Here is a 60,948-nt window from a genome sequence, read left to right on the forward strand (position 1 = left end):
GAACATGAAAACTTTTCAACTCAATTACGCGTACGAAATTTAATAGCAATGATATTAAATAATATTGCATCACGATGAACAACACGAAATTCGACAATTTTGCTCCCATTTTCCCGCCCGCGCAACCCTCGAAACACGACCAACCGGAGGGAGAATCAACCCTCGATGGCAGAAAAAAAATTCATGGGACTTTTAGTAACAGATGCACGGGCTATTAATGCGTACTTAACTTTTTTATTGTTCATAGTTTTGCCACACAGCAAAATACATACACAGCAATAATTGTATTTCATCTGATGATGATGATGAAAACTGCTGCAAATGTGGACTGGGAAAACCTCCATGGCAACAATGTGTGTGGCGGGAAAGAGCACGGATTTGCCTATGCTTCACCCAAAAACTATGCACACACAATTGAGGTGGAAATTTGAGTCTCTCTCGGGCCGACATTTGGTGGTTACACCTCTGCAATTATCTCTCGTTTAAATGAGATTTTTTGCGGGGGTGAGCATTTTCATTATTTTCCCTCCAATTGCCGGACTATTGAATAAGAGCCTCTCGCCCAGGGCGTTGCAGAGATTCCCGTCGAGCGCTCTCAATTTGATTTTCTGACTCGCCATCGAAATGGAATTATGTGGCCCTTTTTAAAACAAATACCATCTCTGCCATCAAAGGGGTCGATTGAATTTTGTCACACTTTCAGGGGGTCAAATGCTGAACGGATTTCAATTAGAACTGATGCAAGATGAGATTTAACTCAAAGACTCTACGCGTTGTCTCTTCCGTGTAAGAAACAGCAAAGAGAACAGGAGGCTATACAAATACATCTGACAAACCATAAGAAAGTGAATAAAGAACAGGATTGTCAGAGTTTAAGTACAAAATTTACGCAACAATTCAAAGAATCTTGATAACAAATTCTTCATAATATCCACTAAAATTGAAGTAGAATGAGATTTATTTGAGTATCACATTTCATCTAATTACAGTTGATCAAAATCGCTTCACAAAATACTGGTCAAAATATCCCACATCGTTTGGTGTGTTGGTGGAATTGTGTGCATCGCCCCTCGGCAATTTGTCTCTAATTGAGAGAAAATGTGAAAATCTCTCCCCGAAGGGCGTCCGCAGGAGAAATGCGGATATGCAAATGGGAATGGGGGAAAACCACAAAGTGCTCACCCCCAAACAACAAACTCCACCAATTTAGATTCACTTCCTCATTTATCGTCACTAATGCTTCGAACAGGACATTAATATGCTCAAATGTTTGGGTGCGAGTGTGTATAAATTTCAGCAAACAAAACAGTCACTGAGGCCTCTTTTATCCGCAGGTGGGAATGGGCCGAGGGGGTGTGAGTGTGTTTTCTCTATTGGACATTTCTCTGGGGCGCACGCGATATGGCGACACTAATTAATTTAATTATTTAGACTAATGCGCGCGTTGAGATCTTATCTTAAGTATCGATTAAACAGTAACTGCTCTACATCATGAGACACTCTCGTGGGGATTTTGTGGCTCGTGCGGTGGCTTTGCAGGCCTCGGCTCTCAGATTTTCCAAACTCTCCCGCCAAAAAACTCAACTCTTCCCGGTGAGAAATCTACATCGCAACCCTTGTTGCCTTCTACCCTCAGTTGACTTTCACAGTATCGAAAGGCATATAATACACATTGCATGTTCCGATAGAGATCTTAATTCAAAAATTGGCATTATTTCATTATTTTTTCTGAGGCTCTGCACATAATTTTATTGCTGCCATTCGTAAAATTGCCACACGCACGTTTTCCTCTGGTCTGCAAAGTGAAATCTTCGAGAGTGTGTAATTCGGCCATTCCTGACTTGAGCGCCGGCATTCTATCGATTTATCGCATAACAAGTCACTTTCCCAGTGAATTTCTCAGCATGGAGGAAACCACACCTCTAATGGAACTTGATTAATTCGTCTTGTTAAGTGGGCGTCCTGAATGGAAAATTGTGCAATAATGTGAGACTTTTTTTTCCCTTTTTTTCCTTCCACGCTCTTCACAAACCATACAATTTCCACCAATAAAGCCAAAAAGGGGGAAAATTTTGTTGGTGAATTAGTTTTATTGGAGTGCCAAAGAGCTCCAACTTCCTCCCACGGAAAACAAACCGCAACGGAGGGAAAAGAGCTTTTCCTCAAAACATTGCCAATATGAGTGTGAGGCATAATTTCTCTGCGGATGCCAATATGAAATTCATCATCAAAGGAATAAGCTTGAATCTCATTGAGCTTCAATGGGGATTTTGTAATGCTTCCCAATCGATTCAGTGAGTTTTTATGCTCTCTTTCTCTCTCTCTCTCACTCACTCGAGGCTATATGCAAAGTGAGCAATTTCCCGTCCAAGCTGGAATACAAGGGCACAATTTCACATGTTTCATGTTGGAGGAAAATATATATTCCTTCATCCATATCCTCGTCACTCAACCATGCAAATTGTCAACTTATTGCGCTACTTTTTATAGATATACACTAATAAACATTACATTATTTAGAGGCATAATTGAACAAATGTATTCGTGTAATAAAAATCAAATTATCCGTCGTTGAGCAACATTTCATTTGTGTGCCGCAGTGAAACTTCAACAAGGACTCCACGAGTATTAAATTGCTTGTATGATTTCTTTTCGATTGCGGCGCACGTGACGCTTAGGAAACTCCTTGACTTTATCTCTTGACTCAATTTTCTTTTTAAATCAACTTTTCCACTCGCCATAAATCAGCGAAAAGTGAAATTATTGACATGACAGGACGGTAAATAAACAAATTAAATTGCGGAGTTGTGATATAAATCTCTGTCAAATTTTGCAAGATCCAATTGAAATGACTTCCCAAGAAGTGGGAAATTTAATAAGGCAAGATCGGAGATTATTCCAATGTGAAGAGGGTGCGAGACATTCAGACTTTGCTCAGACTTTTGATATAGACGTAAATGGTGGAGAGAAAAATCGCTTTTCGGTGAAATAATACAAGGAGAGTTTGTATCAATTCGCGCGAGTCACGCCATAATTACGGAACTTGCATAGGAAAAAAGCATGGAGAAGAGCAATAAATAATGTATTGTCACGAACGATACTTTTTTTCTACTTCTTCTTCTTCTCCCTTTGACTAAGAGGGTGGTTTGGAGAGAATATCGATAAAGTACCATAAAATTATAAAGACATTTAATTCACACTGATATTTATGATGTCTCACCCTTTTTCCGCGCCACAAAAGTCCCATTTTTTCCACCGTCTCTCTTTCGCCTCATTATTTGTACTAATCACGAGATTACGGAATAAATTCATACACCAATTACAATCGTGAGAGTCCCTGTGTACGATCGGGTGGGAGGGGAGAGGCAAAGAAGCCGCGGCATTGATAGTAAATCGCTTACCGCCAATAATCGTTAACTGGCACGGAGTGGCATAGCAAATGGTAATAACACACAGTGAGGAGACACCAAATATCCCCAAACTATTTTTAATTGTTAGATCGATAGGGAGTTTTGTGTTTCAAAATTGCCACCCCCGCGCGGCGCGCCCCTCGACTTTTTCGGTGTGTGTTTGAGTGCGTTTTCCGTGCCCGCGCGCGGCTTCGTGATAATTTTCCCTAGGCATTTCTGTTCATCGCCCAACATGTCGTCTGGCAAGGATATTCCATAAGTCGTGCCAACTTCCAATTTTAATTGCGAAATTTGTTTTCGCGGAATTACCAAATTAGGAAAACAACAAACAACGGCAAATTGCTCACGGCATTCCATTTCCTTCTGCACATTTCGCCATGGCATTTTTCACCAACTCCCACCAACTCCCACCAACTCGCCAAAAATGCCACCCCATCTCATTTGTCGGTCGCCAAAAACTTCAGCGCACATGAAGAAAATTGCTGCACGACTCAAGAGATGCCCCTCGAGAGTGTGTTTTTGGTGTCGGCTTGAGAACAGCAAATTGATTAAACATGTGCACAGAGGAAAGGGTTGGACGGCGAATGGGGAGGGAGATTGATTAAGTATGTCAAATGAATTAAGCGTGGAGAATCATCAATTAGGGCTCCGTTGAGTGGGTGAGAAAATTGCTTCATTTAGCAGTGACCGAACAACCCTTAAGCGAACCCCTTTTCGAAGACGCCGTTTTCCCACACAAAACCATCGATGCACTGCATTTGTGGTCATTTTGTATCACCTGGAAACCACACTAAATATCGCGGGAGAGATTTCTGGGAAGTGAAAATACATTTGTGAAAAATACTTTGAAATACTACGAAAAGTAGACAGAATCTCAGCTAAATTCAATTGCTATCAATTGACCTGAGAATTTAATAGAAAAAATCAGCAAATTTATCATAAATTGAAGGTAAAAAATTTAGTTAAACGTTTATTTGGTTTCAGACTCGGAATTTGGCTCATTTTTTAAAGCAAAATTTTGCTAAATTTCGTGCTTTTTCCGTTGTTTCAATACGCCATATTTCATATCTCATGCAATTTTCACTCTCTGTCTATGTGGTAAATCATTTTGGGGTTTATCCATTTTTATTTTGAAAAAAAAGCAGAGACCACCCCTTACTAAGCCACCACTGAACAGAAACGGGGTGGTTTGCGAACTGCAGAATGAGTGTGACGGCATTCTAAGCTTAGGCATTGTGTGCAATGCGAATCACAATGGTTTCGGGGCGAAAAGCCATGAAAAGGGGTGATGGATTGAGAATTCGTGGCGGTAAATCGTCGAGAGGGTAACAAAAGACGAGTTTTGGGGTGTTGATCGTTGGAGAATGTGAGAAATTGTGTGTGTGTGTGCATTGAAGAAATAAATTGCATTTTGATTTCCACCAATTTGTTGTGCATTGAATGTTGTTGAACTGGCGGTAAAACACACATAATTGCATTTTCCGTGAAGATTTATTGTGGTGGAAAACCTGTTACACATATTCACAAATTGGATAAAAATCACTGTGTGTGCCGTCTTAATGTTGAAATCAGAGGCAGAGATGTGGAATTTGAGGGTGTGAGTTTGTCTCCAATTTGTTGGCGGACTCTCCCTTTTATCGTGTCACTTGTCTGATAACTTTTGACTCAATTTGTTTGATGGTTTAAGCTCATTTGCCGCGACAGCTGATCTAATACACAAATCCGATGGGAGAAAAGAACCATCTCAGATGTCTTAAGCACTGCTCAGAGGGAAATTCTCCCAGATTTTTCTGTCTCGCCGTCGAAAATGTCTTACACAAAACACAGCATCAGCCGCAAGTTTAATTTTGCTTCAAGAGGGAACAAATCGAATTTCTTATATGGGAAAAATATACATACACATAGAAGATATACACTCTCTCACTCCTTGGCTTTCTTCTTTCCGCCATACATATGTATATAGTAAAATTGGGAACGAGGAAAATGACATGAAAAATTGCAGAAAATTCCCTTGCCGGCGCTCCAAATTGAGTTTCGCCTTTCGGCAAGTGAATTGGGCGAGAAAGAAAGGAGTTTAATATTGTCACGATGATTTTTCCAGCGAGAAAACTTGAAAAATACTTTCACGACACGAATCTAATTCCCGTATCGCGTCTTTGTCACCTTCACACCCTCCTTTTCATGCGCCTTACAACACCGGAATTTCTCTACAGAGTCGAGACATTTTCATACACTTTTAATGGCATTTTAATATCACAGTTTGAGAAAGTGAGGAAATTGCATTTTATATTTCCGAACGGATCTCTGGTATTTCCTCCTTTCTTTTCCCGAAGATTTCTCACCGTTTTTTTTCTTCCCCAAAATTGCAATCAATTGATTTTCCTTTCGGCACACAAACTCCAAACCAAAAATCCCACAAGTGCATAATATTCCATCGCCCAAATTTGCGGCTGTGGGAAATTGAATGCTTTCACAAGCAGTGCAAATTGTATGTATGTGATTTTCACAGTGGCATGTCTCTCTTGCTTCGTGCAAGTAACTGAATTTATTTGTTAAAGATATATTGAGTTTTCCTGTGAGCGCATTTGCATAAATCAGACAAAATCGTAAACGATTTATACGTAAAGGTTAGACATTGTGCTGTCCCCATGTATTTTCCACATACATGACAACATTTTTCATAATAGCGCGCATACATTTTATTCATACAAACTCATGGAATATCTTTTATTATCTGGTACGCATTCTCCCTTAACAAATTCAACTATCTTTTACTGGATTATATTGAAGAGTCGCGATCTAATATATCGTACAATATAATGAACAATATTCCCTCAATTGCCACTAAGAACAAAAATACACGACAAATGTACGCAATTCATGGCATATTGCATATATAGACTCTCCCCAGCAATTCTCCTTTCCCACAAAGAGGAAAAAAGAATCACATGGATCATATATCGTGATTTGACAAATCATTTTTATTGACTAAACATCATTTTGGCTTCAATACTATTTATTATTCTATCATTTGGATATTCCTCTTGATAGAACAATTGCTGTGAGATTAGATTGCATGCCAGCGGGGAGTTTTGTGGGCTTTTCACTCACCTGCACGCGGACTTCTGGCAAGTTCACCTTCATGGCGAGCTCCTCGCGCGAGTACACGTCCGGATAGTGGCTCTTCTCGAACGCCCTCTCCAGCTCGTGCAACTGGTAAGTCGTGAACGTGGTGCGGTTCCTTCGATGTTTCTTCTTCGAGCACGAGTCATCTTGAGCTGGACAGAAGATTGGCAATTAAATGAGGAACGTTAAACTATGCAGAAATTACATTGCAAGGATTTAAATTCTCTTCAAAGATTTGTATTGGGTAAATTAAGGCTATTTTTCATCCGAAAAAAGTCTTTTTGTAGGTTAAATTCAAATGAATATTCAAGAAAAGGATTTCTGCTGTTACACTCACCTTCCTCGTCGCTTCCTGAGGTGATCTTCTCGCCCTGTTCGCTGGAGTTCGTCCTGTTGAGATCGTCACTGGAGGCGTAATTCACGTTGGAGTTGGGCCTCGAGTCGTCATTGACTCTGTTCGCGTCATCGACAATGATGGAGTTTCGCATATCCGTGGATCCCACGCGATACTCCTCGCCCATCATCTGGTCGCCCTGCATGGCCTCGAAGTCCCTCCCGAAAGTCTTCATGTACTCTGGGCCGTCGTGACCCAGCGAGACCATCTTCTTGGCCTCGCCGTTGCTGTCCAGATCCTCGTAGTGCTTCCGCTTGGGCGAGAGATCCTTCGCGGGCTCGGCGCCCGGCGAGAGCGCTTCGTCGTAGTCCTCGGGGCAGGGATTCTGGCGCGTGAGGATCTTGCAGAAGGGTCTGCTGCCGGGATACACCTCGTCGAAGCCGCCGTCCACCGGGCTGGCGTCCATCGAGGCGGTCTTGAGATTTGCTGAGTAATTGAGCTGCTGCGGCTGAAGATGGTACTTATCGACATCGAGGAAATTGAACGAGCCACTCAAGTTGTTTCTGGCCAGCATTTGATTGTCAGCTCCCTTTATGTGATTTAATGGTGTATATCGCAGATTAGGATTCTCCGTTGCCTCACCTACAAAAGGCCAATTAGGACAGGTGATTCTCGGTAAGCTCACCCGCAAGTGGAATTCCGCAGCAATTTGCGGCACAGGAGTGACATTCTAATTTAGCAAACCATAAGTGCTCAATCCTTAACATATTGCGTGATTTTAAACACCTTTTCCTTTGCCCGCGCGCCAGCACATGTACTCGATATCTCAATATTATTCACACGTAACGAGCATTTTGCATGTTAATTTGTTACTTTAATGAGTATGAGACCGTCACAATTGCGTTCATTTTAATTGAAAGTGATTTCTGGTGTGGGGATATTTTTCTCACACTCAGCTTAAGAAGGAGTCTTGTAAGATGGATTTGAAAATTATTCTTTTGACACACTTATCGATTTCTCAATCACGATCATTGTCATAGAATTACACCGAATGCTTCTCACTCTCCGGTGGACTGTTTTTGCCGCGAGGGACCGTCAAAGTCTCTCTCTTTTTTTGTGCCTTAGACCTCGGAGGATCAGATGGGGTCAATCAAGTGGGCGTCAAGAACTCCATTAACTTCTCTAAATCATCTCTCTTTTCATTCACTGCGTTGAATATTCATAAGTCGGGAGCGTGAGTGTGTAATCCCATCGCGGGAACATGTGTTCCACTCTCCTGAAAAGTGTCCACAGAGATTTTTCCGCCATAAATTCTCAAGCGCGCGCAGAGAAAATCCCGTAGATTCACAGGAAAACTCGCCCGATAATCCCAGAATGTCTCTGAAGTCGTGATTTATCGCCCAACACACACACTTTGTCACGATGGTTGCAGCGACGAATGTTGGCAAACAGTTGAAATCGATTCAATTCCATCAACGTCTGGAATATGATTTAATTACCATTCCTAATTAGAAATGGTAATTACACACCTTCCCTCGGACGCGGCCCCCATTCAAGGTACAAATTGACGAGACAAACATCTCACAACACCATCTACAAGTCCAGCAACAATGCAAGACGGAGATCTTATCGGCCTGCGCTGCGAAGAATAGAGCGATCTTGGGGCATTGATGGTGTATCGGCTACTTAATGCTATTCACCGGAGAGAGAACATCTGCCAATCAGCCTTATTGATTCAGAGGATGGTCAGACGCGGCCAATTCTCAAATCGACTTTTTTTCCCGCCTCGCTCGCCTCACTTGCTAATGACTCTTCAAATTATTATTAATATAGTTAAGTTAAATCAATCAATAACACTCTCTTAAAGTGTCTGGCATTGTCTTTTCCTATTGCGCTTTTTGCTGTGCGCTGCTCGAACACAGGTTGCCGCGCTGGGTGTGCTCGCAAGACGTTTTGTCTCAGGTTGAGAAATTGAGTGGCTCCGGAAAGCCAATTTCATCCATCAACATTTCAATGAGCTCTGCTGTATGTGCGGATTTCTGATGAGAGGAGAAGTAATTAATATCTGGCGAAGCTTCATTTTTGCCAAGTGATTCGCTTCGTGAAGCACGTAAAGATCGTTACTTAACCGCCATCGTTATGAAATTTTCGATGTGAAGTCTTCGTACAAATGTTTCAAGCACTTCTCATTGATTTTATGCCAAATGGTTAGAAAGAAATGAAGAGTTTGTGCGGAACAAAGGCACCCAAAATTGTATTAAATTGAAAAATTCGGTTTAATTTCAATTTTTGATTTTTGCACTCATCTAATTCCGCAAAATTGGCTCAAACGCAGCCCAAAAGCTCCTTTCTCATGTTAGATAAGCTCACACCCGTCGCTTCGTGTTCGCAAGTGCGGCATATCAATCTGTATCCATATAAACACGACATAGAGGAGGTACGAGAAATCCGAGGGAGACGGATTAAAAGCAGAGTAGGTTGAAATTAAGAATCAATCTACATTCAATTTAATCTCATGTAATTACGCGCTAATAAATCGACTTTCGCCCCAGGGCCGAATCGCCATACATTTCCGCATTGACGCGTCTGTGAGCGCCTGAATGCGTGCCTGTCCGTTCGACATGCCGCCGTTCATTCACTTAAAAAGGTGTTTGCGGTAACGATAATAAGGTGAATGAGCGCCAAAATAGAAAACCATTCTCTTAAGTGTGCTTTAATTATGAAATTAAATTGCCATTAATTACCAATCAATTTTTGAAAGTGGTATAATAATAAAATCTATTCAGAGGCGCAATATTATATTTCAGGATCTTTTTTGTCTTCTCAAAAAACCATCGATGTACGATTGGTAAATAAGAGGAAATTGTTAACTTTTTGCCCCAATCGTGATTATTTAATGTGTCGATTGGACGTGCTTCTTCAGCTGTGCTGATGACGATGAAAATCTCACAGGAAGTGTGATGATAGTCAATTTTCCATTGGTGTTTGCCTTGGTTAACACCTCAAGATCTCATTTATTTGCATCTTATGCAATTGTTGCAATTGTCCCTCGTGTGAGCGAACCTTTGGCAAGCAGTGCAAATGAAAACAATTTGTCTGGACACCAGTATTTGCCATCTTCACCCACATTTCAGCCCTCGAGAGCTCCATCTCGATGCTCCTAATTGCCTGGGATTTAATCACATCACATCAAGGCGTCCCCAAGAATCCCATAATTGGACACACACAGTTCCGCATTGAAGGTGGTGTGAAAGACAATAAATAATCTCAATTGAATTCCTCACTTAATTGAGCAAATTGAGTGACTCTGATTGAATTTCTTCCCTTCCAACAGCACTTACAACAGAGCCAAATGCTAAATGAAATTCAGTGGCAAATAATATATGAGGAAGAAAAAGTAATGTGTGAGGAATCGTAAAAGATCGCGTGTCAAAATACCCATTTTCGCTAAAATGTTGAAATAAAATAAAATCCCCGAGTTAAATCGTTTATGGAAGGGAAATTCGTTGGAGTTAAACGAATGGATTATTATTAGAACTTCGCACATTATGCTAAAGTGAATGGTTCTCTGTATAATTCAATTTATTCTCCTTCTCTTACGCGCGAAATTGTGAGTGTGAGAAAATTGGCGCCCACTCTTTGGCCCAATCAATTCAGACACACATGGAAAATGTATTACAATTTATGTTTATGCTAATGACGCTCAGAGTGAAAAGAAATCCCCTCTTCGGAGGGGGTGAATTGGTGTGGTTGAATATTCAAATATGTGCTCTGACATGACTGGGTAATTAAATAAAATATTTTAGGCATTTCTTTCCGGCGGGCCGGTCATTGGCCAAAAAGGAACACCCGCGAAAGTCCACATTGTGCGATTGTGATCGCACTTAAAGAGGCCTTTCGTGATCACCACCAAATTAATCGGCCAATTATCACTTTCACAGCACTTTTCGCCGCTCTGAAAGGATCACGTTTGAAAGTTTTGCATCACACGGCGCACTTCTTGATGTTTCACCACGATAAGAGCCGTGCAAAAATGCGAGCGAAAATGAAAGCTCCCCGCATTCCAATTGAATGCCCCCTTTTGCCAATTGAGGGACTTGAACTCCGCCGCGAGCGGAAAGGGTGATTTGGGGGTGGAAAAATCGCGTGCCAAATAATTTTCCCGCGAAGATTGATTCTCCAGTGTAAACCGAAAAATGAAATATCATTTGATTCAATCCCACCGAAAGTGGTGTGTATTAAAGTAGAAATTATAGTGCCATTGCGTTCCACCGTCGCAAAGAGGGGTTGTTAGCACTATCAGCGAAATCTTGGCCCACCTGCACACGCCGAATAACCAAATTTACAATTTATATAGACTCAGGTAAATAAGTAGGGCTGGTAATTTCGGTGACATGCTGTAGAAAGTAATTAATGGGGCTTTTCTTTTGCCCAAAAATTTCCTTGGGGGTTAAATGAGGCCTCCATGTTTTGTTTGCGGAAATATCAAATGTTGTGTAAGAGCAAGTCAAATCATTTTCACATATTTCCACTGTTATACAGTAACGGAAAATTCAGCTGATGAAGTATGGAAAAGCACTTTTCTCTTTCAGTAAGCGTCGGTGAGATTCTTCACTGGGAATTCAACTGATTCACATAAATTCAACCAATATTTATAGAGTCTTGTTGCTGGATGAAAAAGGCAAATAAAATAGCGAAAATACTTCTCACCCTCCGCAATAGAATTCCTCCTTAGAAGACAATTTAAATGGCATGCAGAAGGATATTTAGCTCATGGGGTGGAAGTTTTAAGGAAAAGGAATTAATAGAAAAACTTTGTGCTCACCTTTCTGATTGTGGCAGCGCACAGAAGGTGAGATTCATGCAATCAGATAGAGCGCAATAATGATCTCAATTTTAATTTTCCACCCAGGGTGAATATGACATTGAAACTTTCAATTTTCGGCGGGGGACGAAAAGCACGAGATTTGTTAATTAGTTTTGTTGACAACTCCGGCAATAAATTGGCATAATTGGGTGTCTGCGCCATCAACGAGGTGCGACAGTTAATTGAAAGTTTTGTGCATGGAAATGAAAATTGAAATTGAATTGAGGCGAGGCGATAAGATTAGTTTGAAAACTTTTTCGCCACTTTTGCAACAATGACTTTTCATCCTTCTCACACTTTATTATAGTTATGAATCTATTTGGGTGTGCTTTGGAGTCACCTGGCAAACGCAATCGCCAACAGGTGAGTCTCGACACTTCCCGCCATCGCATAATTCACCACTCTCAACTCTTTCATTGATGTTCACGCGTCGTGGAGAAGAAAAAAAACACCTCAATGGAGTCATTAATCACCGGCCCATTGATGACTCTCTCAGCCGCCAACATCCCAAAAGTGCCCCTGAGATGAGCCATCAATCACGATATTGAGCGATGCTCAGCACTTTGAGCGCGAAAATCCGATTAAGGGACTGTCTTTTGAATGGTCAAGCAATTTGCTGGCAGAGTAATTAGTCAGTGGACAATGGACTCACCGCAAGAATCACCATTTCTGGCCGCGTTCAGACCCAGGATGGCGTCAATTGTGTGACGAGGAGTGAGTGTTTGACCGCCGGGAAATTTTCTCGCAGTATCCTTAATGTAAACGCTGTTTTCTGCGTGGAGAAATATGATCAAATTATGCGCATAGAATATCCCCGAAAGAAATCATCTTACACACCTTCTTTAAAGCTATCCTCAATTTTGTCCACTTCAATGTTTCCACTATCCTTGAACGTTTCCATTATTTTCTGCAAATTCCTCGAGTTTCTGGCATTTTCTACCAATTTCTGAAAATCCTCCGCCTCCTGTGCCGTGAACTTCTTCCTCGCAATCAGTTTGTCCACTAAACACTGAAATGTTTGCTTCTGCACATCCGAAAGTGGTTTTATGTCCATAATTCACCACGACAAAAGTGCACAATTCGCCTCAAGGATTCAGCACACTCTCGGGAAATTCACTGTCATTTCTCCATCTCTCTTCGCGCACTCGGCAAATCACACCAACTTCACGTACAAGACTTCCGTGTTCCCTGGTTCAATCGTCTGCACACGCAAGAGGTGAACAAGCGTCTAAACTCACAACACCTCTTCCGCCAGCCGGTTGGCCTCTGAGAGAGCCAGCCGAGGGGCGGCGACTCTCTCAGCGATGATGTACATAGTGAATTCCCCTGAACACACGCACACATTCGCAGCTCTTCTCCCGCTCAAGTGCGCACGTCAGGGCATTTTCCTGGGTTGAGAGCATCCCATCATGAGGGAATCAAATGATTGAGCGCGTGCTGCCGCCGTTTCCGTGTATTTTCCCATGGCACAACACAGAAATGGAGGTTTTCCGCACACCAATTTGCCCCTTACATGCCATTCAATTCTGCAGAGAATTCTAAATCAACACTCTGAGCAACATAATTAATAAATCTTATTCACCATGCAGAAGCATCTGGTGCGCGAAAGAAGAAGTGGATTTGAAAATATGCGCCCATTTGCGACATCGCGTCCGGATGTAGTTTGAGGCTTAGGGGAAGATTTCCAATCAGTGGACACAATTATCGCTGTGGCATGAAAATGGAATTGAGTCGGAGGAAATGACGGCAGAATTCCACTTACTGGTTAGAACAATTACTCACCCCAAGCCATCCGCAAACCGGACGCTCCAAGATCCATTGGCTGGGGTGGTTTGTGGAGCGGGAAATCCATTCGACAAACACCCACCTCCCGAGGGAGTCCGTAACAAGATAATAGAGCTTATATTCACCCCATCAGAGGAAATAAAGATGGGAGATCTGGGCACGAGAGTGAGGAGAGGCGCGAGTCTCCCTCGGCTGACAGCACAGATTGACACAGTGTCACCTGAAGTGGGCGGGGCCTCAGCTTCTGGGCTGGAACCTCACCGTCACTCTCGCCGGAGTTCATCTCGCGCCGACCAATTGCCTCTCTGTCGGCTCATCCCCACCACCAGCGCCGCTCGCGCTCTCCGCGAGAGAGAGAGAGCGAGCGACTGTGGATGCCATAATGCCTCGTGGAGTCTTCTTTTTGTCCCCAACGACAAAATCCAAGCGTGTGCGGAGCGCCAAGTGGGTGAGGCTCCAGGTGAATGAGAAATTACGTGAGTGTTGTTTTTGGCAGCATTTCCGCTGAATTAACTTCTCCGCAATGTTGGTTAATTATTAATACAAGTACAATTATTGCAAATTAATCACCCAATTACGCGCCGGAACTTCCACACAAACTTGCGTGGCGGAGAGTTCCTAACCCCCTGGTTTTTCCAATCAATTTGCCAGAGAGACGAGATGATTTCTACCACTTCTTTTCCTCACATTACAATCACCATAAACCTTTCAGCACCACACACTGCAACATCATATCCAATATTGTATTATAAGCTTAATCTTCCAATTAGTGGTAACCCGCTGTGACAATATTTTCCACATCAAAAGAAACTCTGGCACATCGCAGGGAATATTGTTGTCAGGCCACCAAATTTCACTCACTGAAACATACAAAATGTCCACCAGTCGTTTGCATTTGATCCTGTCTCTCCGGCTTCCAAGGGTGGGCAATTGGAATGAAAATTGGATGAGAAGATTGGGAATGGGAACGATAAGACATGTTATTGAATGTAATCGTCATTTAATAAAACAATTCCTCCGGTCAAATTGACCACAACAACTGATATTTTGGATAAATTGAGGTGATTCCACACATGAAATGCCTCTGGAAATGCAAACTACCCTCTCTCTCTCTCTCTCTTTCCCAGCAATTTTCATTCGACTGCGAGTGTTGTTGGGAAAACTCTTTCATCTTCTTTGACGATATTTTTTCCACGCTTGCACATGAGAATTTATCAGATTAGAACGTTATTCGATTGTTCTCGGAATAAGTGAAAAATGGGGTAGTTTTAGCCAGACCGTTTCTGAACTGGTTTTTCGCAAATCAATTTCATATGTAGTTTTTTTTATGGCTATCAAAATATACAAATTTGATTAAATAAACCGACAAAATATTTGTTAATCTAACTAAAAACACAACGCGTGATATTTTATCGTGATTACCAGAAATTAAAGCACAATAACGCAAACAATGATTATTTTGCACTAGCAACAGAGCTATATCTATATGCTCACAAGATCAAGAGATAAAGTTTCTTTGTCACGCTGAAAGTCAAGGAAGCCCCAGCTTGAGGAACTTAATTGGAAATCTCCATGGAGTGGAGAAGTTTGATAGTTTTATTCCGTCAAATAATGGGGTTTTAATTAAATTTGCAAATTAAACCCACAGGAGAAGGACATGGACAATGAAATTAGACCCTTCTTCTGATATTAATCAATTTATCAAGCCCATCCACCCGAATTCACGCATATTAATTCATCCTCTGTCAGTCTCTTCCACCCACACTTGCACAAATGAGGGGGGAAAATCGTCACTGAAAGTTGCCAAAATCAATATCGTCGCGCAACCACCAAACTGATTGCCACTTCCATTATTTGATGATGAAGGACTAATGAGTAAATTGATTTGAATTTCAATTTACTCATTCACCAGCACTTCATAGTTTATTTCAATTATTTCTCATTTTATTTTCTCTGCAATGGAGACGCCTGGTGAAAGCTCTCACGTCACAACGTCAAGCTCCCAGGAAAATATGTAACAATATTATCTGTCTAAATTGTGCTTTTTCCTCAGCTTCGCAGAAATTCAATTTGAAAGTCATTTGAAAAGATTGGGAAGAGAGAGAAAATTCCAAAATATTATCACATTGTTTGCCAATTTATTTTGAAATTTCCTCTCATTATCCACCCAACCGCCCACTTTTTCCAGGGAAGCTCCGCATCAAATTGCTGGCGCAGTTTTTCCTCTGTTTCTTTCACACCTGAGTATAATCGTGCTTTTGGTGAAATTTAATTTTCCCAGCATCGTGCAAGTTAAATTGATGGAAAATTAATTTCACGACTGATTCCTAGTTAGGAAATCAACTTTCTGCCATCCTCCCGCCCACACACGTTTTTGGGACCTTTTTAAATGCTCTGCTGCTGTGTAAATTAATTTTTATGTTGAACTTTTCGTCAGTCAGAGGCGTAGTTTTAGCTAGAAAATTCCATTTTAGCATTTATGGCATCAAGAAGGCGAAATATCAAGACTAGACCAATTAATTTTAAGATCAAGATTTTATCTGATAACCAGAGACTTTTATCTTGAAATCTTGTTTTTGGTTGGTGTCTTGGATATCAAGATTTAACCATCAAGTTTCAATTCTTCGGCCATCATTACTTATTTCTATCCCAACACAGCCTCTGCTCTTTGTAGCTCAGACTTCCACAGTTTGTTTGCAGGGAAAACGCCGATGTTCCTGCAGTCAATCCTTCGTCATCACCCCGCTTTTGGTCCGCCATGGCTCATCCCTCGACTGAGGGTGGCGCAGAGCGCTCGAGTGAACTTTTAATAAAGTCCTGTGGGGTGGAACGTGCGTCACCCCATGAAGCTCCCTCACGGGATTGATGTTGGTCACATTTATGGGAAGTGCCACTGACAAATATTCACTCTCGCAAGGGTTGTCCCGAATGCTTCCCCAACTCAACACAGCGCGAGTGAGAGAGAGAGGAAAAGTGCCGGCGGGCACAAACAAAAGGTTTGGGGTGTTTTGATAAATACAAATTTGAAATTACGTTTCAATTTGCTCGCAAAACCTTTCATCGGAGTTTCGAGTTCATATTTGGTTTTATCCATTTAACCCATGCGACCGAGAGTGTTTCTGCAGGGCGATTTCATTGAATTGAATGAGGGGATTGAGGCAGATTTCCATTATACTTCTCTTCTGCATTAGGCCTAATCTCGAGTATTTTTGCACACCTTAATTCAATATAATTTCACACATTTCGAGATGGCACCCTGCCGATAAAATGATCTACTTCTCTCCACCTTGAAACACCATTTGTTTCGCCCGTATTTTGCCCAAAACAGCCCACAAATAATGGGCTCCCGAGGAGAATGCTCTTTTCACTCGCATCAGCTTTATCCCTTCGGCTCTCTTGTCATGCTTTTGGGAGGCTGGATCCAGAGTGTCTGCCATTGTTGCCACTGAATGGATAATTGAGAAAGTGGGCGCTTCCTTGTGGTGTATTTTGCAATAACCTAATCTCCCAGCAGAGATTCTCCGCACATAATCTGGGCCTCATGTTTGCCACATTCTCCGGAAGAATTGTATCTCAGATCTCATTGGTGATTCTCAGGAAATACAGAGATAGAGAGGCATTGACAAATGGACCAATTTGCGGAGTAAATTAAGCCGATAAACAGCTGGAGAATTATCCCTACGCCACTGTTTTGTGTATGTGTGCATTTTCCCCATTTTATTTATGTATACGCAAATTAATGAGCAGAAAACACCTTGCAAATCACACATTTCTTTTCATCTCCTCTGCGCTCGTCAAGATGAAATGTAATTTGCTCGGAAAATTTAATATTGTCTCAAATGTAATATTCTTCCTAAAGAAGAGTCCTTTTTTTAGGATGCATTGGGTGTAAAATGTGCCACATTGCCCGAAGCGATGAGAGAAAAATTGTGATTTGCAGCATTTAACAAAGGAAAAAGGAGACTATCCTGAGGGCAACACAAGTCCTGATTGCATTTACCCATGATGTGTGTATTACACGCAAAATCGAATTATTTATCAATCTCTCCGAGCGGAACTCATGCCGAGATTCTGTGCGTGTGTTTTGTATCGAATTATGCAATCAAATGCCAACTTGTAATTACTTCCATCAAATTACACAGATGCTGCGATGTGAACCCGTGAGTCCTGCTGCTGACAGCGGGAGCCTCCATCCCAGATCATCCTCGAGGATCCAGTGCGCGCCCCGCGGCTTCTGCAGTGCGTGAGGCGAAATGCGCCAAAATGGAGAACCAATTTCGGTGAATTCAGGCTGAAAGATGTGTACCGGAAGATAAGATTTTTATTGAGTTACTTAACTCCACTCAATGCTTCATCAGTGACTCTCTCCAATCGATGTGCGCTGCGATAGTATTCAAGCAGAGGCGCCCCTTTCATGCGGAAAAACAGAGGGAAAAGCCTTGGGATCAAAAGGGCGAAAAACAATTATCTAATTTTTCAATTGAACCATCAGCACGCTGAAGCATCACTTCAACTTCTTCACCAACTCAATTGTCACTATCATTTTCATTACTCTCATTTTGTCCGCGCTGCAGAATTCTCCCTTTGCACAGCAAGTCCTTATTTTGTAACATAATTACAAGTTTATAAATATCCCAGAAATGTCACAAACAAAATACTTCCTCCTCGCCCAAGGTTCGCTTTTTTCTCCATCCACACAGCATCAGATTAACAGTTCCTGCCTGAACAATTGCACAGTGCCTGGCCACTTCGACAGTGAGTCCTTGAAGTTCTCTGAAAATACGCATGGGAGTCAATTGTCCTGTCAGGCACTGTGAGCAGTTGTATCAGGAATGCTTGAATGCGAGAGTGTCGCCGGGGAAAACAGTCCTCAATAATTTTCACAGCAGGAATCTCGACTATTAAAGCAGGACGACGAGTGGGAAATATGCCAAATTATGGGTTTTAATGCCTCAAATCAGTCAGATCAATTTTCTTACCTTCTCCTTTCATCCTTCTGTCCTCTGCAGAGAAAGTTTCGAGAGCAAAACTTTCTTCTGCAAATTGCCACCAAATTGCCAAATAAACTCATGTTTGTACTTCATTTGCTGGCAAATTCAAGTGGTCGGCTTTCTCTGGATCGCGCAGAGCCACTCGAGGTGTGAATGTGGCATTATCCTTTGTCTGTTTACAAATATCCCATGAGGATTATGCGCTTGGTTGCATTTTTTGGTTTTTGCCCATTATATTCCGCTCTTTTCGGTATCCTTGCATGGATTGTGAGAGAGAAGGAAAAAAAAGGAGGACAAACATAGGGCGGAAAATCTCCCTCTTGATGGATTCTCACCTCATCTTTTCATGAAACCACAATTTCACCTCTCATGAGCCCTGCTAAAGAGTGTAAATTGCTATTTATGCATTGTTGAAGGCACAACAATGAGGCAAACATGGTATTTAGGAGGAAAAAAAAAAACGAGACTCAAGCCTCAAACACTATTATAGAATTGTTCTATTGAGGCAACATTTTGGCCAAAGAGCAGAAGATAAGTGAATTTAATGGGAGTTGAGAAGATTTGCAGACGCGTGTTTTCTTCGTCGTTTTTCGCCCAGAGAAAAATGAAATTTGTACTCCATGAAGTGACTGTAATTAAGAAAACATCACAATTTTCTTTTATCCAATTAAAAATCTCCGTTGATAATTTCCTCCGCTTGCCAATTCTCACTCCCTTTCTCGGGTGGCATAATTGTTTTATTATTGCATTAAGACGTGCACGATAATTGTTTTGCCGAGATGGAAAAAGTGAAACTAAAGAAAACCTTCTCCTTCCCATTTTTCCACGCTTTGTGCCATGAAAAATGATGCAACGTCTGCCATCTGAACAGCAATCGAAAAGGCTTTGTGGTTCAAGAACATGATAAAGTCTACAAAGCTGCAACTTTCATAGCAAAGCCTTTAGTTCAGCTACAAACCTCTGGTAACACACATCTGAAGCAGGGATAAATTCTCTTTTACATTTACGGAGTGTTAATTAATATAAAACGATAATAAAATTATAATTTCACAAATCGACAAATTATATTTTCTTTATATTTTTCAACTTTTTGACATGTTATAATAATTTAAAACATTCCATTCAATTGTGTAATAAAAATCTTCTTATTGTAGAGTAATAAGTAACGTCATAATCATTTTATGAAAGGAGACATGCTGTTTTTACAGAACCAACGCTGTGCTTTAAGCAGCTAAAAGACAAATATTCAACTTCATGGGGTCGATAACTTTGAAAATTTTGACCAACATCAAAAAAATTCTATGAAATTTTTGACCCATGAAAAAAATATAAGAATCTTGATTTCAACAGTATATTTGTACATTTTGACTTTACAATCATTATATCTATTAAGTTGTGCAAAATCCCAGTTATTCGCCCCTTGCAATCCGAGACAATATTTTAGCCAAGACACATTAATCGTCCTGATTTTACAGTTTAACTTCAAACAGAGTTGATCGGAAAACGAGAAGATTTTTGGATTGAATTCTCTCTCTTTCACTTCAAACTCAAACTTGGCAGATAATCGTGTTGTGAAAATTGACGGAAATCATAGAATAAGAGAAATATGAGCGATTGCCGATGGAATGGAGTGAGAAAACGGATCCGTGAAGCTCTCATGGCAATCCTGGTGGATTCTGGAGAACATTTGCAAATCAAATGATAGATTGCTGGTGGAATCCTTTATGTGGGAAGCATAATCAGTCAAATTGTGACATCTAACTACGAAATTAACTTAAATACGTAATTATTCCGCAGACGGTGACTCATCTTGTGATTTATTCACGTGGAAGTAATCACAACAGCTCGAACATTCGGTGTCGACTTTTCCACTGTGGAAAATCTCTCAACAACTCCCCCTTGGGTGGTAAAAAATGCGGACGCGGGTGTGGATCTGGTGGCCAGGAAGGTAGATGAATCCATTAGGGAGAGGGAAAGAAAAATGCCATACAAGAAACGCTACTTTGGCGATGTTGCATGGGAAAAAGGTGGCTCACAGATTATTATTTACCCATGATTATTAATTTTTGCATCGTAAGTGCTCCGCCCTCGTGCTTCTGGCCCTTCTTCACCCCCTTCGTGACAGAGATAATTCAAATCATATATGTTGATTGAGCGGAAAATTCGACGAGGGTTGCACAAGGCATTCACTCTCATTTCGGCGCTTCATTCTTGATATTCATTGAGGGCAATAATGTTTTTCATTTGACTGCTCGTGTCAAATCAACTTCATAATTAATGAGTTGTTTTGACGCATCCTTTCTCATTTTTATTGAGGGTCACAAAGTGGATTGCAATTGCTGGTCACGCAAGCCAAAAAAAAGGGAAAACTTTACCACCAGAAACCACCAGAACAGAGAGACAAGGATCGATTTCACGACATCCGTCAAGTGTAATTCCTCTCTGGTGACAGCACTAGAAGAATTTCCATCAGAGACTGAAGTGGGATTGTGAAAAATCCCGTCGGAGATGAAATTGTGTGTATATTTCGTCGTATTTATCTCAATTTCCACCACTGAAAGTGGCCCAGGAACCCGCACAGTCGCCAAGGAGTGAGAAAGGGAAGGGCGAATCCGGCGAAATGTTGCTGGATCATCCCCTAAATTGAAGTCACGTGCCGGGAGTGATTTTTATTGGTATTAAAATCATCTCCATGATGCCGAGAGAGGTGAATTTATTCAGAGAAAAGGTAGGAGAGCCACGTTATATAGAATGACTGATTTAATTATAGCAATTTCTGGCGTGTATTTCAATTTCGTGCACTTCTGCTTTGATGATTTGCTACTTGAGAGGCACAGAGCTTTATTGCGATTTGATTCCATGGCAGGTACCTTTTGAGACTCTCTCTCTCTTCATCCCAGCAAATATAGAGCACATTGATGTATCAAAATAGGTGCAATTCCTCTGTCGAGGGTGGTGAATGTTATTAAAATACCTGAAACAAGCGTTCACTCTATTTTCAATTTTGTCTCATCTCACCCCGTCCGCCCACCCGGAAAATGTATATGTAGCCATTCAGTGCTGTATTTTATTAAACACAGAATTGCAATAAAAATGTCATAAACGAGCAATTAGATTAGATTAGAAATGGGGGTGGTACAAGAAATCTTGCTCCACGGCATCCAGGCCATCTGACGGGCCCTTTATGCATCCCCAGGAAAATTTCCCATTTAAGGGCCAAGACCCAAAGCTAACCAGTCATCCAGTTACCTTTCAGACGGTACAGCTTTGGCCTGTGACTTTCATTGAATATCTTATTTTTATATATGTCGTCCCTCTCCCCCTGTTATCCTCTGATTTTATTCCCACTCAGAGGGCAAGGCTTTCAAAGTGAGCCAGTCAAATTCACAGACTAGCAGAGCTTGGCCTTGGGCGTGTTTGCAGATGATATCGCTATTTACAAGCGACACCAGTCTGGTAGTGTGCCCATCTATAAGTAAGGACAGATGCGAAATACACTTCCACAGAAGTTTCTACTTCAGTTGGAACATTTAACAGCAACCTTATTTTGGGCTGAAATCTTATATTTGCCATTGAAGGGCTTAATATTTTTCGCATCTGTTGTGTTCGATCATTTGCAAGTGATGGGGATCGAACACACGACCGTGATGTCCTCAGTCTGGCTCTCTACCGACTGCACCACGGCCGCCCTAAACGAGCAATTACTCGCTGCGCAATATTTCAAACCAAAAATATTGATTAATATCTGCATGCACTCCAATGCATTCCTAATTCACTTGAGCCGCAAGCATTGGAATATATCCCCCCATCCCCTTCAGACTCCCTGGGTTTTTATCTGGCCACTTCTTCATGGACACATTGCAATAAATAGCAATAGAGAAACGCCATAAATCGGTCATGAATCGACTCTGTTCTGGGGGTATTTTTGGGGAGGATTCCGGTCAGAGCTATTCGTTATGCGAGATTTGAGATAAGCTCTTAGTTTGTTCACGCTCGCAAACACACTGTGACAAACGGTGGTGCACGTGAATTTACCCCCAAGAAGTCTTGGGATTAAATAACTATGACACGATTAGTCTTACGACATTCCGAGGGAATATATACAGACTTTCTTAAGCACTTTAAAATACGTTTAATTCATCAAAATGTAATTTCATCTTCAAAATTCACTTTATGAAGATTTATCATTTTTAATGCCTAAATAAATTAACAATAAGGCTTGATTATTTAATTGTCCTCTGACTGTCCCATGGACAAAATTACAAATGTGTGAAATCAGGCAATAAATATACTTAAAAGCAATTAATAATAGGCAAAAATTTAGTTTCTCCAAGTATTTACAGATTTGTCTATGATTTTCCCACGATCAGACTTACTGACAGAAAAATAGGATTCAAAATCCTGTTCCAAATCCATCCCAGAAACTCACGCTCGTTGGCTGGCTTTCGCCCTCTTTTCGCTAGCAGTGTAGTCAGATCCCTCGGCGTTAATGTAACGATATACATTCAGCACGAGCTTTCGTGTGAAATTGTGAACAATCCATGTTTATGCTGGCGCCCTCCGCCTCACAATATCTCTGCATACTTCCACGCAGCAATGAAAGCATTTTTATTGCACAAATGTGTTCATTTCCTCCTAAATATTGATCAGCCGCCGCTGGCAAGACTGCGACCGCAAGACATCTCAATCAATTTGTGTGTGGTCCAAAATGAACACTAATTTCTTCACTATTTTAGCGGCAATTTGCATATACTGAGGACACTCTCTATTGGCCTCTCGCCGCGCTGATGGTCTGCATATGGACAGCTTTTAGCTATTTGTGGAATTTCCGCCACAAGAAAATGTATGTTATTCCGAGAATTCTCCGAATATTATCTCCAATGCTGCGAGTGATGTTTGTGCATGCGAAAAATGTTTAATTTTAATATAAAAGTCACTCGATGAATTCGTTGGGGTTCGTTTGGGTGTGTGTGTGTGTGTGTGTGTGCACAAAAAGCACCTCCACACAAAATACTCGGCAGAAGAAATGTAATTTAATCATCTCTCGACTCTCCGTGCTTCTGATATAAAATTCAATATTCCACATTCCAAGCGTTTTTACGCTACATTTTCTGGTGTGGAGGGCTTTTTTCCTCGTCGTGGATGGAAAACACAAAATATAAGGTGGCGCCTGGCATTTTCCATTCATCACAGCTCTCGGGAATCGCGCTGAGGCGGGGGCTGCTTGGCGGCCAACGGCGGCGGCGGCCGCGCAGCGCGAGGGCGGGGCCTCGGAGATAATTGATTTATCAGTGCATCTTCGTGCAATTAACCTTCTCACGGCGCTGCCATTGAGCGTGCGGGGGCGCAGGGCGGCAGAGGGCGGCGTAAGGTCACAGAGACGGAGTGCAGCGAGCGAAAACGCAGCGGATGAGCTTTCACCAGGCGCCTCCACTGCCAGTGGCAGAGAGAGAAAGGCCGAAGCTCCGCCCACTGCACAGCTCATGAGGACCAATTGCGACGCACGCTGGACTGTCTTGTGTCCCACTTTTCGGCGCAGCGCGAGAATGGTGGACGACTGGCGGCTGGCATCGCGACAGAGAGCTTCTGCTGAGCGTGCGGGATGGACGCGACACTCGCCCGTCAGTTGTAGCGCATCTCTTGGAGTCTCTCCGGAAAGCCGTTGGATTTCTTCAGCCAAATCAAGCTCCTGGCCACTCTGCAGCCTCCTCACCACACGCGGATACTCTCCCCGCCGCCACGCATCACGTCCAGACCCTCGCGTGAGACTGTCCGTGTGCGCCATTGGCGCGTGAACACGCGAAAAGAGTGCAAAAGAACTGCTGCGAGAGCGAGAGGAGTGAAACACAGTGTGAACAAGTGCGAATTGTCTGTGAAGTGGCGCCTTTTTATTCCTAATAAATTCAATTTGTTAGTGCTGATTTAATTAATTACACCCTAATTGATAAGTGTGTGAGGGAAATTCAACAAGTGGAAGGCTTTCAATACCACCTTTTGCCGAACTGTCACTGAGTTTCATGCGTGGACTTCACTTTTCCTCTTAAATTTTCCAACTATTTTAACAATTCTGTGACGCATTTCTTAGTTGACACTTGTGCAAGAAAAGGAGGAAATAAAAATCCCATCAAACTGTCGGCGCTGTCGATAAGAAATTTCTCAGCAAATATGCTGAACAATCTCAGTGCGTCCAATCTTGGAGGTAAGCCAGAAAATGTCCATGTATTTTCCCCTGGAAAACGCCCACTAAACATTTCAAGTGGGCAACATTTATGCAATTAAGCGGCGGAAAATGCCCGTTCAATGCCCATGAATTATCGCCCGAGATGGGGTGATTTATCAAATTTGCATCGGGCGGAAATTTCAGCCCAATTTACTCATTATAGTGCAGCCAGCAAAATTTATATGCGCAGATGGAAACACTTAAACGCCGCACAATCAAATTATGATACTCTCAATTAAATTTATTCCATCCCATAATTGGTATTTATATTGTCACACTATATACATTTTTTTATTTCTCCAAGAGTTTTAAATGCTGTTCCACCATACAAAATACATGCGACCCTTAATTAATATTTATTCAACTGCCGCCGAAAATAATTACCCCTTAATTCTCATATACACCAAAAATCCGAATGCTGATGCAGAAAATGAATTGTGAGTGTTTTGCGAAAATCCTCCAAGGTAAATCCCAAAAATTGAGGGTGAATTTTCTGCGTCTTCTAATGCAGATGAGTTTTTGCATAAACAAAGCCCCCAGAAAATGGGGGGCCAAATAATTTCATTAAGCCTGTCTGACACTTTGCAGCCACCCAAAAGTGCCCTGACGGTCGAAAATTCCACAACCCTGGAATTTCAATGTGTAACACTAACTTTTCATTAGGTGACATTTGGAAATGGAGGCGAAATGGGACGCTTTTGGGAGGTTTAGGCGACTGTAAATTTGAATGGGAATTACTTTGTGGAATTATATTCCTCTGAATTTTAATGCTCAGACTCTCGCATTTTCCCACACAGTGGAAAGTCGGCCAAGGAGTGGGAAAGATGGGAAAATTATAAATTATTTCATTCACCTTCGGTTGCTGAAAATATTCATATTTTATAAGGGAAGATTTGATTATTTCATGATAATTGATTGAAAGAAATACAAAATGGGCAAAAAAAATTATTTTGGTATTTTCACTGAGGATGAATTCAAAACTTTTCAATGAATTTTTAAATTTCCTTCGAATTTCATTTATTCGATGGATAAAAATACTTTTCCATGATTTTATCAATTCTTTTATTGCAATAAATTGTTTTTATTATGCCAGTAATTTTTAAAATGAAGAAACTTTATCGATAAAGATGATAATCAATCATTCAACTGAAAATAATATTGGCTTTATTTTTACTTTCATTTATTCATTCAATTAATCTACGTTCTTCACGTGATAAGAGATTTTCAAAGTCATTTAAACTATTTTAGAAAGTCAATTTTGAGCAATTTTACTATGATTTCGATCTTTCAGCAATATTTCTTCCGTCACTGGCTTTTGTCACGATTATTAAAAATTGTGAAACCGTCGCAATAAAGCATTTATTCATTTCTAAGCAATTCGAAGACTCAACATTGTCTGAACTTAAAACAAACAGTGCAACGGACAGAAGACTTCCTTCTGGTCCTTTTTGCCGATGTGCGACGCGTTCTGGGATTGGAAGGTGGAAAGAAAACTTGAGTGATCACGAATTGGACGTGAATATTTTTGTTATGAATGAAGAAAAATATTTTAACACATTTGTGTGAGATTGGGAGTTGTGTAAAGGTAAACACATCGTCTTGGGATACCAGCGACGATGCCCCAGGCTTAATGAAGACCCGCCAGGAGAGCACGGTGGAATGTTTCGGTTCGAAATGAGGTGCAATAAAAGCATCGGCCTCAGCCATTATTGGCTTCCTTTCGGGAAGTCGGTCGACGGAGTCTCTTCTCTCGTCTGAACCATATTCTTTGGGTGCGTTCGGAAGAGAATTTCAAGCGTTCGTGCAAAAGCCAGACAAAAATCATCATCAAATATTTGTGTAAATTGATTTGTGTTAACTAAACGCTTCATTAACGCTGTCATAAAAATTTCAATACCGGTAGCATCTCAGCATATTGTTTTAATCATTATTGGGCTTTTGTCATTTCGATTAACATTAATTTGTGGCGGAATATATTAACTAAATAGCACTTGGCAGTCCGTCAAAGGCGACTGTGGGCAGTTTTTTGGACGCGATCGTCTAGTTTTGGAAGGGGGAAGAGAAGGGCACAAAAACCTGTGACCACGCATTCGTGACTCTGAAAATCCTCATCCCGCGAGATCACCCAAGAAACACGGCGAGTGTGTTTTATGGGGAATATTGTGATATTGAAATTGTGTGAAAAACCGGCTCTTGTGGAACGGTAGCTGACATCAGATGGATGTGTTAAAATTAACACCTCACTAAAAAATAACGAAATAATACAGCAGCGTGAACATTTACATATTTTCATCTCATATCCACATTATATACCAACTCATATAGACGTGGTCTCTTTGGTAAACACATAAAATGAGTCTCTCAGTGCCAGCGCACAAAATGTCTTACACGATAAATTCTCCAAAAGAAATTCCATCGAAAAAAAGTCACTGTGTATCTTTGTCTCGGACAAACTCATGGCAATTGCCGGAAAAATATGTCTTGCGCTTCATCATTCGAGGGCACCAAAGGAGAAACGCTCATGGAAGTAACATTTATAAACAAGCTTGTGGCGTCGAAGCTGATTTCAGCTCTAATTTAGGGCCAAAAGTCAATTCAAAGTTTCAAACTTTCGTGACTTTGAAGTGTGCAAATGGCTGAAGAACACCAAGACTTGCAGATGAATTGAGAGAGAAGATGGCTTGTTAAATTCTCTTCAACATTCTGTTGCATATCAGAGTGCTTTTCCCAAGAAATGCTTAGAAATGTCAAGCATTTCTTCTTTGATCTTCATCCCTTTAGGCAAAATCAAAAAGCCATTCAATAACTAATCAACAAATTATATACAAAAATGACATATTTCTAATAGTTTCCTCTTCCTGATGATTATCCAGTGATTTACATCACACTTCATAAGAAAAACCATAAACATCATTGAGTTGGAGTGATGAAATCACTCACTCAAGTCACAATTCAGGCATTGATGCGCACCAAACTCGATAAAGACGTTTATTCTGAAATTCCCAACACTATTCTTCATGCGAATTGTGGTGATTTGTGGATGTCTTTGCAGCCCAGAAGGATTGTGATCTGCCCAAGTCGGCCATAACGTCCCTCCATTCATCCAACACCTTCGGTCAGTTGCAGACTTCCGGCGCGACGGACACGAATGGGAGTCGCCTGCACGTGTCCAGCGGCATCTGCGAGCCCCACACGATTCACCAGGATCAGGTCGGTATCGCGCACGCCGCGCCCACTCCACCCCAGCTCACGCAATCACACTTGCAGAACTCCGAGAAGTCGGGGAAGCAGAAGAGGCACCGCACGCGCTTCACGCCCGCCCAGCTGAACGAGCTGGAGCGATGCTTCTCCAAGACTCACTATCCGGACATCTTCATGCGCGAGGAGATCGCCATGCGAATCGGCCTCACTGAGTCCCGCGTCCAGGTAAGTGTCACTCACCCCTAATCGATCTCGTGACTCTCCTAATCCCGGCGCTTAATTGATTTGACCTTCCCTCCTGGCCAAGAGAGCAGCTGTTTCGGGCGAGTCACTCCTGGTCATTACGTCGAAGGGTGTTCAATCGGGCAACGATTTATGGGTGGAGGTTTTCCTTCATTCTCATCCCCACGGCGGCCAACGTGAATAAATTATCGGGCGATGCTTACTCGAGAGGGATGTGAAAATGGGTTGATTTTCGGAGCCACACAAGAAAACTGAAGACAGCATGAAAATTGCATTGCAAGTGAAACAACTTAATCGATTAGCAGGAACCACTCGATAAGTGATAACATCACCTTCAATTTGCATCCTGCACGGATGCAAATGAAGCTCCTGACCAGAATACATTTGTCTGACGCGTGTTAACTCGGTCGAGTCCCTGTGACACTCACCCTTGGGACGAGACGTCCGTGGTTTTCCCCAAAATACATTCTGCCTGAATTCCAGGGAAATCCCTGGGAAAATGCCACAAGATTAACTCAGTGAGTGTCTGATTTCGGGTGAATGTTTCTGGCTAACTTTCGCCATGTCACAATCTTGGGATTAAGTGGTTGGGATTAAGTGCAGTGTCAATTGAAAATTTTCACTGTGTGTGAGTGTTTTGGGTGATATTTTTGGAAGTGACAGGACAATTTTGGCGAAATTGAACAAAATAGCCACAAAATCGAGCTGTCTCTCCACTGGGAGAACCACCAAATCGATAAACAATTTACCAGAGGGGGTGCTTTTTCGCAAAACCAAATCTCGTTTCCGGATTCAATTTGGGCGCATTTATGCGAAATCTGTTTTCAACACCCGCCCAACTCTCATTCTGCTGAGGCCACAGCCGAAAAAATCGAGTCAATCTTTTGGGTGAGGTCGTAAATCTTCCATTCTGGGTGGGGTGGAAACTCTTTCTTGGGCGTCGTGACGTTGAGTGATGCCGATAAAAGCTTTCATAAGCACGAAATGTGTGTTGTTGTCTTCCAAATATAACGCGCTCTTCCATGAGATTTATCGACACGAATTTATATTATTTTTTTATTCAACACTCTGATGGATTCCCAAATAGCCAAGGATTTTTATTCACACATCGATCAACCCCTTTTCTCATCCCTCCGCAATGTGGAATGGGGGAGATTATCTGCCCGAAGGATGTTTCCCCGTACAATAACAGAATATTTATTAAATGTTCTATCAAAACACTTGACAAATAATCTTTTTATACAAATTAAGTTGATAACAAGAAAATCTTTCTAAATACACAAAATAATAGGAATAATTGTGAAATATCACAATCTTATCAAACTTAGAAAATAATGAATAATTGAAGACTACATAAGGAAACCACAGATGAATTATAAGCAACATAACTTGCGTTTTATATTATAATTTGTCTCTCATTTTGATGTTAGAACATTAGATCGTCTATCTTCATGGATTTTGTACACCCCAGATTTCTTTATTCCCTTGCAATATCCTTGAGGTTTTTGTTGCAGAAATATATCACATAACAGGTGCCGAATATGCTCTTTTAATGCACAATTAATGTAGTCACATTTCCCAAGGGGATTCAGTGACACCAGCCCTCATCGCAATGGAGTTAATCCCTCTTTTCTATCCCAACTCACACCCTTCGCATTTGCTCAATTTTCTCCTTTGCGTGTGGTTTGTTGTGATTTTCACCCACACTTTCCCAGGTCAGCTCTAAGCATTCGATTGGAAGGGTTTCTGACCTCCGTTCTTCGCCCTTAAGCCCATGTATAAAGTCTCTGGGTGTTTTTGAAAAGCTATTTCCAAGCTAGAGAAAGAATGCTCTATGAATACTTAATGACGCCGAGGATTCTCAGTGAGAAAAAGAGTGAAAACCTCGTCTGACGCACCCTCTTTCTCTATTATTATTTAAGCATATTTTAACGCTTTTTTATATTTCATGTTAGCTCATGTCAGAGGGTGATGCCGAAACCGCCTCGCGCATAAACAAATTTATAGGTGTGTGAGATCTCTCACCCACCCGAAGGGGTGGCAACCATGAGAATATCGTGGATTTGAATGCACATTAAAAAGTCATCCGGCACCGCAAGTAATCTATTATTTACCGTGACAGTGCAAGTGTTGAAACACCAGAATTCTGGGTGGAAAATTGCGCTTCTCTTTTCTGTACCCTCATCTCTTATTCAGAACTCTATTTTTCACTCGCAACGCTGCCACTCTTTTCCGTCAAACTAACTGGCAAGGTCAGTTAGCATTGGGGATGAGTTTAAAAATTAACGCTTTTTTGCCACTGCAATCATACATTCATACAGAAAGAGTGTTCCATGAAAATATTTTGATTTTGCTGTCAATCACAGAAGAATTGGATTTGGAAAGGAAAACCTCACAAAAGCGCCGTGGAAGTGAAACAATCAATAATAAGGAGAGCTGCTCATTGCTCATTTGCTGGGCGAAGGATGTGATGTGGCAGGAGGAGATAAATTCGCACGGATTTTTCTTCTACTGCGCTTACACTCTCACCCTCATGAGAATTGGCTGGTGCTACAAGCAAAATTACTTTGGCTGCATCGTATATTTTATTCTCGAGTGTCAGTCACTGTGTGTTTTATTTTATCCAAAAATATATCAGCTGGATTTACTGGCAGGGAGTCCCAGAACATGGAATTCTGCTTAGCTTCTGTGGGGGTGGTTTTTTGGCGGGAAAAACTGCACACAGAGACTGTGTCGCCCCATCCGGGAAGATGCTGGGCGTATTATCGCAAGTTGTTTGTGTGCCGGAGCGATTTTTCGTGTCTTTCGGGAGCGAATAACACTGATTTTTTGGCGGGTCAGTGTGAAATTTTCGTATAAAAGAGAATTTAAACACGTCTCTGCTGAATAAACAGCCACAGAAGGTAGACAAACATGTTCACCTGAGGATTTTCATCTTCGCACTCCCCCAGAGTCATCTTCTTCTGCGCGTCTCTCGCGCTGAAATGTACACAGGGAGAGACGTGGAGTAAATATCGAGGAAGTGTGTCGTAGAACAAAGTTTGGATCGTTTATTTTCAATTCCCCCGCGGATGGAATTCACTCCGCCTGGGAGGAAAAAAGCCACACATATATATATATAGTGCAAGAACTTTCTCAGCCCACGATCCTGATTAATGCCTCCATTATCTGTACTTGCCACATGCAATTAATTCTTGGAGGGCAATTTGGCATCACAACTCCTAATGTATGCTTACATGATATTCATAGTTGTAACATGAAAATTATGAATTACGTGTCAAACAATATTAATCATCAATCCTCGAGGCGGCCAGCACCCACACTCCCCCCACCCCCCGCTTTGCAGGCTTGGGAGACACAATTTTGGGTGATTAATCCTGATTTGAAGGCACACATTTCAGCCATGTATGCCTGCAGGATTTAATAACGCTAATCCCATCACATCACTCCGCTCAGCAACTATTCATACCTCGCACCCACAGATGGGGCAATTAAGTGACAGTTCCTTGACACTCTACACTGGCAACCCCATCGCCTGGCATTTTTATTAGACGCTAAATCCGCCTATGATTATGATTTTCGAGACTTAACTCGCTCCTTTCTAATTCTCTCCTCGGAGCAAAAGCCTTCATACATTCTCCATCGCTTCCATGACACGGGAAATCTATTAGTTGATCGTGAAAGTTGAGAGGCACTGCAAATTGAATATTGACAACTATGGCAAATTCGGACAGGAAGTGCTGCATTTGCATGTCGCGATTGGTTGGAAAAGTCCATTGGCAGACATGGGAAATCATTCAGGCTGCATTCTCGCCGCGACATGGCCACTTGGCGAGAGCCATAATTAAATTATCTGCAAACTTTCTGCGGTGAATGACAATTTCACTATGATATTTGATTGATAGGGTGGGTCTTAATTGAATCCAGGCGCCCTCAGAGGAATGGCGGAGGGCTTTTTTTCTCCCTCTCTCTCTCTCTCTGTGTGGCGTGGATGAGAAAAATGGCAACAATAGAGCAATTTCTCTGGGGCTATTTTTCTTCCCTCCCCCTGCACTTCTCCACTGTTTGCATTCGCGATTATGGCTGCGCCTGCGCCAGTGGGAGGCCGAGAAGGGTGGCTCCGGAGATACACAAAATCTACCCTCACCACCCAATGGTAACTATGGAAACTCAACCTAGATACGGGCTCCTGCAGCCCCGAACCCTCGCCCACCCACACGTCGGGAAATATGGTTGGAATGACTGCGAGCATGTTTCAAATAGCATCTCACCCCCAGCATCCCCATGAAATTACATATTTCGGAGTTCTTCATCTTTCCACCAAGAGACAAAAGTATTTCATGTTTCAGCTGGAATTTTATCTCAACTATGCGTGATGCGCAGAAAAGCTCAGGGACATAGCAAAAGCTCTTTTTATTTCATGGCAATTTCTGAGAATTTGCAAATCTCTCTCTGGCCCAGGCAAATCGCTGTCTTGATCACTGTGGATTTTTCAATTCCACGGATTTGCCGAACACAATGCCAGAGAGAAAGCTTCCCATTTAAATCAAATCCACCGAGATGCTTTGCATCGAGCGTCGAGGTGAATTTTAAATTGGGCGACAATTTCCACCCATTTCTCACTGAATTGCCCATAAAATGTTCAATACTTTCATGTCTTTTCCATAAATTCACACACCAAACACAATCGCCAATATACGCAAGTGGGGACGCTTGGTGAAAGCTCACCTGAATTGCGAAAAGAAAAAAAAAGATGATTATCGTTAAAAAGAAGCCGTAATTTGACATTGTTCCGTCATAAAAAAAAACTCACATCGTCTCTTTATCAATAACTTTTATCACCCTCTCTGAAGTCACAAACTCCGTGACAAGCTCCGAAATACGGCGTGAGCAAAACAATGTGGAAAGCAGAAAAATATTAAAATATTGCAGTCATAAATATAAAATCTAATCTAAAAGTGCTTGTGCGCAAAAATCCCCATATAAAAGCACCAAATATTAATTTAATTTTAAATGAAATGTCGCACAATGGCCACATAAAAGATAATTCTATTGTAGGCGAACACACGTAGTTTGCATCCGAATGCTTCTTTTTTTTCACCATCGTCTTTCTGCTGCCGACACAGTGTGGAAAAAAAAGCCATGCGGCGGCAGATATATAATTAAAATGGGCGACAGAATTGCTAAAACTTTCTGGCAAGACATTTTTTCTGGGTGCGAATCTCCCGAAGGAGGGGCGAAAAAGGACAATTTCCCAGAATGAAAATATCGACCTACGTGCTTCTGGAGGAATATTCTTTCAATTTGTGGCTGTTTCGTTGCCTTATTTTGTGTCGCTTGCGCCAAATTGCATTGATATTGCTGTCGATACGGTTATTGGATGCCATTCGCTTTTATCGCTGGCACAGGGGCAAAACAGGCGTAGGCCGTAGGAGGGCTTTCTCAATTGAATATCTCGCTTGAGGAAATTGTCTTCATTTCGCATTCAGGGAGTTTTCCAGGGAAATAAGCAGAAGTAACAAGGGAGAGAGATCGATTAAAACATTGTCTTTGGAAGTCATATAAAAAGACGAAGAATTGAGAGTATTTCAGTATGATTTCTATTGAATTTGACTGTAAAACCACCCTTAGAATTGTTGGCTTTTCATGTATGTTTCACTCCGGTTTCACGCAATTCAGCGCCATTGGTTAGCTTGTGAATGCATCTAAGAAGAAAGTTTTTGAATAATGAAAGAAACTCAGGGCAAAATTCCCTCTCGAAAAGCTTGCATATCAGCGCCAAAACCACGTTTAGCAGCGGTTGTATTGGCGAAAGACAGGAGCATGTTATTTAGTATTCCAATCAGTTTCGCGGTGTGAAATGTTCGATGAACCCTAAGTATTGATTTTCCATGTTGAGCCAGCATTGCGGATTCCCAAGGGCGTCCGAGGGTTTGTGCGATGTTTCTCAAATTAACTGAAAATATTCATTCGATGCTAATCGCAAACTAATGGGGTGCGGCTCTGGGTGAAAAACTAAATGCCTGTGTGTGGAAATCAAATAAAGGGGGTCCCCCAGATTGACTTTATGTCTGTTGCTCTCCTTCTCGCCTGGGCTCACATTCTGTAATCCCTTAATTCGGACATACATATATATTACAATTTTCACCCTCATCTCGCCCGATTTAATGTCGGGGTCTTCCTCTGTGCATGCATTAAATCATACCGCAGGGATTCCTCCATGACTTGTGCCAGCTGAAATCTTCCGCCCGAGCCTCACATCGATACCGAGGCTCAATTTCCGTGCGGGAAATTTATTTTTTATTGTAATGTCACAAGGATTTTCCCTCGGCTTTGCTGCGGAATTCACCCTGGGCACCCTCGCAATCTAAATAGTCGTGTTAATGCAGAAATAAGAGCAATTCCTGCTTTAGATGCTCTGGCTAATTCCAAAACCCTGGAAGAATGACATTCAGAGGATTAATAAACACCTTTTATGCATGCATTTTGGAGACATCTGAGCTCAAACAAACAGCCGATTGACAAGCAATTGGTGCTGAGAAAGCCTCGAAATTAGTTGAACAAGAAAGCACCCTTCACACCTCTTCCAATTTGTGAGTTTATTAAATCTTCCGGCACGTGTCCGGGCATGTTTATTGTCGAATGGATTTGCCATTTAATAGATTTCGCCTCTGGGCGTGTGTCTTCGGCATTTGCAGGAAATTTAAATAGACATTTCGCACCTTCTGCAAGTGAAATTTCAGGAATTCGACGGACACAGCAGGATCCCTGCAGCAATGCACTCTCCTCTCCTTCCAAGGGTGACACTGAAGATTTCCACCCTCCGCACGCCATTCATTCCCGACATGTTTATTTTGTGGGCTCCAGAGAGACACCAAATAATAAATCTTGGTGCAAATCTATTTGGTATTAATGGTATATTACGATCCTCAGAGTGAGAACAATTTGTCAAGTTGCAATATAAATCCCTGTCTCAACTTCTTCCTCTGTCTAGTTTTTGACTTTTCGCCTCTGTGCGCCGTTTTATGAGGAAATATTGTGGTTTCTTGTGTGCTCAAGACACAAGAATGCTGTATGAGAGATAAATGAACAATTCAGCAAACCTTTGAACCTCCCGGCGACGCGAATATAAGAATTTGCAAATTATAAGCACTGATTAAGAAACAATCTACATAAGAAAGCGATATTTTCAGTCTTGCGGATCTTTATTGTTACATTCATTTATTTGGCTCTCCACACTTCATTTAATCCACCATGAATGCATACGAATGATCGATTAAGGGATTTCCTACAATTTCGTCATCAGAAATCTCCAATATCGGGCTTGAAAGGTTCGAAAATTCATTCATATCTGAATCTAAAGACGCAAGTTTATCCGGAATTAGACTGATTCTCAGCGGATCTGCAGCAGGATGCCAGAGAAATGTTTTGCATTTTAGCTTGTGATTCCGAAGTTCCTCGTCAGCTCTGAAGGTTTTGATGCAGTTCACACACTTCAGTATTTCCGGAGCCTGTGGAATCATTGGTTAAGGAGGCTTTGGCACTTTCGGTTTCTTTTCCTCTGCTTTCTTTTATTATGCGCTATTCTGTGTATGAGCAGTTGACCTCTGCGAAATTTCGTGGAACACCAACCCGGTACTCAAACAGTTCCTCGTCAGATTCTGCAGCATCCTTTTGCTTTTATCCTGCAAGTGCAGGAAATGCTGCACTTGAAGAATTTAGTCTTCTTGTGAACTCTCTCCAAGTGCCTCCTATGGAGTCCAACCACCCAGTAATAACTTCCACAAACGGGGCAAGTCAGGGCACTTGAGCCAGCGATCTTGCCATCAGAACCTGTGGAGTAAACGGCGGATTACTTTAGTGGCTCCGCAAAGCCTCTGAGGAATCTTCTGAGGTACTTCATGTGAATCCGCTTCATGTGTGTATTGAATTTGTCCTGGCGATTGAACACTTGATCGCAGATCTCACATCTGTGCAGTTGATAATTGCCCGTGTTCTTGTGCCTTGAACCGTGCTCACGCTCCACGTGAGCCCGCAATTTCGCCGCACTTGCGAAGATCTTCGAGCATTCTTCACACTGAACTCGTTTCTTGGCCCTTTTGGCGCCATGAACGATTCTCATGTGCTCCTCGAGCTGAATGCTCAGTGAGAAGTTTTCAGGGCATTTCGTACATTTGTATTCTTCATCCGGGAGAGCTCTTGTTGCTACAATTCCATCATTATCATCATCATTTAAGTCTTTCCAGTCTTTCCGGATGAGGCTGCATGAAGAAAAAAGCACTTTGCGATCAGATAATTGTCTCAAAGAAATATATACCAATTTCTTACCCTTGAACTCCAAGCTTTTCCTCTTCCACCACTAAAACATCTGCCAAAGTGTACTTTTCCATCGTCCTTTAGTTGAAAATCCTCAAGAAAAGTGAGAAAACAACTTCGGAAACGTCAATTCTTCAGCGACAGTCAAATAGAATTCACCGGCGTGAAATTAGACGCAAAGCGCCTCTTAACGTTTGAAAATGATTTTCCGACGGCAAAATTGCGCTTCTGCACAGAATGAGTTCTCTTCAGCAACTACCCTCATGAGCACCATCGCATTGAGGCTGAACCCCAATGGCCATGCCAAGCAACGCCTCTGAAGAGCATCCTTCTAAACTTCACGCTCAATAGAGTACAATTTTGATAGCGCTAAAATAAGGCGAAGAAGCTTGAAGAAACCTCTTGAATTCAAGCAGCACAAAAGTTATATTTTATCACTCAAATTGTTCTGAACTTATCTCGTAAACTTGCATGAATATTTACAATGAAAGGAAAAAGATATTTTGTACAGCAGTTTATCAGTTATTAATTTCTACACGCCTAGCAAAAATTCATCTTCTGTGTCGTCTTGCAAATCACTTTCGGTTTTAATTGTCGACAAGAAATCTTCCTGACTTGGATCATCCTTGTAAATGTGCTCCTCTTCAGTGTGTTTCCTCAATTCATCCAAATCACCAAAGACGCCTTTGCAGACAGTGCAAATTAATTTTCCGTCTGCCAAAGAATTCCAATTAGTCTTGTTTTTTATGCATATTTCTCGTGAAATCTTTATTAACTCACTCCTTGTGGTTGTAGGCAATCCAGAATATTTCGTTCTTGTGATATTCAGCTTTTCCTGGTGCGTCCGCAAGTGTTTTCGATAGAATTGCAACCGTTCAAAAGAAGCCGAGCAAATCTTGCAAGTGTGAAGTTTTCCCTGGGCATGAAGAATCAAGTGCTTCTCAAGAAAGTCCTTTCGTCTGAACACCAGCGGACACTTGGCACAGCTAAACTTAATCCCTGACTCAATGTCGGCGTGAAGACGTAAATGATTTCTGTAGTATGACAACGTCTTATATGTCTTTCCGCAAATCTCACACGAATGGATGATTGACGCCTGATCGCTGTGCATTTTCTTCGTGTGTTCCACCATTTCCTTGTCGCTCAAGTCCAGTTTTCCACACAGATCGCACGTGAGATATCTCTTGAAGACGTTGTTCTTGCTGTTTTTGTGCTTTTCCATGTGGATCTGCATAGATTTGACATTCTTGTAGGTTTTATTGCAAATTTCGCACGTTTGTCTGGGCAAAATTGCGTGGCATCTCAAGTGTCTCGTGAGGTATTTCTTCACTTTGAACATCTTCGAGCAGTGCTCACACTTAAACTTGAATTCTTCGGCGTGAATCAATTTGTGCTTGCGCCGATTGCAGGAACTGAAGAATATCTTGCCGCATATTTGACATGGATATTGTTTGCTCTTCTTAGCTGATTTTAATCTGATTTTTGAGGCATTTGTGTTATCTTTAGTATCAAATTTACTTTGTTTTGCCCTGAAACGCATTATAATCAACAATCAACAGCTGATTATTGACAACAAAAAACACTTTTTCACTTACTCAATCTTAACCTCCGTTTGTCCCAAAGACTCTGAAGGTTCTTCGATTTCTTCGATAACAAACTCTTCCTTAACAATTGATAAATCCAAACGGCACTCTTCACCTTGTGTAATATCCATTTTGAGCCAGGATTTTAAGGAAACACGAAGAGAAACTCACGAAAGAGAAAGTTTTATTTATGTTCTTCTTCTTCCCAATTGCGTTCAACTCGCGCGACAGTCAAATTTTTCGGTGTGAAGTTAGCAAAGCAGCGTCTCTTAGTTTTAAGAGAATTTTCTTTCAAAGCCCTTTGAAAACGATTTTCCGTCGGCAAATTGCGCTTCCACACAGAATGCGTTCTCTTCAGCAACTGTCCTCGTGAGCACACCATCGCATTGAGGCAGTATTCATTGGTTAAGTGTCTAAGCAACGCCTCTAAAATCATCATTCTCAATGGACAAATTTTGAGCGCCAAAACTAAGCAGCCATTTAATTTTTAACATATTTTCTCTACACTCGGAAAAATTACTACAATATATGCGAAGCTTTATGAAGCCAGAATTGTTTAAATTTTTAAAAATTACCATAATTACATTTATTTACAATAAATGATTCTCTTGACAGCAATAAATCCACAGTCAAGCTATTAATTTTGAGCATTTTGAGTCAATCAACTTGAAAAGACGCATGCAAATTGCCCACCAAAATTGTCTGGTGTAAGAATCAATTATGGTTTTGTTTAATGTTTATGGAAAAAATCACTTTTTCATGAGTGGCGTTAATAATTTAGCCACACATCGCCATTCGACGCGACGCTGCCAATTGACTGGAAACACAGTGCAATTCCGAGCTAAAGAATTGCATCTCTTTGCAGGTCTGGTTCCAGAATCGCCGCGCCAAGTGGAAGAAGCGAAAGAAGACGACCAACGTGTTCAGAACTCCAGGTGAGTGCGAAGGAGTGTTTGGGGTGGAAAGGAAGAGACCGAGAGTTTTGGTATCGTTGCAGGTGCTCTTCTGCCATCCCACGGGCTGCCGCCCTTCGGTGCTAACATCACCAACATCGCCATGGGGGAGAGCCTTTGCGGGGGCTCCATGTTCGGCGGCGACCGCTGGGGCGTCGGCGTCAATCCAATGACGGCGGGTAAGCCAAAATGCAGTCTGCACTCCCAAAAGTCGAGTTTTTCTCTAAGAAAATAGTCATTTTCTTGTAAATCATTGGAAAATATCAGATTTGAGCTGCTTTGTCGCAATTGTCGCAAAGTCCTGGCTGAGCTAATCCTCTCTCTCTCCGCCCAGGCTTCGGCCAGCTCAACCAATCGTCCACCCTGTCCTCCACCCTGAACAGCGGTCTCAACTCCGGCATCAACATCTCCTCCGCCATGGGCGCCGGCAGCTACCAGCACTACGGCCTGAATGCACTGGGTAAGAGGTTCTAATTGGCAGTGACTGCCCAAAACAGATCTTGATTAGCGCGCTCGCCAGCGATTGTCTCCGCTTTGCGTGAATGTCGTGATTTGCCTTCAAGGTGCCGCCAAAATGTGGCGCTCTTTTGGGCATGTCCCCACGTCACATTCGTGGATGCGCCGCGACAAAAAGCAATTTCAACACGCCCGCCAGCGCCATGAAAGAAATAATCGTCACGCTCGTGACTTTTAAAACACTAATTAACAAACAAACTTAAAAATTTTTAATGGAAAATCACTATTTGCTATTTATTTAGATAAATAAGCGACACACACTCGGAAAGTTTTTTTTTTCTTCCAAAAGCACGCGGACACAAATCCAACCTTTCAGTGGCTATTTTCCATACACATAACATGCCACCCATTCCGCGTCCCCCCGCCGCGCCCGCTGCGCCCCACCTGGGCCGCGGCAGAAGAGAAGAGCGCAGATGGAGTGAAAAAAATTATTTTTCATAAAATATATTAAATCAATTTGTCACGAATTTCAACTTGATTTATTTGCTCAAACCATTAAAAGCTGGCGTGTTTCTCCTCTCGTGGCATCGCGGAGGATTCTCACTTTTTTCCTCTGTTTGCCTTCTGCCACATTTTTACGTTTTCCCCATTGTGTGTGATGAGAACACGATGATCGACATCTCACCGCGAAATCATTGCAGGCGACTCGATGATGTACCAGCACTCGACTGTCGGCGGCGCGGGCGCCAACAGCGGCGGCGGAGGCGTCGCGGCGGCCGTTGGATGCGGACCCGGAAGCTCCCCGACCACTTCCTCGCCGCCCAACATCAATGCCACAGGATGTCCGTCGACCACGCCGCCGCTGTCCAACTCACAGCAGAATCCTAGTCAGAGCGACAGCAACGGCAACACCGAAATGGTGAGTTTTGGCCAAAAGCATCGTCTCAATTACAGCATAGTTGGTTTAGCAGACTTTAACTTCCTTTTGCAATGCGGACACCGTCGAGGCTTTCGAAAATGAATTTCCAGCGTTCTCTCATCGGATTTCTCTCTCTCTTCTTCCCAGGGTCAGACCCAGAACGCTAACCACGGGCACGTGGGCAATTGCCAGTCGCTCCCGTCCAGCGGCGACGGCGACGAGGATGTGTGGCGAGGACACAGCATAGCCGCGCTGCGGCGCCGCGCCTCGGAGTTGAACGCCACCTCGATCCCCTCCTACTTGCACACCCACAACTACGAGCACCACAACTCGGTTTACTGAGACTTCCTCGAGGGCGCCGATCTAGGCTACTTCAGCTGAGCTGCTCCCACCTCGGCGGACGCCCTGTCGCGGAACAGCCACGAAGTATACGATTTTCACGACTGTGAATACCTTGTAAGACCGCGGACCGCCCGCGATACTGATGAGGATATACGAAGAGAGGTGAATTATTAAGCATAATCTTAAAGGCCAGTTTTAAGGAAAAATTGAACGACGAAGGAGGAAAGTATTCAATGTACAGACTTATCTCATGTATACGAAAGAAGAAAAAAATTACAGTGAAAATGGAAGAAAAGAATATAAGATAAGAGAATTATAGGTAAAAAAAAACTATGGTAGAGAAATAAAAATTTTGATTTTCCCGGTTGAGACGCAACATTCCAACACTCTTTCAAGACACACTCTTGTTCAAACCAGACATAATTCGCCCTCAAAGGATTTTTCCCCAGAAATACTCAAAGTGAAGAAGAAGAAAAAGTCTACTTATTCATAGCAAGCAAGCATAAATAATTACTATACATTACATAGAGTTGATTAATTTGTACAAAGGACGAGTAATATAAATAGAAAAAAGTGTATCAACTGATGTATACCGATTCTTTTTCTCCTGTTTTTTCAATGATGAAATCCATGTAATTGTATCAATATTGTATCTAAAGATGAGAAGTAATAATTAATTGTAATATTTACACACTTATGAGTGGAAAACGACAGGCTATTTGACGATGGAAATTATCCGGAAAAGACACATTTGATGATGGATTGTAAGAGAAATTCAATGATAAAACATAATGTATCATTTTTAGGCATTAGATAGACCGTTTAGATAATGTATATTTTTAAAAATATTGTCTGGAAAAAGTTAAAATTGTGGAAATAAAAGATGTAGAATAAAAAAATTGACATTTTTTCACTTTACCTGAAGAGCTCAATTTTAATTTTAGACTCACTTAAAGTTTAATTATAAATGTTTCTAATCAAATATTTAAATCGCTAAACTAAAGCAATCAGTTTTGCCAGACAGTGCAATAATTTAATTTCCGCCCCGATTGACATGTTAAATTGATATGTGATTAGAAATAACTTCATTTTACCTTTGAAATTTGCACTTTTCTGTTCACTTTTGCAACTTTGCAAAGAGTCTTCATTCGCCACCAATTCAATGTATCAATATCAATTCTCCGCAGTTTTATAAGCTATCTTTCTAAATTATGAATGACAGTTCAGTGTTGCATTATAGGTCAGTGTGTTCGCTGATAAATCCATCGAAACTCACGCCAAATTCACACGATAAAAGAAAAACACTTCAGCTTCAATACACGTGTTTAATTTTATTAAAATATCCAATATGTCAACATAATTTACATACAAGAGTAATGAGAGTCCTTATCTTGCATTAAAAAAGAAAACAACGACGCTTCGTCCATTTGCGGGGGAGAAAAAATATATATAAGTGTATAAGAAAATATCTCTGAGGATGTAAAATTGCACCATTTCAATGCCACACGGTTTTCACGCGGCACTTCTTTCTCTTGATATTCGGCTCCGTCTTGAGCGTGCGCTTCATCTTCAGCGGCGACGCCGCCGAGGACTTCTGCAGCCTCTTGCCGGGCTTGGCGGCGCCCGAAGTGGTGGCAGTGGGGGCGCTCGTGGACGGCAGCCCCGTGAACGTGTGGGTCTTCTTCAGCTTCTGCAAGAACGGTGGTTTCTCGTGCGAGCACGACGGCCGCGGGTGCTCCTCGTCCTCGGGCTTCGCGGGCGTCGGCAAGAAGAGCGGCTCGCCGCCAGACGGCGTGGGGAAGAGATTGGGCAGCGAAGTGGCCGACGAGAGGCTCTCCTCCTTGTCCATCTTCAGCGCGCCGCCGCCGGTGACTTTCTTCCTCTTCGGCGGGATCTGCGGATGCGCCTCTTTGGTCACGCCCTTGACCACAGACAGCTTCTTGGCGCCGGCCTGCGACGTGGACGCACCCGGCGCCACCTTGGCCGCACTGCCGAACACCTTGCGCTGCCCCTTCAACAGATTCAGGCGCGATCCGCCGCGCGCCATCACCAGATTCACACTGGCGCGACTCTCCCAGTTCTGCAGATTGCAGTACGCCTTGTTCTCCTTGGAGATCTCCAGCGGCGGCGGCGGATTGAGCAATCCGCCCCGCTTTATCACCTTTGTCTTCCGCACTCCGGCGTTCGCCTGGAAAATATCGCTCAATTGCATTATCAAAATCCACGGGCAGAACGCGCGCCACAGCCGCAAAAGCACAAGCGCCCACAAGAAAGCCAGAATCCCCCACCAGTAACCGAAGAAGAAGGGCAGACAGAAGGGCAGAATAGAAGCAATGCTAGAGAGGCAAACTTATATACGCTTCTCGAGGACGATTTGCACCTCAGACTCCATCTCAATCAACTTCAAAGCCCTTTTTCTCACCTTTCCACCGCCGCCGCCGCCGCCGGAACTGCCAGAGCTGGATGAGTGCGAGGACTTGGCGAAGCTCTTGTCAATCTCCAGCCGAATGGCATTCCGCAGACCCTGCAGAGATCTGTAGTCTGAATTGTGGAGCCGCGAGATCGGATTGGAGTTGGTCAGATCGAGTATCGAAGGGCCCAAAGCACGTCCAATCTGCAAAAGTTGAAGAATAACATTAAATAAGTGACTGAAAACACACAAGATCTCAATGCTTGCCTCTTCAAAAATCGCTGGATTGTACTTCGGTGGAACCAGATTAACAACTTTCGACGCAGACTCTTTTCCACGCGGCGGCAGAATATTTACACACTTTCCTGTATTGTAGTTGCACTCCAAGGTGTAGCTCTTAATCAACCCAGTCATTTTGTACACCGACACCCGGCCAGAACCTTCCTTGGACAGCCCATCTCGCTTTCCTCTGGAAAAAAGTTGAAAATTTCTCGTGAAACATCATTGTGGATGAACTTTTTACAGATTTCTTTTCACCTTTTCTCATCATAAATGCTTTAGAAACCAGAAAAGTGTCTTTAATGAGCTCAAACATACCAAAATTAAAGGTAATTTGATGCTTTTTAGCATATTTCTCCAGGTAATTGAATTTTGAAGCTTTTCATTAAGCATCTTACAAGATTCTTCACTTAATCTAGTAGTTTCACAACATTAAATCTACTGCAATTGCAATAAGTAAGACAAGAAAAACTCAAAGAACTTCTAAATCACTTCGAAGAATCGCTTGAAAAGGAAGAAAACTGATTCAACGACGCAAACGAGCTCCTCAAAATTCCTCAATAAAAGGTGAAGAGAAAATCTGTTGAGCGCAAATGGGGGAAAATCGGGGCACTGACTTGTGATACATGTTCCTCTCGGAGAAATTGCACGCGTCGAAGTGGAAGTGGTGGCAGTTCATGCTCATGAGGCGCGGCAGGAGCATGCACTCGATGGCCTCGGCTGAGTTGGCCATGTGGTTGCCGTACATGAAGACGCCCTTCTTGCTCGCGTGTCCGTGCAGATCGATGTACAGGAACATGTTGCTGCTGTCCACGCTCTTCTCCTCCACATCCACACTCGCATCCTTGCTCACGCCCCGAGATTTCACCTCCTTCCTGCCACTCACGGCCTTTCGCTGCGCCGCCGCCGCCTTGTTCTGACTGATCGGCGCCAGCTGAAAAGGCTTCTTCGGTGCAATCTTCTTCTCAGCACTCACCTCGGGCTTGGCTGGGGGGTTTTCTGTGCTGTTCTCCGCATTTGGAGCACTTTCACTTTCTGCAAAACAAAACGCAGCATCTCTCGATAGCATTCACAGATCGTCTTGCATAAGAAAATGCACTCTTGGCTTCTCAGCTCGAAGTGCGCCGTCATTGGCATGGGCGTAGGTGAGATTTGAGCCATTTCCTCGATTCTAAACACATTTTCAGCAGCACAATGTCTTGAACTATATGAAAATGTGTGTTAGAATCGTTAGAATGTTGTTTAACTAATTCATTTTCTAAAAAAAATCTCATTGAAACGTATAATTTCCCTACGCCCTTGGCATTGGCGATCTATTTTGGCCGCGGCGCCCGAAATAGCGCCCGATCGGATCTTCGCCACACATGGCAAAAGTCCATGTAGAGTAAATGCCAGGAGGAATAGCTCACCTCGCTCGGATGCCTCTGGCGAGGGCTCGTGTGATGTGACAGTGTCGGAATTGCCGCCGGCATTCTTCTCAGTCGTGGCCGCTATTTCTGGCTCCTCGCACTCCGCCTTGTCGCAGCCAAAGTGGTAGAATCTGCAGAGATTGTGGGTCAGTGGGTGCTCTTGAGCGCGAGTGACCGTGGACTCACCTGATCAGCTTCCGCACGGCGTAGATGCTCGGGTGGGTTTCAGGGCTGGGACTGAGATAGACCCTGTTGAGATTGTGGCCGAGCGTGTCTGAGCGATAGAGGCCGTTGAAGACGCCGTCGGGATTGAGAAATGGCACGATTTTGAACACGTACAGGCGTCTCAGTGTGGCCGCGATGGAGCTCTTGCGGTCCAGCAGCAGCGCGAGGAAGCCATTCAGCACGAAGCTGGCCGGCGTCTCGCCCGGATGCACGCGCGAGGACACGAAGATGATCCTCTTGCCGCGGAACGTGTGGCAGCGATGGCGCGTCTTCTCCGGGAAGAGATTCTCCAGCCGCTGCTCGCGCTCGTCACAGATGCCGTGATAGGAGGAGATGGTGATGAGGTCCACGCGGCGCTTCTCCACCGAATAGGTCAGCAGCTCGCGGTGGAAGTAGATCTCGGACTTGAAGTCCTCCTCGTTCAGCTGCAGCGGATCGACGTCTGGCGAGGCACACGCATTCTCCAGGTCCTTCAGCCGCTTCGCCACCGCCACGTCCTCCGCCTTGCTGCTGCCCGCCGCGCCCTCCAACTGACGCACCTTCAGCTCGAACTGCCTCTTCCGGAAGCGCCTGTCCAGGCGCGTGAGGTAGTTCTGCAGCTCTGTGTACGTGTACGGATACGTGAAGGCGTAGAAGAAGTCCTGCTCGCTGTCCTCGCCGCCACGGTGCAGGAAGGAGACGATGAAGTTCTCGTCCTCCACCGTGTAGCTGGGCTTGTCCTTGATCCTCTCCCACTTGCCGTTGGCGCCCACCTTCACCACGGGATGCATGCCCTGGCTGTACAGCTTCGCCTGACGGTTGAGATTCATCACGTTGAACTTCGCCACGTCCAGCGGCCGCCCGCCGCGGACGCTGAAGAAGAACCACGTCCTGTTGGAGTTCTCGTACTGCGTGCCTCCGCAGTCCGGGCACGTCCACAGATTGAACTCCGCCGACGCCGTGACGCCGTCCGGGGGCGGAGGCTCTGCAAGCAAACACTGGTCAGCCGCCAGACAAACAGCCCAGCCTTTGTTTTCCTCACCATTTTCCTCGGGCGCCCTCACCAGCACCACCTTCCCCAAGTTTCCCGAGTCGAAAGCGGAGCTGAAGCTGTAACTCCCGCTCGTGAACTTGTTCATGGCTGCGCTGGCCGTCTGTCTTCCCGATGCACTGAGATTTGGCGGATTTTGTCAGGTATTCATGGGAACTTTGAGCAATTTTCACACACGATAAACTTGCAAAGAAAATCTCTCTCGCACTGAAAAATCGTCGCGACTGCAGCGCCACTCGTGGCAATTCACCAGGTAAACTTTCACTTCGCCAGCTTTTCGCCGCGAGCGCCAAATGATGATTTGAAATTGCAACGAAATTTCAGACATAATTTTTCTGTGAAAAATTAAAGTTGTGAAAACAGCTTGGAGTCGGAAAATAAATTTTCAGCAGATTCTGGTGATCTTTGTGGGTGACTTCCAAGGAGAAGCGTCCGGAAACCGCATGTACTCACGATTCGATCTGAGTTATGAAATTTTCACGCAAACTTTCAAACTCTAATTCGTGACAGTTGCGTGACGTTTTTCAAGGTGGCAAAACCAAAACAAAGTTCTGGCCAAAAACTCCTAGAGAAATCTGCCCGATCTAGCCAGAAGGAACAATGGGATTCTCACTCAAAGTGAAGACAAAGACTGGTCAACACATCATGCGGGATGTGTCGCCCTCGCTGACGCTCTCGCAGCTCAAATCGCAGATCGTGGCATTCACGAAACTCCCTCCGGAGTCCATGCACATCCTGGTGGGCTTCCCGCCGCGGAAGCTCAGCATGGCGGGCTCGGAGGACTCGATCTCGGCCAGCGGGATCGTGAACGGCGACACGCTGATCGTGGAGGAAGTGGCGGTGGAAACGCCAGCACCGGAGAGGCGCGAAGACGCTCTCCTGGCCGCGCAGTCGGCTGCAGTGGCGGAGGACGAGTTCGCGGGGCTGCTGCTGAAGCAGGTGGTGCCGGCGGACAACTCGTGCCTATTCACGAGCATCGGATACGCGCTGAACGGGGCCGTGAACACGGACTGTGGCGTGCTGATGCGCCAAATCATCGCCGAACACGTTGCCGCGGACTCGGAGACGTTCAACGAGGCATTTCTGGGACGCCCCAATCGGGAGTACTGCGCCTGGATCCTCAGAGACGACTCCTGGGGTGGCGCCATCGAAGTGTCCATCCTGTCGAGCTTCTACGGCCTGGAAATCGCTGTTGTTGACATCACAAATGCCATCATCAACCGCTTCGGCGAGGACAAAAACTACGGGCAGCGTATTTTCCTCCTCTTCGACGGCATTCACTATGATCCTCTGTACCTAGAATCCCTTACCGTGAGTCTGAACGCATGCGAAACTCTGCTGAACAAGCTGTATTTGACGTTTCTGACGTGGTTTCAGGGCGGCGTTCCGCGGACAATCTTCCCCATCGAGGCGGAAAGCATCTATCAGCAAGCTGAGCAGTTGGCCAAGGAAGCCCAAGCGTCCAAGCAATTCACCGACGTGAACCGCTTCACGTTGCGCTGCCTGGTGTGCGATTGCCACCTAGTTGGCCAGGTGGAGGCTCAGGCGCACGCCAAGAGCACCGGGCACGCCAATTTCGGAGAAGTCTGAATCCATGCACCACAAACAGTTGATATTTTCTGAGGGACACTGTCAAATTAATCAATTGTGAAATTCTACGCAGAAATCATGCATTTTCCCTCCACAATCTCGCAGAATCCCGACAATTCTCGAGACAGTTTTCGCGCGCTGATTTCTGTTCCCAGAAACTGTTCCCAAGGCGGCGCCACTTGCAGACATGTCAAGCAGCTGTCGTCGTGGTGATTCATATATTGTTTTGGGTGTGTTTTGACTGCGGAAATTGTCCCTGTTTTCCACGCTTTCCCCGCGGAAGTCACCACTAAAAGTGCCGAGATGAATCTCCTGGTGTACTTCCTCACCTTCCTGGCGGCCTTCCGAACAGGTAAGTGTCTCTCTTGGGGCGGTGTTCTCTCCCAGCAGCGCCTGTCTGAGGAGCGCCTCTAAATTGATCTGATTCCCGGGCGCAGTTTCCAGCATCCGGTGCTATGTGTGCAATGCCACAGACACCTCGTCGCCCTTCCAGTGCGGGGAGCTCTTTGAGCGCTACGACACGCCCGATATCGAGCCGCAGGACTGCTCGGACGTGCACGGGGCGCAGTACTGCGTGAAGCACATCGGCAGATTCGAAGGTAGAGCGAAGGAGAAGGTTCCGGGAGTATCGCAGTCGCCACTAACCCACTCATGGACTAATCCTGCGGCCTTCGGGCTGCCGAAGCATCTCATTTAGCCTTGGCTCTCTAGGATATTAGACAAATAGTGCGGGATTAGAGGTGTTTAGAGGTCTTTCCTGAGCAGAGATCTAATCTTTCCTCCAGATCTTTGCAAACTCTTGTAGAATTCCTCTTAGAAGCTGCTTTGTTACTACTTCTCTAACCTATTGTCTTCGGTGTCTGTTACTAACACAGGCGGGAGCATTTCCTGCTATCAGTGCAATTCCGGAGAGACGATGGACTGCTCTGACCTGCTCATAAACATGCCAGACTCGCCCATCAAGCCTGAGCCTTGCGACTCCGTAATCGACGCTCAGTTCTGCGTCAAATCCACCGCTCTTTACGGTTAATGCTCTTTACTAACGCTTCTGTAGCTTGTCAAATCTCTTCCGCTCGCCATCCGGGAGTGTTGAGGACTCAAGTGTGGGCCTAATTCGCAGGTGGAATCGGTGCCAAGCGCTTCTGCTCGTCCAAGGATCTGGGCAACTACTGCAACTACGTGCAGAACGTGGGCGACAGAATGGAGTACAGATCGTGCATCTTCACCTGCTCCACGGACGGCTGCAACTTCGCCAGCTCCTTGAGATCGTCCCACGTCTTTGTCGCCATCGGCGCAATCTGTCTCGCCTTGCTGGTGTAGATTCAATGCCTAGATATTCTCATCGAAATTCCGTCCGCGTGGCTCTGCTGAGGCGGGAAAATGTGAGCTCTGGCGTCAGTGAAATTTCCACCATTTGACCACCTTTTATCTGGGCTTTCATGCTCTTCTGACTGATGTTGAGATAATTCTTGAATTGCCTGCCATTAGAAACTCTCTGAGAGGGGAAAAAAAAAACTTTCATATCGCGCACTAAATTAGCACCTCGAGAGATTGACTCGGAGATGAAGAAATTTCTCCTCCTCCCACATATTTGTTTTTCTTTTCACTTTCTTTATAAATATGCCCTTCCACAGCGGTACAAGACATTGCTTGTACGCTTGCTGAAGAGGCACTTTGGCAATTTTGTTGAATTATTCATATCTTCAAGAGGTAATGAAAGAAAACAATGAAGTTTTTGACCTGTTTAACATCACAAATATCGCAAATATCATCTATGAATCGCTTTTTTCTCGATCCTAGTCTGAGAATCATGGGAAAAAAGTGCATGAAAAATTGCGTCTTTGAGCGAAAGTCGCGAAGAAGCGCGCTTACAAAATGACGAGTGGTCAATTTGGTGATCACTCAAGAACAATTAAAGAGTCAATTGGTTATCAAAATGCCGCGATCACAGCGTTGTTGCGTGCGAAATTTGCAGAGAAACTTTTTTTTGAGCAAATCACACGATCACTAAAAGATCATGGCGAATATGAAAGCATCCGAAAATCTATCATGCAAAGAAGTCTTATGCAAATGATGTATATTAAATGTATTTACAGCATCTGAGAAAGAGAGAGAGAAACATGTTGCAATTAGCCATTAATCTTTTTCGGTGAGCTGCTGCGGATCAGCAGAAAGATCATAAATTTGAGGCAATTTCTTGGGTAATTTTTGTGAAAAGCACTGATTGACTTGAGATGATCTCTTTTGAGAAATCTCACACAGAAGATCACACTCTGGGCTAAGTGATCAGCGCGTATGATCGTGTGAAGAAAGGCTTTCTCCGTGAAATTTCTCGGTTTGTGTCGCTGTGCGGCGCAAGAAAAGGTGAAGATGTAGAATAAGAAATGGCAATTTCATAGACAAATCTCAACCATTTGAAAATCACTGAATCTCAACTCCGTTTTGCGGATATTACGTCAGGGAAATTGGTGTGAAATCAAAGTGAAATGCTCGCGCGCACTAATGCATTTTGGGTGAGGCGTTGAAAATTCACTTTGATCCGAAGAATTTCTCATTTGGCCGCGCACAATGAATAAAATATAATTCAATTAAATTTCTGACCAATGCGGTTTTTGCCGTGAATTTTTCGTGGCAAAGATTGCGATCTGTTTATTTTTTTCTCACCGGATTGTTCTCACAATCAAGGTCGCGCGAGTTCACAAATGATATATTGTCCGCAGCGACTTTCTCACAACAATACCGAATATTGTTGGGTGGATTTTTCTCGCTGTGCCAGCACACATTTTGCCTTGTCCACACAGAGTTGTGTATCAACAGAAACTCCGTCCAAAGTAGATTGTAAGACCTTTTTATACCCAACGGCCATGAAGAGACGTGAAATATATGAAAAATTTTGTAAGAATTGGTAGAGAAAAGACACTGTGGTTTCACTTCTAATATTTTTATTGGGCCCAAAAAATATTACAATGCTTTTTTTTCTGTTTGAGATCCTCACTTCGGACGATCGTCGCACTTTGTCTTGTAAATTACAGGTTTGATCACATATATTTTCATTTTTACTTTCAAAGTTGATTAGAGCAAAGAGAGATTACAAATACGAAAAAAAATATTCACAAATGAGAAAACGATCTTTTTTAATATATTCATGTTGTTTTGTCTTCAAATTTAGCTTTTGGCACACATTTCTCCATCGCGAAAGACATGAAAAAAAATACACAAAAGTGAAGCAATAATAAATTGTTGAATCTTTTTCTTCTTTTTTTTTGCTCCATGCGCCAAATGAGTCATAGAAAAAAAATATATAAAACATAATTGTGTCGGTAAATCGTGAAGATATACTTAAAATTACATTATTTTCTGTTTTTCTTCCAACTACGAAGTTATTGTTGCTACCACGCCACAAAAAATACGTGAGAGTGAGAAAAATAATGAAAACAAAACTATTTTTTGTCAAGGAAAATATTGTCTCACAAAAATAATTGCAGGCTTTCGGGGATCTTTTTTTTTGCGGTGGTTTCTTGTTCCTTTCCACTCCAAATGTTTTGTGTAATTTTGTGTGTGTGTTTGGAGAGTTTTTTGCGTATAAATTGATTGTGTCGTTTTTTGGGGGGACATTTTGTAGTTGCTTGATCACTGTTTCTCCCACATTTCTTGCGATCGATGCTCCGCCGTGACTCGCCTTAGCAGTTGCAGTCGCACGCGCAGCGCTTCACGCGCTTCTCGCGGTGCAGCACGCTGTCCACCGAGCGAACGGATCGAGGTTGCACGACTGCAAAGGAGGGATTTGCTTGGTCAGTTTGCGGGCTTCTTCATTGGGAAGCTGTGGTTTACTCACAGTGTGGTCGCTGCTCCTCCTGCTGCGGCTGCTCCTGGTTCTCCTGCGGCTGCATCATGGGCACGGGGATCTTCACGGGCTGCAGGAGGCTCCGGCCGTAGCCGACGCGTCCCATCTGGAGGAACTGGGCGGGCACGGGCAACTGCTGCATCTGCACCATCTTGGAGTCGTCCTCCTCCGAGCTCTCGTCGCTGTCGTCATCCTCGTCGGCGTTGGACATCTCCTTCAGCTCCTGCTGGATGCGCTCCTCGGCCATGCGCTGGATGTTCTGCAGATCCTCAGCCGTGATGCCGGCGCGGTGGAGCGCCACGTCAAGCGGCACGCGCTGGATCTGCACCTGCTGCTCCTGGCCACCCTCGCCGAGCAGTTCGCGCGGGATCTGGACGCGCTGCAGCTGGATGCGCACCTCGGGCTGGTATGGGCGTGGGGCCTGCATGATCTGGATGGGCAGAGGGGCGCTCTGGGCGGCTGAGGGCGGCGGCGGTGGCATCTGACGCATCATGGACTGCGGAGGCATTTGGTGCATCTGCGGCGGTGGCGGCGGAGGCTGATTCATGGGCACCTGATGGTCGAAGTTGAGCGGAATGGCGTGGATGGGCATCACGACCTGGCGCACGGGCTCGGATTCCTCATTCCTGCGAAGATAATGGCTCTGATAAGCACAAGAAATGCCAAGGAACCTCGATTCACAAGTATTATTTTAATATGATTCCCAAAGGGAAATTCGTCAAGGTGCCGAAATGTAATGTTCATTTAATTCTATGACTGCGCACAAAAATTTAACAAACGGAAATGTCTTTGGCACTTCATTTGAGGAAACTTTCACACCTTTCACATTGTGAGACAATATTATTTAACCCTTCAATTCCATCAAATGATGTGTGAAATTTTGTAATATAGTTTTGTGGCGATTTCCACCACATTTCTCGATCACTTTTGTCACAATTTCACAATTGGCATCTTGCAAAATTTCCTCTTTTCCATGTCGCGCGCGCGTCTCTTTTGGAATTTATGGCAAATATATTGATGAAATCTTTTGTATCACACGCTTGAGAAGACTGGATTCACTTTTGGCACAGTTTAAATGGCAAACCAATATTCAGATCTCCTTGAATATTTTTTTTGTTGTTGTTGAAAGTCGCTCAAAGCCGGAGAGCAGAGTTGATAAGATAACTCGCCGCGGTCAACACGATTCCCATCCTCTTCTTGGCATGCGGGATGAAATTGAAAGAAATGTGTGCGAATGACTTTCATTGAAAATTCCACAGAAATGCGCGCCGGTAAGCTACAATGGGCACGCAAGTGGCGTGTCTGCAGTTCTTTACGCGATGCTTAATTGCAAATATAATTGAATTTCAATGTGAGATTGTGTGCCGAAGCAATGGTGAAAGAAGTGTATTGTTTGGGGAGGGAAAAAAGAGAAAAGACTTTCGTTCTTGAGAAGCTCAGCGGCGGCGCCAATTGTGTGTGAAAATCACGGAAGAATCGCAAGAATGGGCGTCAGAACCACGAAAAACCACAACAAACTTCAATTAATTGGACGATGAGTGCCACTAAAACGCAAAAAATATGCATATATGAGCACGAAAAGAGTCAAGGAATTCTTCACAATCATTGTAATTATAGGAAGTTGTTGAGAGACAGCGAGGTAAATTCTATTTTGCACAGTTTCGCAATAAATTTCAATTGGATGACGGACATTTAATAACTTCACAAATGGCACGTTTTTGCCGTAAAAAATACAGTCGAGCTTGTCGTCAATATCTTTGTCAATGGATTTGAGAATCGTGGGCGGACGTTTTGTACTCACACTTGACTTGATCCACTTTCGCAAAAGATGGCCATTCTCTCGCCGGTGATTCTCTGCTTCTTGGGATCGCTGGAGATGTTCAGTCCGAACGGCAACTGCATTGTCTTGGCCGGTGAATCGACAAACTCCTCAGAACGACGACGCTCGACCACGCAATTCATGCGAGATCTGCAAATTTAGGGTGTGAAGAAGGTATTCAAATTGACGCGCGCAAACGCACTCACTTCTGGTTGCCTTCCAGGAGGGCGTTCGTGAGGTCATTGAGGTCAAATTCGAGGGGCAGTCTTATCTGCAGACGATTCACGTCGCCGTTCTCGTTGCTCTCGGATTCACTGTCGGAGTCTGAAGAGCTGGCGGGAATGGACTCAGCGTCGGGATCGTCTTTTCCATTGGGTGATGAATACTTTTCGTCATTTTGCAGGCTGTTCTCCTTGTAGGTGGACGACTGAGCCTGCAGAGCCTCTGCTTTCGGCAGATCCTGCGGAATTGAGTGGAATTTGTCAGCTTACTTAACCGTCTATTTGTTTTTATCAAGTGGTTATGAAATAAGTGTTTTGAGTGAACTAAGAGGAATATTAGTAAACACGGTTAATAACTCTTCTCGTGAGGCACTCATGCGAAATCACGAGCAATATCAAGTGAGGCAAATACATAAAACATTTATTTTTTTTCAATTTGACATGCACTTCGCACTGGAAGTTTGCTTTTATCATGAATTATTTAATCTGTCTCTGTTTATCTGCGCAACATGACAAATTTTCGCGGGATTCTTCTCTGCACAGTTCATCTTAAAAATGTGCAGAGAAAATTGCAAAGATGCGCAGTAATTAATTACTGTGAAGGGGCACAATTTAATTTAGCCACTCTCTGTAATTAAATTCATGTATGTACTGTGAAATTATCAAGTTTTGTGCCTCGTAAGCATCTCTCACGATCTCACAATTTGCGTGAATGTTGGGGAGAATTGACGAGAGAGAGAGAGAAAAAACTCCGTGGCTTTTGTGAAAATATACATTGAATAATCAGAAAATTACACATCGCGAGAGTCAACAGTTTGTGGCTTAGATGGAAAAACTCCAGCAAAGCCGCAGTAAAATCGTCACGGCGATTGACCAGCTCTTACTGGCTTATTTAGATAACATCTCATGTATTTAGCATCTCGCTGAAATGATTCTGGTCTAGCGCTATTCGCGCGTTGCAGGAAGAATCTCTCATGTTGTGTTGTGATCTTTCTCAAATTTATTACCGGACTTGTGTGTGAATTTTTTGCCGATTCTCCCCACATTGAACGTGCTGGATTTCCATCCGAAAGGTCATCGTGACCTCAACAACCTCTCGAAATTGCAAACATCCACACACATAAGCGAGTGGAGAAAAAGACTGAGATAGAACGGAGCAAAAAAAATCGTGAAAAAAACGTGGAAAACAATCATTCTCTCATCGCTTAAATAACCATCATTTCAAATACATTATATACCCAGAGTGTAATCATTTAGGATTGAAATATGATTTTTTTAAGGTATTCCCGACAGTTTCGCTTTCATTCAAAGTGATCTCGAGTGTAGTAAATGGGAATTCATTTGCCCAGGAAAAAAAAACTACAATCAAATATTTAACTCGGACAAAAATTTTAAGAATTCTGGGAAAATATGAGCACAAAATGACATGGAAGTAAATAAAAATCTAACTATAACTCTTCATTTTTTAGTCATTTATTTCAACACTCAAGAGAGCTTTCAAAATTCCTTGATCAATCTGCGCTCGCTTGATTTGATCTCCTTAACTGAGAGTTAAGAAGAAAGGCAATAAAATTGCTCAAATATAGCTGAAATTCTTTGTCAGAAAACGCCTTAAACTTTATTCTATATTATTCACAGTTACTGAAAATATTTCCTGACGTAATGTGTGCTAATTGAAAGCAAAAATTCTGCAAGCTTCAGATGTAGGCAAAGAATAGTGCAGTTTAATTCATTCCGCCCCTGTTTGCCTCTTATTGTTCTCCATTTACTGACACCTGATTCAATAAGCAAAATCTCTTAGAAATAATATTAGTCGCAATATTTGGTGACATTGCTCAGAGGATTCTGAGAAACACCAGCAATTGCGGATAAGTTTATTCAGTGGGATTTACTTGGAATTTCGAGAGGGAGAAAAAGCCGAAAAATCGATTAGGAATGGCATGAAATACTCGTGAAGTGAATTGCCATAATTACTGGCAAGTAGCAAAATCACCCAATTTTGCCGGATTACGGAGGACTAATTGCCAATATACTCACTTGGAGGGTCTCCAGCATGAGCTCCTTCTCCAGCACGGCGTCCAGCGTCTGCATTTGGTCACACGAAGCCTTCGCTTGCAGGTAAGCGGAGGCCAGCACGAAGAATCCGATGATGAAAGACGATGCAATTACCGTCATTGCAATAATTTTTGCAATTTGAACAGAGCTGGACTGGCGCATTTTGTATGCCTGCAAAACAGAGAGAGAGAGGATTTTTGCTTAAGCTGCGCTGTACTTTCTATTCACCGCCAATCCAACGCCTTTCCGCTGCACTCTATCATTAAATTTTCTCAACTCTATTTTTACTCTCACTCGTGTTATTAATTTTCTTTCAATTTATTGCTCTCCTTTTTCACCACAGCGCATCGTCGCCACACATTATGGATTTTCTTTTCACCTCCATTCGGAACTTGTATTTTGCGTGGTTTGAGAGAAAATCATGTGAGATAGATAGACTTTTTTTTCCGGAATCGAGTGCTGTGCGTGTGTGTGATTGCTTCACTGACCCTTTTTCCTACATCTATCTATGCAGATATATCTTCTTCTCAATGCACATCTTCGCGACGCGATGGCAGAATGGGCGAAAGAACGGTTTGTCTTGATGAATTCTCCATTGAGAATTTCCCAACATTCTGGCCAACATTTTTTTTTGTGTGTGGAAGCGCAGAGAGACATTATAATATCGTGTGTAGAAATTATCTGCAGCTCTGCGACTGTGTGTGAATAACAAAACGAATGAATTTCCAACTGAGGTACACTCTCAAAAAACGAGGTCAAATTAGAATGGATTGTTTTGTATGTACAGCCAACAGATAGCACGGCAAATATGGCTGATCTTTCTGCAGGGTGATCACGAGAGGATGATTTTCCGCAATGGAGGAAATGGAAAATTACCCCCAAATTCCAGACTTAAGTGCTCACTTTGTTGGCATTTTCGTGATGACCTCCAGAAAGTGGGGAAGTCCAATCACTGTTGACGAATGCATTTAACGTGTTTTTGCCAGAGATTTAAGAACAAGCACTGTAATTGTGCTAATTCTAATACTCGTTGGAGTTTTTAGGGGGAAAAGTTGTGAAGGTGAAAATATCTGTCGATGAGCAAATCACACTGTGATCAATTAGACACGCCCACGTCATTGACACATGTCAAACAAGTCATTCAAATTCAGGTACGCTCTTGCACACAATGAGGGCGAATTGACTTGTAATAAATGAAGAAATTACTTGAGAATTTACCAGAAATACCAGTGTTAATCTTTCACCAACTGCGATTCGCTTCTTAGAGCTTCAGATTGTGATCAGCAAAACGCCTTTTGAATGTCTTTCTTGCACTATAATTTCAAAATTAAATTTAGAAATTCTATATTTTTATTTCCCAGAGAATTAAAGAAAAGAACTGCTTTAAATTGTGCCTTTTAACATCTTATTTTACGCCAATTTGACGCTGAGATAGACTTGTTTTTTAACGCTACTGGAATTCTTGTCAATTAAAAAAAATATTCATGCTTAATGAAATTTCCGCTGTTTGTTGAAGTTCTGCGCAGCGAAAATCCGCAACAGAGAGAAAGAAAGTCAGTGACACCCTCTGCTTTAAATCACGTGCTAACAGAGAAAAAAAAAGGTTGTTGAACATAGAAAAAAGCAGCGCCAACATGGAAATGTCCAATGGCAAAATCCGTCACATAAACTCTCTTTCACAGCACACATTCGCAGTTGTGGTGAACAGAAAAAAGAGTCGATTTGCAGAGAAAGATTAATGCGAAAGAGGTGATAAAAAACGCGATGAACATCCGTAATTTTGTTGCCTCATTTTCGAAAATGTTCTCCGCCATCTCTTTAAACGTTTACGATCACGTCAATAGTGCATCATCAGCGTTTGTATGCTAAAATCTTGCGCGGCACGACAAATGAAAATTTCGTGGCCGATGGAAAACTTGTTTTCTAGTAATGCCACGTTTTTTTCTCCTCCTCTGTTCGTTTGAGTGGTTCTCTCTTGTCGTGTTAATTTTCTCCCAAGGAGGCATAAAACGACAAAATTGTTTTCATCATCGCGCACAAAATTCACCTTGGAGCGAAATTAACGAGATCTCTTCGGCTTGTGACTGTCTAACAAAAAAATGTACCAATTCACTCGCAGTTCTAATGGATGCTAATGAACTTATCATTGTGCTTTCCCCCCCACAATGTCAGCTTCTTTATCTGCTGTGTTTTTAATGGTCGAGTGGCCAGAAAAGAAGGTTCCTTCAGTGGTGGCTCTCTGAAGGTAGTTGCACTCGCCTCGCTCCCAAAAGCGCTCTCCAAAGCGACATGCAATGTTGAAGTCTTTGGCTTTTTTGGGCGAAAAGAGCCAGAGAGCAATGAGTCATTGTACAAAATAAACATTGCTTGAATATAAGAGAGATTTTCAGAGACGTGAATTTGCATACAAAAGCGCCTCTCCCGAGAAATTCGGGTCGAGTTCGTTTCCTCACTCCAATTGATGTCTTCTAGCGGATTTACCATTCTGCCCTTCTAATAAATTTCCCTATTTCGCCTCAGGTTTTTCCCTCGCCACCTTGGGCAAAAAGCGCATTTTCCCACAAGAGTGCAAAGTATGCAAATGAGTTGCGGCATTGCATAATGTTGGCAAAACTTGAGCGCTCCTCTTTTATATTTCATGGATTCTTCGCGCTCATCAAAGTTGTGCGCGCGCGCAAGTGCGATAATTTATGTAAAAACAGGAAGAAGGAAATTACCATTGATATCGGAAATGTTGGATAAATATTGTTCCCACTCTTTCTGACTCATTTTCTCACTGCCAGTATGCATTATTTTCTACCATCGCGAGCCTCCTGACTAATTAAGCCTCGCGAAAAACTATTGAGTTTGGCACTCTTTCCTCGCGCGAGCGTCCATTATCATTTGCAAGAGGCGCGCGCACTCGGCAAAAAAAATGTCGAAAACAATGACTGAATACATTTGATTGTTGAATTGTTTTCTCGCCTCCGTGGCAAGAGGTTGAGAAGACATGGAAAAAAAGAGCCAACAAATGGGAGAAAAAATGAAACTCACAAACTTTCCACCGCGCGCCGAGGAGCAAAGTCTTGCACATTTGCGGCGCATCTCCGAAATTGACGGATGGCGCAATTAGTGAAAAATATCCAGGGAGAAATCAGATGCACTCGAGAGCCATGCATTCACTCTATGCCAGCAGCATTGCATAATCCTCGTATTCATCCTCATCACGAAGTTGCGGCTGAGATGCCAAAGAAGCGTTTTGAAATGCTTCAATGTGTGTTTACGAGTTCGAGTTTGTTCTCTGGTTTTGGAGAGATTTCTATCATTCCTCTGAGTTCTTGAGCTCAGCAAGCAAGTCTGATTTAAACAATTTATTATTGTGCTGGACAAAATTAATTACATTTAATCAAATTCATCATATTTTAACACTTTATCTTTCAACAATTCTTTCATTGAAGATTCAATCGATAAATGAAAGTTTAAATCACGCGATGAAGATGTGATTTTGGCATGAAAAAATCTCAAAAAAAGCGAATCATAGAGCTAAATTTTATGTTTTTATACTTTAATTGGGTAACAAAATCATTTATTACTTAATGCCAATGAAGATGACTCTACATAGAATACATTTCAATCATGAAATGGAAAGAAAAAAAATTTATTGACTGTAAAATATTATTATTATGGCATATTTTTAAATAACAACACATATCTTGCATCAACTGATAATAAAGTTGTAAGATAGATTGAAAATGTCGCACAATAGCTGTTGAAGTGGAAATAATAACTTGGCACAAGAGCTGTGCAGGTAAAAATCTTAAGCCACTCACTTTGAAAAGCTTAGCGCACAAGGTTGAGACTTAACCTCCATCTCATGAGCAACAGAAAGGAAGTTTTGGTTGCTCTGTTTTGTGGTCGCAGCTGAATCATCTCAGGATGAGAAAATGTGTGCGGTTTCTTGATAAAAACCCACTTAATTTCCATCGAAATGTCTTTTTACGGTTGAATAGAAATGCGCTGGAAATATGCACGACTGATGTTCTCGAATTGACCAATTTATGGCTGATGGTCGGATATCTTGTCGATCATTGAGGTTTAACAATTTGTTAAACCATGTAGAAATATTAAAAGATCCCCTTTCCAGAGAGACTTTCAATGAGACATTGCGATTTCTTCTAACTTTCCACTTCTCAAAGCTTCATTAACTCATGTGCGCAGAGAAAAAGTATATGTGCGCAGCACATAGACGAAGATATAATGTAGAAAAAGTGAAAGTTGAATGCATTTTACTTATACAACGGAATAATATGAAAGCAATCGCGAGAAAAAGATCTCGCGACTCGAAGATGGTCATGAAGGCTGAAGGAAAAGGTGTGGATCGTGAAGATGAGCTCTCTCTCTCTCTTTCGGCTCCCATTCAATCGCGTTCGCGCGCGCTGCCAATAATTAAATTGCGCTTTTTACCTTCGCGTTCAATACATTTTCGACTTTGAGCAAAAATTGCTAATACACCAGCCATGTTTTGAGGCTCGCTTTTTTCACCGCATCTCGCGGCGTCTATGATGCAATATTTCACGGTTATGCAACTTTTATAGGGAGAGAAATAAACAATCATGCCGCGCGATTGTGGCAAAAATTGCATGCGCGGCGCAGAGATGAAGAGGAAATGGGCGAAAATGGCAAATGACAGTCAATCTAGCCATAATTACTCACTGGCGGTGCCTCAGAGGCGGTGCTATAAACTTCACTGGCCGCGTATTCTGGCTTCATTTGGACTGTTGCAATGGATTCGGGGTCCTTTTCCATGACTTTCTCCTCCGTGCTCCTCACTCACTGACCACTTGCTCTGCGCAAAACTGAGATGGAGTCCCTACAACAGGATCTGCACGCCTTTCTTTCCGGCACTTGACACACAACCGAAGGACTTGCTATAATTCGATCGGGGATTCGATGATCGCACTCTGTTTCGCGCGAATTTCAGGGAAAAAGTACGAGGTTCACGTCTCGAGTGGCAAACAGTCGAGAAGCGTCTGACTCGAGACCGACTGAAAGACACTCTCCCGCTTTTCTCCCGTTCGGCGATTGGGAGGGAGAGCCTCCCACCATCGCCCAAACAGCACGTTCATGCTCGATTTTTTCGGTGAAAACTCGTCTGTATTGCCACGCACACGCTTAAGTGAGTCGCGCGCCTTTTTCTCTCCAATTCTGCCCGAGTAATTTGATTATAATAGGCATGCTTCTGTGCCGGGCAAAATTGCCAATATGACCACAGAGCAGCAATTGTTGAGCAGTTGAAGAAATTTCTATTTTTCTCTTTGATTTTTTGGCCATGTGAAAAGTA

At 43.0% G+C, this 60,948-nt stretch overlaps 8 protein-coding genes across 9 annotated transcripts in view; 3 read left to right on the top strand and 5 right to left on the bottom strand.

Moving 5' to 3' along the window:
* LOC132264200 (retinal homeobox protein Rx) overlaps positions 1-12,936 on the bottom strand; it is a 19,265-nt gene extending 6,329 nt beyond the window's left edge. Inside the window, exons 1-4 of the mRNA XM_059764313.1 lie at positions 12,575-12,936; positions 12,390-12,509; positions 6,874-7,512; positions 6,522-6,688 (exon numbers count right to left, since the gene is read on the bottom strand). Coding sequence (XP_059620296.1) covers positions 6,522-6,688; positions 6,874-7,512; positions 12,390-12,509; positions 12,575-12,791 — 1,143 coding nt within the window. The 5' untranslated portion in view covers positions 12,792-12,936. The remainder of the gene's footprint in view (positions 1-6,521; positions 6,689-6,873; positions 7,513-12,389; positions 12,510-12,574) is intronic.
* Positions 12,937-24,612: 11,676 nt separating this feature from the next.
* Positions 24,613-41,627, top strand: LOC132264313 (homeobox protein orthopedia). Its single transcript, XM_059764450.1, has 8 exons — positions 24,613-24,712; positions 27,786-27,943; positions 28,001-28,159; positions 38,942-39,011; positions 39,074-39,208; positions 39,364-39,489; positions 40,187-40,404; positions 40,552-41,627. Exons 1-8 carry the CDS (start codon positions 24,679-24,681, stop codon positions 40,744-40,746), a joined length of 1,095 nt encoding a protein of 364 aa, XP_059620433.1. The 5' UTR covers positions 24,613-24,678; the 3' UTR covers positions 40,747-41,627.
* Positions 35,380-36,633, bottom strand: LOC132264315 (zinc finger protein 43-like). Its single transcript, XM_059764454.1, has 2 exons — positions 36,506-36,633; positions 35,380-36,438 (listed from the first exon to the last, which is right to left on the bottom strand). Exons 1-2 carry the CDS (start codon positions 36,565-36,567, stop codon positions 36,030-36,032), a joined length of 471 nt encoding a protein of 156 aa, XP_059620437.1. The 5' UTR covers positions 36,568-36,633; the 3' UTR covers positions 35,380-36,029.
* Positions 36,993-38,455, bottom strand: LOC132264311 (zinc finger protein 724-like). The gene is made up of 2 exons (XM_059764448.1): positions 38,089-38,455; positions 36,993-38,022 (listed from the first exon to the last, which is right to left on the bottom strand). Exons 1-2 carry the CDS (start codon positions 38,205-38,207, stop codon positions 37,026-37,028), a joined length of 1,116 nt encoding a protein of 371 aa, XP_059620431.1. The 5' UTR covers positions 38,208-38,455; the 3' UTR covers positions 36,993-37,025.
* Positions 41,628-42,057: 430 nt separating the features above from the next.
* Positions 42,058-46,308, bottom strand: LOC132264164 (cytosolic carboxypeptidase-like protein 5). The gene is made up of 7 exons (XM_059764266.1): positions 46,091-46,308; positions 45,031-46,033; positions 44,845-44,975; positions 44,053-44,470; positions 43,424-43,625; positions 43,169-43,360; positions 42,058-42,934 (listed from the first exon to the last, which is right to left on the bottom strand). Exons 1-7 carry the CDS (start codon positions 46,185-46,187, stop codon positions 42,242-42,244), a joined length of 2,736 nt encoding a protein of 911 aa, XP_059620249.1. The 5' UTR covers positions 46,188-46,308; the 3' UTR covers positions 42,058-42,241.
* A 295-nt stretch (positions 46,309-46,603) lies between these two features.
* Positions 46,604-47,769, top strand: LOC132264020 (ubiquitin thioesterase OTU1). The gene is made up of 2 exons (XM_059764067.1): positions 46,604-47,410; positions 47,477-47,769. The coding sequence occupies exons 1-2, from the start codon at positions 46,700-46,702 to the stop codon at positions 47,687-47,689; spliced, it is 924 nt and encodes a 307-aa protein (XP_059620050.1). The 5' UTR covers positions 46,604-46,699; the 3' UTR covers positions 47,690-47,769.
* Positions 47,770-47,887: 118 nt separating this feature from the next.
* LOC132264314 (U-scoloptoxin(05)-Sm1a) lies at positions 47,888-50,527 on the top strand. Of its 2 annotated transcripts, XM_059764451.1 has the most exons (4): positions 47,888-48,041; positions 48,127-48,288; positions 48,565-48,714; positions 48,810-50,527. In XM_059764451.1, the coding sequence occupies exons 1-4, from the start codon at positions 47,993-47,995 to the stop codon at positions 49,007-49,009; spliced, it is 561 nt and encodes a 186-aa protein (XP_059620434.1). In that variant the 5' UTR covers positions 47,888-47,992; the 3' UTR covers positions 49,010-50,527. The 2 variants fall into 2 exon arrangements, with proteins under 2 accessions (XP_059620434.1, XP_059620435.1); XM_059764452.1 differs by lacking the exon at positions 48,565-48,714.
* An 87-nt stretch (positions 50,528-50,614) lies between these two features.
* On the bottom strand, positions 50,615-60,651 carry LOC132264310 (nuclear transcription factor Y subunit beta). Its single transcript, XM_059764447.1, has 6 exons — positions 60,321-60,651; positions 55,611-55,799; positions 53,559-53,812; positions 53,335-53,502; positions 51,525-52,159; positions 50,615-51,458 (listed from the first exon to the last, which is right to left on the bottom strand). The coding sequence occupies exons 1-6, from the start codon at positions 60,411-60,413 to the stop codon at positions 51,370-51,372; spliced, it is 1,428 nt and encodes a 475-aa protein (XP_059620430.1). The 5' UTR covers positions 60,414-60,651; the 3' UTR covers positions 50,615-51,369.
* Between the last annotated feature and the right edge of the window lie 297 nt (positions 60,652-60,948).

The sequence above is a fragment of the Phlebotomus argentipes genome, unplaced genomic scaffold, assembly GCF_947086385.1.
Source record: "Phlebotomus argentipes unplaced genomic scaffold, Phlebotomus argentipes genome assembly contig_32, whole genome shotgun sequence".
Classification (NCBI taxonomy): Eukaryota; Metazoa; Arthropoda; class Insecta; order Diptera; family Psychodidae; genus Phlebotomus; species Phlebotomus argentipes.

What these genes read in the sequence shown, in the direction of transcription:
- LOC132264315 (XM_059764454.1), bottom strand. Translation starts at nt 36,567, where the DNA reads ATGGAAAAGTACACTTTGGCAGATGTTTTAGTGGTGGAAGAGGAAAAG. An exon ending in GAAAAGCTTGGAGTTCAAGG is followed by an intron (nt 36,439 to 36,505) that starts GTAAGAAATTGG and finishes TTCTTCATGCAG; the next exon opens with CCTCATCCGGAAAGACTGGA.
- LOC132264314 (XM_059764451.1), top strand. Translation starts at nt 47,993, where the DNA reads ATGAATCTCCTGGTGTACTTCCTCACCTTCCTGGCGGCCTTCCGAACA. An exon ending in GCACATCGGCAGATTCGAAG is followed by an intron (nt 48,289 to 48,564) that starts GTAGAGCGAAGG and finishes TTACTAACACAG; the next exon opens with GCGGGAGCATTTCCTGCTAT. An exon ending in CAAATCCACCGCTCTTTACG is followed by an intron (nt 48,715 to 48,809) that starts GTTAATGCTCTT and finishes CCTAATTCGCAG; the next exon opens with GTGGAATCGGTGCCAAGCGC.
- LOC132264020 (XM_059764067.1), top strand. Translation starts at nt 46,700, where the DNA reads ATGGGATTCTCACTCAAAGTGAAGACAAAGACTGGTCAACACATCATG. An exon ending in TGTACCTAGAATCCCTTACC is followed by an intron (nt 47,411 to 47,476) that starts GTGAGTCTGAAC and finishes ACGTGGTTTCAG; the next exon opens with GGCGGCGTTCCGCGGACAAT.
- LOC132264311 (XM_059764448.1), bottom strand. Translation starts at nt 38,207, where the DNA reads ATGGATATTACACAAGGTGAAGAGTGCCGTTTGGATTTATCAATTGTT. An exon ending in CAAACGGAGGTTAAGATTGA is followed by an intron (nt 38,023 to 38,088) that starts GTAAGTGAAAAA and finishes AATGCGTTTCAG; the next exon opens with GGCAAAACAAAGTAAATTTG.
- LOC132264313 (XM_059764450.1), top strand. Translation starts at nt 24,679, where the DNA reads ATGCTGAACAATCTCAGTGCGTCCAATCTTGGAG. An exon ending in CAGTGCGTCCAATCTTGGAG is followed by an intron (nt 24,713 to 27,785) that starts GTAAGCCAGAAA and finishes ATGTCTTTGCAG; the next exon opens with CCCAGAAGGATTGTGATCTG. An exon ending in TCACTGAGTCCCGCGTCCAG is followed by an intron (nt 28,160 to 38,941) that starts GTAAGTGTCACT and finishes ATCTCTTTGCAG; the next exon opens with GTCTGGTTCCAGAATCGCCG.
- LOC132264164 (XM_059764266.1), bottom strand. Translation starts at nt 46,187, where the DNA reads ATGAACAAGTTCACGAGCGGGAGTTACAGCTTCAGCTCCGCTTTCGAC. An exon ending in GCCGTGCGGAAGCTGATCAG is followed by an intron (nt 44,976 to 45,030) that starts GTGAGTCCACGG and finishes CAATCTCTGCAG; the next exon opens with ATTCTACCACTTTGGCTGCG. An exon ending in GAGAGGAACATGTATCACAA is followed by an intron (nt 43,626 to 44,052) that starts GTCAGTGCCCCG and finishes ACTTTTTTCCAG; the next exon opens with AGGAAAGCGAGATGGGCTGT.
- LOC132264310 (XM_059764447.1), bottom strand. Translation starts at nt 60,413, where the DNA reads ATGGAAAAGGACCCCGAATCCATTGCAACAGTCCAAATGAAGCCAGAA. An exon ending in CCGCCTCTGAGGCACCGCCA is followed by an intron (nt 55,800 to 60,320) that starts GTGAGTAATTAT and finishes TCTGTTTTGCAG; the next exon opens with GCATACAAAATGCGCCAGTC. An exon ending in GAAAGTGGATCAAGTCAAGT is followed by an intron (nt 52,160 to 53,334) that starts GTGAGTACAAAA and finishes TTATCTTCGCAG; the next exon opens with GAATGAGGAATCCGAGCCCG.